We start from the raw sequence: 60,948 nt of genomic DNA, 5'->3' as shown, positions 1-60,948 counted from the left end.
AAAGTCTGACCGTAGTCAGACCATGTCGTCTGCAGATTATGCAAGACCGTCGTCAGTTTCTCTGTTATTCGCGTGCTGATGTGTTCTAGCGTGTGCGTTTCTCAGCACGTACATGTGAAGCTCACATGCACTAAAAGCCTGTCTAAAAGCGCCTGAATACTAAGTTATCTTTCGAGTCTTATTTTGCTAATACTGTTATATACACACAAGGTTTACATAAACTAGTCGGATATGTCTAAAGTAAAAGCAAACTTGAGAAAATTGAGAGAAAATCTGTTTGTCAAATGCGTGTATAATAGACGCGTCGCGCGCAGCTCTTAAAGAGACAGTAATAGTAAACACGCTGCCGCTTGTCCTTAAAGGGATAGTTCACCCAAAAATAAAAATTATCTTATATTTTCTAATATTAATATTTTGAAGAATGTGGGTATCCAAACAGTAGCTGGTCCCCATTGACTTCCATAAAAATATACTATGGAAGTCACTGGGGTACATCAACTGTTGGTCATTCTTCCAAATAACTTTTATTTTCAACAGAAGAAAGAAACTTATTCGAGTTTAAAACAACGTGAGAGAGTAAATTATGAAAATTAGAATTTTTAGGAGAACTATCCCTTTAATGTTAATAAAACAACAAAATGTAAAGAGAAAATCACTCACTGCTCTTGACTAATAACTTTATTAATAGCTTTAATAAGTATCAATATATAATTTATAGAAAATAGAAAGAAATAGATTTATAGAATTTATAGAAAGAAATCGTAATATTATATTTTTGCCATATCGCCCACCCCTTTATAAAGCATTTCTTACGTATTCTTTAATTTTGCACCTTAATGTTAAGAGATAATTGTTAAGTGTTCATTGTGATTTTAGACTTTTGAGTTTTCCATGGTCGTGTTGACATTTCTGCCTTTATAACTGATGGGATTATAATCAAAGGTAGGTTAAGTTTAAAATAAAAAAATCTTTAAATGTAATATATTTGTCTCCTGGACTGGTCCTTATTTTAAATATGTTATAAAAAAATTCAATAATTATCGATATCGACCGATATGAAACACTTATATCGTGATACAGTTTTCAGCCATATCGCCCAGCCCTAGTTTTAACCACTTGAGGTACTGGTACTAATGTTAGCGTCCTCTCAGCCTCGAAGGCAAACAAACAAACAAACTGTTGTGCTGTTCTTTCTCTACTAATGCAGCATTTAGTCAACAAATTAATCGCTTTATAATGATATGAAAAAATACCTTTTAGCTGTCGGTGGTTTAAACGCGCATCTGAGCGCTCTCCACGCAGCTTGTGCTCTCCTCTCAGTGCAGCACGCAGTATCACGTGGCGAAATAAACAACACGAGGCATCAGTGATAGTTTTTATTACACCTCTAGAGGCCGCTCTTGTACTGCATGATGCCAGCAGAGCCTTCTCAGCTCTCTCTTACTGTGTAATGAATGACAGCGCGCGCTTCTCAGCCGCTCCAAAAACGGACGCAACCAGGAAAAACTATCGGTATGTATTTTTGCCAATAACGATAGTTCCACCAATCAACTATCGGTGCCGATTAATCGGCAAAACCGATGAATCGGTCGACCTCTAATCATTTCTAAACATTTTTATTTAGTTTTGTGAACATTTTTATAAAACATGGCCATTTATTTTTATTTAAAGGGCTTATGTCTGCTATTGTAGGCTCATTTTGTTAATGTAAGCAACTAATTTAGACGCAAGAACTGGGTGCCGGTGCTGTGAGATGTACATGCTCGGCCAGATTCGGCTCGAAGTCGGGCGTCTTCTGATGCGGAGCCGCGCGCGTTAAAAAGCCGTGCACTGCACACCGCCACGCGAAATGTGGCCATGCGCACCCAACGCGCACGACCGCCCACACCGCAATGACGACATTTTTGCCGCTCGCGCTCTTGCGTCCGCACATAAATAAGAGATGCTTTATTTTCAGTTTTACAGCTGATTGTCTTATTTTGTTTACATCTTACTTTACACACTTCAGGGCAGGCTGTTGCAGCTTGCTCAGGGGAGAGACTGTATGACACTAGGTGGTATAGCCTGAGACGTGCACAATAAAAAAAATTCTGCATTTTTGTTTTGCTTTTCCCTCCATTGTACCGAACTCATACCGAACCGTGATGTCTGAACCGAGGTATGAACCGAACCGTGACATCTGTGTACCGTTCCACCCCTACTCCGAACCATTCCTTTAAGCCAGTGCTGATTGTGGAAAGGAGGGATTGGCTGAAGCAGTGATCTTTATTTTTTTTTTTTCATTAGAGTCAGCATTAAAGCCCCTTAAACCAAACTTTTATTTTGACGGGTTGCCATGTAGACCTTTGAGTCTCTCTGAGTTTTTATGATATGATAGATTTTCTCAAATGAAGCTAAAATGCTGCTTAAGTGACTCTCGGAGCGGCTGTGTTGATGAAGTGCATTAATGTCCTTATATAGGCTGAAAACATCGCGAGCGTCATGCGTGCCTCAGTGTGTGTGTGGTAAATGAAACAGCGCATCTGTGCCATTCATTCACAGAGACACAAAGAACATGCATGATTCCTATTTAAATAGTCTTTATGCGGTTTAATATTGACAGACACTGGTCTATATCGCGACTTTATTTAAGTTTACTGACCTACTTTTCATCTAAAGGTAACTAAGTAACCACCGGAAGTGCGAGTACACTGCTTGGCGATTTTGAACGCTCCGAAATGAGATAAAGGCCTATTGTGAGTGTAACTTCCGTTAAACTGTAAACAGTCAGTGAAAGGTTCGCTCTATAAACAAAATAATAAGTATTTTCAAAAGTACAATAAGATGACATTACTCACCCTTCAACCATCGAACATTAAAAGGATATTTAAAAATGTAAAAGCATTAACAAATTACTCCAACTGTCCATGAAAGACCCCTGATTATTTCCGTAGCAATATTATGGTAAATAACACTGTAGTAATATGTATTATGTAACATATGTTGCCTTAATCAAAAATTTAAATTAACTGCAATCATTGAGTGATTGATATTTCAGTTTCGTAATTTTGACAGACAACATTGTCCACCTGCTTCAGAAAGTAAACACTGCTAACAATTCTGCTACATTTTAAAGCATCCATGTGAAAACAAACATGGAAAGAGACGTGAGGATTTGGGGAGAAAGTTTGAAATGTGGGAAGTAAAGGATTTGTGGAGTAAAGTCTGAAATTAGAACATGAAGGAAATTGTACTGCTCATTGAGTCAAACTGACGGATAAGTATTATTTGTAGCAACCTTATAATTTGAAATTGTAGTCTTTTTGAGTGCAACTTCCCCAAACCGTAAGTGACAACCATATAAAACGCAGCTGACTCGTTAGATTTGTTCTAGATCATTAGATCTTGTGGTAGGCCTACCTTGGAAATCCTGAAAGCATTTTGCTCATGAGTTGCCTTCTTTCATACATGCTGTCTGTGATTCATTCGACGGATTGGGCCACAGGGTTTCAGTCCTAGAGTTTGAGAAAGGAAAAAAAAGGAATGGGGAGAACTTGTAAACTTGTGAACTAGCAAATTTGAAACTCCTTAAACAAGAGAGTTGAAACCATCAGAATCTGTTTTGGTTGTGTATGTTCAAGTAATTTTGAATCGTGGACATAATCACAACATAATAATTCAACAACACCATCTAATTTCTGGGAAAACTCCAAAAGAACTTTGTTTAACAGCATCATTCAGTTGAAATACTGGGATGTTTTCCAACCCCGACTGATCAATAGAAGAGCAGCAGACTTACCAAAGGTTGCATTTGCACAACAGTGCAGGTCATTTTACGGGAAATCTCACTGCAGTGAACTCTGTCCTTTGCCCCTTAAAGCTCCGCAAGAATCTATTTTCTGATCAAAGTAACCGTTAGATTGACAACGACTAAAGTTTTGTGAATTTAAAGTTGGTTAACACCAAGAACAAAAACTGTAACGAGCGACTCTAACGAGCATCCACACCAACAGACAACTGTTCAAATTTACCTCAGCGGCAGCGCGCTTTAAAAGGAGGGAGGATTTTGATTGGCTGTCAGTGTTTTTTTTTTTTTTTTTTTTTTTACCGTTCATCAACTGGGGGAAAAACTGTAAACAAAGTCATTTGATTTCTAATCTAAGGATATTGTTGTTTGTTTTGTTTTTGTAAATTATATGGGTTTTTCATACATGTGATGTACATTGTTGTGTAAGTGTCCAAGAAAATTAAATAAAAAAATATTGTTTTTCTCAAAAGGATATTGTTCCTCTGAGCCGTTATTGTTGTGGCACGTTTGAAACCTTTATGCATATGTTTATATCGTTGTTTTTAGATTTCTTTAGTTGGATATTTGTTGAAAGCTGCCTCATCTGTATTAAAACACTATATATATAAAACGTTTTAAAGAAAATAAATCGCTTTGTGCAGTAGCCTACGTTGAAATCATCATGTAGGCTAATATTCAATCGCATTATTATTTCCATCAACTTTAACCGATGCGAGTGTTTTGAGCTGCTAATGGGAGGAGTTTTACATCAGAGCTGCACAAACATGAACACACACACACACACACACATACACAGACAGAATGGACGTGAAGCTGCTGTGTCTGACTGTTGTTCTTCTCTCTTCACCCCTCCTCACACTGTGTGACCCGCTGTGAGTATTACACCATTTTAATGAACAGGTTACTTATTATGTATAATAAGTAACCTGTTCATTAACAGCCTTTTTCGCTATGACAACTTGCCCCATTTGACAGCTATGTGCCATGCTATAGGGGCATGTTGTCACAAACTATCAACATATGTTCAATGTATCTTTTTTTGTCTGCATAGCAGTGGAATTTTAAGCTATCCTTCTATACTGATAATGCATTTCAAAACTAAACCTACATGCTAAATATTCACTGGAATAAAGTGACAACTAGACCAGTGCCCTTCATGTGGTTACAGCTGTTTGATTTGATCTCCTCAGGTTTGTTCTGTCAGCTCCTAATTTGCTGAGAGTGGGTTCCTCAGAGAACGTGTTTGTGGAGGCTCAGGATTACTCTGGAGGAAACCTGAACGTGAGGATCTTAGTGAAGAACCACCCAAAGAAGAACCTGGAGATACTGTCCAAAACAGTGACACTGACTGCAGAAAACAATTACCAGATCCTTACAGATATACAGGTACTGCCACTCTGACATACTTTGTCCTTATGTAAGCATATGTGTGTCATTCATCAGAGAGCAAACTTCATATTTGAACAGTCTTCTATTTTATTTACAGTTAGTTTGTTTTTATGCATGTTGTAGATCATTCATTATTATGTACTGCTGTTCAGATTCCCAGTGATAGGGACTATTTCTCTGATGATCCTCTGGAGAAGCAGTATGTGTATCTACAAGCACAATTTCCATCTCACACCCTGGAGAAAGTGGTCATGGTCTCATTCCAGTCTGGATATATATTTGTACAGACAGACAAGCCCATCTACACGCCTGCTAGCACAGGTAAGAAACAGCTTCAACATTAGATGCCCCCTTGAATGTCATGATGCAAAGCATAAAATAAACTATTTCTGTAAAAAAAAGAAAGATAAAATATCCTTTCTGCAGTTCAGTACAGGATCTTCTCGCTGACGCCTGGTCTGAAACCACTTGAACATGCTGGAATATCAGTGGAAATCATGGTACTCTTAAAAGAAAACTTTCCTAAAAAAATGATTCATGAACTTTAAAGGGATAGTTCACTTTGAAATTAAATTTTGGTATGTTTTAGCTTACCTCAAGGGCATCCAAGATGTAGGTGTCTTTTTTTCCACAGTAGTTTCAATTTTGATATTTTTAGGTCAAACCGTTCTTGTCTGTCAGTCATTTAATGCAGGTCTATGGTCACTGTCTCAAAGAGCATGCACAGAGAAGTCCAAATTAAACAATTCCCCATCGTCCAAATTAAACAATTCCCCATCGTAAGTACACAGTGATGGCCTAAGACACGAAACGAGCGGTTTGTGTGAGAAAACCAACAGTATTTATATCGTTTTTTAACTCTTGTACACAGCCACGTCCAAGTGATCTGAGGGCGCGCGCGCATCCTGGTGTGTGACGTGTGCGCAGACTGGTGCATAGATATATATACACTAGATGTCGCCTTGGCAAGGCGGCATCTATTCTAGTGTATTTCAAAGTGAACTATCCCTTTAAAAAGTCATCGTAACAACATAAAATGCAACATAAAACCCTAATGTACGTAACTGATGACAAAGAACTGATAAGAACCTGTTATTTCAATGTAAAACCATAAAATGTGAAATGTGTTCAAGTGACAAATTTTGTTGTTTTTTCCCCACTAATTTATAAGAAGATTTGTTCTTTTCCACTTCCATAAACTAATGGTTTTTCACCATACTTTTTGTTAACCTAAGAGGTTTTTAATCACAGAATTTATACTTAAATTCATGTTTATTGAATGATTTTAGTGTCATGGTGTTTTGTATTTGTTACACTTTAAATTATTATTTACCACAGTTTGTGGAAAAACTTTTTCCCACCTGTTTTTGTGGTGGTTGTCAGTTTATTATAAAGGTACCAAACATATTTTATTACTTCAGTTGGTTGGAATATTATCATGATATTAGATAATCAAATATAAAACAAAAAATACTGTAAATTTAAGTTAGATACGTAATAACTAAATTGTTGCTACTGCATTTTTTTGCGGTAAAGTCCTAGCAACTGCTGTTTTTTTTTTTTTTTTTTTACGTAAATTTTACTGGTTTTGTTTTTATGGTGCACAATCTCCTCTGGCTGTTGATAATTAGCTATATGATTATAATGAAACAAAAAAAATATCATAATTTAAATTAGATAAAATTATATATAATTATTCATCTTTTTTTTCTTTTCTTGAAGGATCCTCAAGGCATCACAACTATGAGAGAAACCATATTTCCACAACAAGGGATTAGATCAGGAAAATATGCCGTACCTCAGCCTGCCAGGTGTGTTCATGCTGAAAACTGAGACTTGACGTAACTGGACGCAAGTTAACCGACTCTGGATTATCACTCGGTTTGTCTGTAGAGAGGAGAAGGATATTCATTCGCAGGTCTGTAATCATCTGTTTTTGATCTGCTTATATTTGTAGCCCTGGGATCTGGAAGGTGGTCACAAGATTCGCAAACACGCCGCAAAAGAATTACACTGCTGACTTCGAAGTCAAAGAATATGGTAGAAGCTTTATCTATATTTATTATATTTTTGTTGTTTATAACAAATTACATACTGCATATACAGTTGGAGCGAAAACATCTGAAAATACACACATTTCATTTCATTTGCATTTCATTTTTTATTATTATTTAATAGATCATCAACATATGAATTTGATAATATCTTTGTATTTGGCAAGTGTCTCTTTTGCTTTAATGACAGCAGCACTTGATCAGTGTTATACTACTGTAGTATTTATAAATAGTTTGAATTAGCATTCATTTTCATTTTACTGTAGGTTAAGTTTTAGTAATTTTGTAATGCGCTTTTGCCATTTAGCTTTATATTTATTTCAGTTTTAGTTAAACTTCAAGTTTTTCATCTAATTTCATCAGCTTTATTTCAGTTACCGAAAATGCTTTTAAAAGTTTTAGTTTTAGTTAACAATGGTACTGATATACATTTTTCAGATATTTCTTGTTCCTCTTACATAAACGATTGTGATATGTGTGTGATATTAGACTTTTGGCACCGACAGCATGCACATGATGATCTTTCTAGTGTTCATTATTATTATGTGGATTTATTGTTATAGTGCTTCCCACTTATGAAGTCACATTATCACCCAGTCAGTCGTTCTTCTTTGTGAAAGATGCCAGTTTGACGGTTAGCATTGAAGCCAGGTAAGGCTTTATCTCTTGATCTACTATGTTTTATTATTCTCTCCAAGCATTGATATACGTTTCATTTCATATTCTCCCACATTTGCTGTGTTTACGCCATAAAGTTGTATACTTACCAAAGCACTTCAATCCTAATGTCACACATGAAGTCTGTTTCTCTAGGTACTTGCATGGAAACAACGTGAACGGACATGCGTTTGTGGTGTTTGGTGTCATGGAAGTTGAGAGGAAAACTAGTATTCCTTCCTCACTTCAAAGAGTTCAGGTGAGCTTCCCAGATGAAAACACACCTGACGTATTAAAGTGATGCAGCCAAAGTGATGGCATTTACATAAAACACAGATATCAGATGGAGAAGGTACTGCCAAGCTGACAAAGGAGACGATACTTCAGACCTTCCCAGACATCGGCCAACTGGTTGGACGATCAATCTACATTTCAGCCAGTGTTTTAACTGACACTGGTAAGTGTAATTAAAAGTGCAGTGCCAATCTACAGTAATGTATGCATTTATGAGCCATGTCACAACAAAGTAGAGCATGAATTTAGCTCTAAAAAGTGGCATTTCATGGAAAAATGTGTTATGTAAATATTAGGGCTGTAAATAATGCATTTATTTAGTGTGAATATGTAAAAAAAAAAAAAAAAAAAATTACGCAATTTTTAAATAAACATATATTTTTTATAAAATAATGCAATACACTTTCTAAGCCGTACATAAAATCTGATTGAAAAAATGTCTAATAAATGACTTTTCTGAATGGTGCCCAGCAGAACGCAAGGATCTCAAAAGTTTTTCAGAACTACTGCTACTATTTTTAATTTTTTACACTGAAAAGAAGTCTTACAAAATGCAGCACTAATGGCGTGAGATGCTGTAAAACAACTCCAACTGCCAGACTATTGTGTTTAAAAATAAATAAATAATAATAATTTATATTTTATTATTTTATTTTATATTGATTTTAAATATTATATGATATACAATTTTAGTCACAATTTGGTGTGTGTTTCAGGCAGTGAAATGGTGGAAGCTCAGAGGAAGGGCATTCAGATTGTGACGTCACCGTACACCATCCACTTCGAAAGAACACCACAATTCTTCAAACCTGGGATGCCCTTCAGCATCTCGGTATGAAATATTTCAGTTATTGCAAAAAGAATAAGTAGTCTATATTTATAAAGAAATTGGAACAATACCCTAATTTGGCAAGCTGTTTCTGTAATTCATAATTATGAGATCAAGCAACTACATCCATTGTCCACCATGTTTTTTTCATCCATTGTCGGCCATGTTTTCATTGTCACGCCTCCAACTCAGAAACTTGAGGATCAAATAAAATCTTGTCTTACTTTCTCAACTTGTTATTACGATTTTGTGGTGCCACTCATGTGGTTTGAACTCACACTGTCTATCCAACATTACTTGAACACACCATTAAATGGCATTTAGAAACAGTCCGTCAGGTCTAGCAAAAACATAATTGATGTTTTCATAGGTTTATCTAACAGACCCTGACAAGATGCCTGCTGAAAATGTGGAAGTGGAGGTCAATCCTGGAGGGGTCCGAGGCCGAACCAGAGCCAATGGCATTGCGAAGCTTACAGTCAATTCTCAAGAAGGATCTTCCGCACTAGAGATCACTGTAAGACCTGATGTCGGATTTATTACTGAACTACTGAGCTTGATGTGTCTTAGGCTTACTAAAAAAAGATTGATTGTGGGTTTTATGTGGTTTAAGATAGTCTTGCTTGTCTTATAGTCTGGCAAAACTGGTCTTGACTGCTTTAAGCTGGTCTTTAACTCTAATCAATAGAGACCAGACCTGGACACCAGCTAAGGCTGTTTTAATTAGTAGTTTTTCTTGTCATTTTATGTTTGTTTTTTAGCTTAGAATAGCATCAAATCATCATCTCTTCACTTCTAGGTTCAAACCAAAGATCCAAAATTAGATGACGACCAGCAGGCAGTGAAGAAGATGACGGCTCAGGCCTACAAGACCAAAGGCGGCTCCAACAACTACCTGCACGTCGGCATTGATACTCCAGTGTTTGAGATTGGTGATCAAATGAAAGTCAATCTGAACCTGGGCAGAAGTCCAGGAGTCAGAGATCAAGATTTCACCTACATGGTGAGAGACAGACCTGTTTCAGTCTGTGGCCTAATTGAAATGAATTATCTAGCATCATTATTTTGTTACCAGCCACTGCTACATGCTAGTAAAGTAGGCAACATTTTATACAAAAAAGTTGAGAAAATCACATTTTGTCAAAGACTACGCCTTGATCAGATTCAGAACGATGATCAAAACACAGATGAAGTATATCGAGTCCGACACCCCCAAAGCTTCACAGTCGTTTTCTCTTCATGGGTTACGCTTCATTTCAATTGGTAATATTAAGCCGTTTTGATTTACACGCTGTTTAATGTTTTATCACGTTATTTTACTTTTGAGTGAGCAATCGTCTGTCACTTGTTTCAGCTTCTTCTTCTCCTGTGTTTTGATCTTGAGATTCTGTATTAGAAGATGTGTCATAGCACCCCTACCATATAACAGTGAAAACATGGATAGCTGGAAAATTCAGTCAGTGGTGGGAAAAAGTAGAATTAGAGTAAATTCTTATATACTACCAGTGGACTAGCCTACCCAAAAATTCAGCTATGCAGAATTAGAAACATATCTGTTTTATATCAAGATTCTAATCAATATTTTCAAACAATGTAAGATTCATAAGACTGTATATGAAAAACTATGTAAAAAAAAAATTATTTAATAGGCAACTCGACCAAAAGAGTTAACTCAACTACAAGCCAAGTATAATTTGAATACTTTAAAAGAATAAACTTATTTTTCGTAAGGGACTGCATGAATGTCAAGGTTAAATGTCAAATTTCCCTCTCATTTTCAGATCTTAAGTAAAGGTCAGATTGTTCAAGCAGACAGGTTCAAGAGGAGCGGACAAGCTCTAGTGACTCTGTCTCTACTTGTAACCAGAGACATGGTGCCGTCCTTCCGCTTTGTGGCTTATTACCATGTGGGCTCGTCTGAGGTGGTGTCTGATTCAGTCTGGGTCGACGTGAAGGACACGTGCATGGGAACGGTGGGTCAACCACGTATTATTATAGATCTATAGACATCAAGAATTGACACTAAGGCCAACAAAGCGTTTTTTTCACGCGGCTGGCATATTTTTTCAATTGTTTTCAATGGGAGTGCCGCGTTTTTAAAACGCACTGGAGAGTTAAAGAATGTTCAACTTTGGGTAAAACGCAGCGCTCATCACTATTACTTTTTACGAGGAGAGGCGGGACTAATACCACACCGACCAACCGCCACATTCTGCTTGTACAACGTTAACAGATGACAACAACAAGCATAATAACGGGAAAAAAACATTTAAAACAAGAGCCAGAGAAAATACATTACATTGTCTCGACATTTTAATATAGAATCAACACAAAAACAAAATATGTGTGAAATGAGATACTAGTAACACTTTCGCGGATATTCCGTATCATAACAAGCAAAGTGTCTCAACTGAAAAAAACGCAACACTGGCAAAACGCTCTCAAGCGCCCACAGCTAGGCGTTTTCAGCAGAGCACCTAGCGTTTTCAGCCAGCTGACGTTGTACAAGCAGAATGTGACGGTTGGTCGGTGTGGTATTAGTCCCGCCCCTCCTCCACTGTGATTGGACGGTTGGGTAAAAAGTGATAGTGATGAGCGCTGCGTTTTACCCAAAGTTGAACATTCTTCAACTCTCGGCGACCTGTATGAAACGTGAGCGCTCAGCGCTTCAGCGTGAAAAAAACGCTCAGCGCCTCATTACGCTCATGGTGTTTTAAAAACGCAGCGCTCCCACTGAAAACAATACGCCAGCCGCGTGAAAAAAACGCTTTGGTGGACACACGGCCTAAGCTTCAAAAGTGTCTCGTTTGGATCAGTGGCGTCTGAAGTTCAATTATATTAATGCATGATCAGCAGGAATAGATACTACTAGAGTCCAGTAGATTCTTCCAGTAGGGTCCTTAGTGTTTCTTGTGTTTCACAGCTGAAGGTTCAGGTGAAGGAGCCTCGACCGATCTACGAGCCAGGAGAAGAGTTCAGCTTGCTGATAACTGGAGATCCTGGAGCTAAAGTTGGGCTGGTGGCGGTGGATAAAGCTGTGCATGGACTGAACCAAAACAGACTCACTCAGATGAAGGTGGCGGTCCTACATCAACACCTCAACATTGAACGCTTGTGATTGTCTTATAAATGGTCTGTTTGTTGCTTTAGATTTACGACATTGTAGAGAAGCATGACACCGGCTGTACGGCAGGAGGTGGAAAGGACAGTATGGGGGTTTTCAGTGATTCAGGTCTGATGTTTGAGTCACACACCGCAGGAGGAACCGACACCAGAACTGGTATATATAAATAATGTTCTTTCAGTTTTCTAAAGCTGTACAAATCTCTTAGCCTGTTATTTAAACATCCTCTAGTGCCAGAGTGTCCCGCCCCTTCAAAGAGAAGAAGAAGAGCTGAGAGTGCTCAGCGGGTCACCACTATACTGGGTGAGAAGCTGGAGCTTTTCTTTTTTACTTGACAGACAGTAAAGGATGAAAGGAAATGATTTGGAGAGGGAGGATGAATGAATGCGCTCCAGTGCTCGTTTTTCAGCAGTTCTTCTCCTTCTGTCCTGATTGTCTTTGTCTTTTCAGCTGGTCAGTACTCTGGTGATCTGAGGAAGTGCTGTGTGGATGGCATGAGGGATAATAAACTCGGCTACACCTGTGAACGAAGAGCCATGTACATCGTAGATGGAGAGGAATGTGTCCGGGCCTTCCTGCACTGCTGTAATGACGTGGTGGCTCGTAGTATGGAGGCTGGAGAGGAGGAGATGATTCTGGCTCGAAGTAAGTTTTTAAATAGTGTTCAGTTGATTGTCAAACTCATGATCTTAACACTGTGTCATGTTTCCACAGGCTAACAAACCCATTTTCTTTACAAGATGAATATAAGATGGCAATAAAATGGTTAACAATTAAATAATTATTTGGAATGATAAACCCCTCCTTTCCAAGAGACGACTCTTCTTCTGATTGGTCAGAAGGCCCAGTCTGTTGTGATTGGTCTACTCTGCTCTGATTGGTCAGATGTCTCAGTCTGTTGTGATTGGTCTACTCTGCTCTGATTGGTCAGATGACCCAGTCTGTTGTGATTGGTTTACTCTGCTCTGATTGGTCAGATGACCCAGTCTGTGGGATTGGTTTACTCTGCTCTGATTGGTCAGATGACCCAGTTTGTGTGATTGTTTTACTCTGCTCTGATTGGTCAGATGACCCAGTCTGTTGTGATTGGTCTACTCTGCTCTGATTGGTCAGATGTCTCAGTCTGTTGTGATTGGTCTACTCTGCTCTGATTGGTCAGATGACCCAGTCTGTTGTGATTGGTTTACTCTGATCTGATTGGTCAGATGACCCAGTCTGTTGTGATTGGTTTACTCTGCTCTGATTGGTCAGATGACCTAGTCTGTGGGATTGGTTTACTCTGCTCTGATTGGTCAGATGACCCAGTTTGTGTGATTGGTTTACTCTGCTCTGATTGGTCAGATGACCCAGTCTGTTGTGATTGGTCTGCTCTGCTCTGATTGGTCAGATGACCCAGTCTGTTGTGATTGGTCTGCTCTGCTCTGATTGGTCAGATGGCCTTACAGCATGTGTCGGAAACCAAACACCCATTACCATATCTGAATTTCAGATTCATCTTCTTCAGCACTTCTTCGCTTTCTTGGACTTTTGGTATGTTTTCATTAGTCACATGTGTTCCTTTGTTTGATTTTCCCCCACTCATCAGTTTGCATGGACACCAGTCCTTATCACAGCTGTTCGTCAGTTAGTTCATTCTCCCTGTGTATTTTAGTTCCTCACCTTCACTCAGTGGTGTTCCGGTCTCATTTGCGTTAGCATTCTGTTGGAGTATCTTCTGTCTTGCCCTGCGGATTATTGTTATTAAAACTTTGTATTTTGAACTTTATCTGCAACCTTGCTAACGTAGATGTTGTTCGCAGGCAGCCAATCAAGACCATAGACTGGCGTTATGCAAATTTGGTACAAACCTATGTAGGTTCAAACAGGAAGTAAGATTGGAATTACTGTTCATTTGAGTTTACAGATTTCCGAAAGAAACACCAGGATTGATGATGGATGAGTAAATGAGTGAAGTGAATTCCTAGTTGCTCACAATATATATATATTTTTCTGTAAACCTGGACAGGTGAGGACAGCGACTATTATGAGAGTTTTGATGAAATCTCATCACGTACACAGTTTCCAGAGAGCTGGCTTTGGACAGAGGAGATTCTGCCGTTCTGCCCAGCTAATAAGAAGTTATGGTGAGTAGGAGACAAAAAAATAATTTTAAATGAGCAGAAGCGATGGGAAATGTTTTTTCGTTATTATCTGTAGATAGTATTACATGCACTGTCAACCTTTGAGGGTATTTTTCTTTCTTTATCTGTTTTAACCTTTTTCTATCCCCTCCTGTCCCAGTGGAACAACATCGATCACAAGAGACAAAATCTACCTGAAAGAATCTATCACTACTTGGCAAATCTTCGCTTTTAGCCTGTCAAAATCGCACGGTAAAACTTATGTTAGGATGAAGTACACTTATATAATACACTTAGACCTTTAGCATCATGCTAATACTCCATTGCTGTCTTTTTCTCCAAAGGCATATGTGTGGCAGATCCATACGAGATGATAGTTTATAAGAGGTTCTTCATTGACCTGAAGGTGCCGTTCTCAGCTGTGCGCAATGAGCAAGTACAAATCAGGGCCATCCTTCACAACTACACCAAGAAGAAAATTAGGGTAAACATTAACACAGTCATTTTGGTCCTCAATAATCACCCAATGTGGTGTCAGATACAATTAACGTGAGGACACATGTGCCAATGAGGCAAATTAGACTTGTTTTAATCATGCATTACTTCTGGGAGTCCAAGTTCACAGGTTTTACATGGTTGTTTGCAAGGACCAGGCTAGTACAAAAAGTTTAGTGTTTTTAGGTTACAAGTAAACAAGCTATCTTTAACCACAACTATGGCACCATTTTATTTTTTAAAGTCCCCCTGTAGTGAACATCAAGCTTTTAATGTTGTTTATATGTCTGTGTGATGTTTTTAATATGCTTTAAGACAAGCCATGTGTAAATTCATAAGTCGACACCATTGCTGAGTATTTTCTCCTTAAAACTGCAGTGAACCAAAGGCCGTCTTAAAAACACGGTTTTAAATCGCTGGTCAACGTGTGTGCGTCAACGAGTGGATCTCTGAGCTGAATGAGTGAGTGGAGGCGGGGATTATATGCATTTGCATATTCATAGGACCGAGAATACTAAATGAGGCAAGGGTGTAGAGCTACATTCAAGATATTTTAAGGCATGGAGAATTAAAAACGTTTAAATATGTAATTTTGGTGATCAAAGATGAGTTTTAAGGGATACAATTCTTGACTACAGGGGGACTTTATGGTAAATCTCACACAAAGCACACACATTCAAAACCTTTCACACACAACACTGTAACACATTGGTGCATTTGTCCAACTGTCGGCTTCTCCTTCAGGCACGGCTTGAGTTCATGGAGACTGAACACATTTGCAGCTCCGCCAGCAGAAAGGGCTCCTACCAAGCAGAAGTGGAGGTCGAGTCCATGTCCTCCAGGTCCGTCCCGTATGTGATTATCCCCCTGGAGTTGGGCAATCACTGGATCGATGTGAAGGCAGCAGCGTATGACTCTGTCTACAATGATGGAGTGAAGAAGATCCTGAGGGTGGAGGTGAGGGAACTTCCCGTCTGCCCACTGATAAAATTACAAAGCTTTTTTTTTTGGCATCCCATAAGTATGCTAAATTACAGCATTCAAAACAGCAATAATTCTAATTCTACTTTATATTGCTATCATTTATATTTCAGACCCAAAAATGGAAGTGCTATTTCTAAATGTTCCCTGAACATTCAAAACGTCTGTTTTTTTTAAATGCTTTAAAAAGATTATTTGTTTTTTTGTCTTGGTTACAGTATGTGATTATTAAGGAAACATTATTGTGCAAACATTATGGAAACGTTACTTTTGAATCTTCTCTAAACATTCTGAAACAAGTAGTCATGTTAAAACCCTCTGATGCTCTTTGGTCATTTTTGACCGAAAAATGTTACGTTTTCGTTTCGTTTTTTTTTTTTTTTTTACTTTATCGGAGTGATACGGAACTTGGGAAAGGTTTTGGCACTTGCTATGTGAACACAAAAAAAATCATGGACATGATTCAAAAAGGTTAAATGGTCCTGAAAAAAATAGTCACACTTGTGCTCCCCGCAGTCAAATATGACCACATTGGAAATGAATGGAAAAAAACGAATTTCATCTAGTGAAAACTTTTGGTACTGCGGCCAAACAAAATCTTACTGAAAGCATTTTTTTTTTTTTTTTTTTTGAGATATCAAGATAATAGTATTTTTGTGCATTTTTCATAACAACAAACATAAAATTCTGTAACTTTTTTAAGTTAACTTTTTTTTTTCACTTCAGCAATAATCTGCCAAGTGGCGTCTTTGAAAAGAGATCAGTTTAAGTTTTTCAAGTCTATGCTCAAAAAGTTAATGAATGGATTAAAAATACAGCTAGTCCCATTAAATCCCATAAAAATACAAAATATTAAATAAAAAAACATTATCAGACTAAAATAGTACATTCATTTCATTTAAATAAAAAAAATCTGTCCTTTTCGACCGACATGCGAATATCCAACATCAAAATAAAACGTTTCAGAAAAAAATGTTCCATGAATGATGTAAACGTCTTTGTACTAACATTTTGAAAACATTATTAAAGACCAGATACGATATGATAATTGCTTTAATTTATGAAGTATTTAAGACATATGTATTGCTTGCTTTTCAATACACTTGAAAACCATTCATTTACTGTCATTATAGAAGCTTGATTTCACTATGTGATTCAATCACCCTAAACAGATCAAACCCAATCTCTTTGTTTCAGTCTGAGGGTGTGCTCACTATGATACAGGAGAAAAATGTCGAGCTCAATCCTGCTAAGATGGGTGAGTTATTGGAGCCTTTCCTCCAAAATATCCAAAAATGCCCCTCCGAAATATCCAAAAATCCCCCTTTTCTTATTTCAATCTGAACCTGTGAGACAGGTGGAGAACAACAAGTGTCGGTCAGGAGTCTCAAACCAGACTCTCAGGTCCCCAACACACCCGCTAACACGTACATCACAGTCAAGAGTAAGTAGGAATCTGAGCGCTTATTTATTCTGCTTGTCCATCCGCTCATCCAGTCCTGACCGCTGTGTGTCACTCAAGGTCAGGAGTTCAGTAAGATGATCGAGCAGGCCATCAGTGGAAACTTCATGGGGCGGTTTATTGTCCAGCCCCGTGGTAATGGAGAGGAGACGATGATCTACATGACTCTACCTGTCATTGCCACTCATTATCTGGACAGCACCAAGCAGTGGGAGACTGTTGGCATGAACCGGCGTAATGAAGCCATTAACCATATCAACACAGGTCAGCTGACCACTCTGACTTTTAATCTGATGCATTTCTGAGAGAAACATGATATTTAATATGTATATAATGAAGGGCGGGGCATAGCTTTATCCTATAGAAGCCTATTTACTAAAAAACAACAACAAAAAACAAATCATGCTTTGGTAAATCTCAATTATGACAAAAATTAGAACATACTAAATCAGAATTATGTTAAATTATGACATTAAAAAGTTGAAATTGAGATTTAAAAAAATTACAAAATTGTCAATTTATTTAATAATTTCGACTTTACGTCTCAAGTGACAGTATGTCAATTTTGTCAAATATGACTTAGTATGTCATAATTTCAACTTTTTAATGTCATAAATTTGACTTTTCATCTCATAATTAATTTTGCTGTCAAAGGCGACTTTATAATGTCAGTTTTGCCTTTTTATGGTCATAATTTTTACTTTTCATATCAAATGATGACTATCATAATTTCGACTCACAAATGACTTTTGACAATTTCTTTTTATTCATAATTATTACTTTGCCATAATTTTGACTTTTCATCTCAAGTACGACTTAGTGTGTCATCATTTTGACTTTTCATCTCATAATTATGAATTGTATGTCATAGTACTTGGTATTTTTATGCCATGACGACTCATAATTTTGACTTTTGTTGTCATAATTTTGACTTTGAATCTCAAATATGTCATAATTTCATAATTTTAATGTCAGAATTTTGACTTTTATGTTATAATTATAACTTAGTATATCATAATTCCAACTAGTATATCACAAGTATGATTCTTTTCAAAAGCATGATTTTTTTCTTATGTGGTGGAAATGTGCTTCCATATTGTCCACTAGGAACTGATTGCATCATTGAAAGTGGGCGTTGCACATTAGAATGGAGTCAGGTGATTGGAGGAGAGACACAGTTTCTGATTTATGTAGAATATAAAAAAGGAGTGGGTTGTTGTGTACACTCACTGCAGACACACAATAATGTAAAAAACAAAACAAAAAAACATATAGGTCCCCTTTAATAGATCCCTCAGAATATCCTCTATTATGCTAACAAAAGCTATGAATTAGTAAGTTATTTACTGTATCATTCTTGCCAAGGTTATCAGCGAGAGCTAACTTTCCGTAAACCAGACGGGTCCTTTGCTGCCTCGATGAGCACGACTAGCAGCACATGGTAAGACGAGCGTTCCTGCCATAATTATCTGATCAATTAGTTACATGTCGTTTCTTACCTCTTCTTTTCTGGTCATTAAAGGCTGACGGCATATGTGGCGAAAGTGTTTGCGATGGCCGGCGATCTGATCAGCATAAAGGAGAATGTGATCTGCAGCGCCCTCAATTGGCTGGCCACAGACAAACAGCTGCCAGACGGCACGTTTAAAGAAGACGCCGCCGTTATACATGAAGAGATGCTTGTAAGTTTCATTTGGTGTACATACATGATGTTTCAGAAAATGTTACTTCCTCTGTAATGTTTGAATGTCCAGTGTAGAATATTATTAGTATCAAAATTAAATAATCTACTGAGAATGTGAATAGTGTGTTCGTTGTCTTAAAGTCAAGAGGGTCGGACATGTCATTAATTTGAATATATAATAGTTTTAAGTAATTTGGAGAAAAAGCTCTAAAGGAAGACATCAATATGCTGCAGTAGGCGAACTAGTATTTAAGTTTTTTCCTAACAATTGTTTGGGCTCTCGTTTATTTGAGTGTATGTTAATTCCAGGGTGACGTACAGGGGAAAGACAGCGACGCCTCTCTAACGGCATTCGTTCTGATTGCCATGCAAGAGGGCAGTAAGATCTGCGCTGAATCTGTAAGTGTGATTCCTTGAAACAAACAGCGCTATGATACGTCGCATCAGTCTCACTGAGTCTCTCTCTCCATACTAGAGTCTTCAGAGCAGTGTAAACAGAGCTGTTAATTACCTGACGCTGAGAGTTCACAGTCTGACCAGCACTTATGCTGTCGCTATGACTTCTTACGCGTTGGCCCATGCTGGAAAACTCAATAAAGACATCCTGATGAGTCATTCCAGCCAGAACGAAGGTCAGTAACAACACAGTCAAATCAACAGTGCAACTACAGCCACTATAAGCATGACATGTAGGAAATGCAAAAATAAATAAATAAACCTGTAAACACCAATGACATAATAAATTACCCCACAACCCTACATAGGACAAGCGGTATGGAGAATGGATGGATGGACGGACAATAAACTAAAAATACTAATACAATTCTGAGTAAAGGACTTTTATTTTAAGTTACTCCCTCAATCCTTTAGGCTATCAGTGTGTTGCAGAAAGGACCAATCAGCTGTTTGATTGACATGTAAAACAACCAGCCACTGTTCACTTCCTGCATTTTCTGATTAAGTGTCAGTTGTGTTTTTATAACTGCATGGAACAGTTTGTGTTTTGAGTTATAAATGAAGAAAAACAAATACTACAGTAGAAATGTACACGTTACAGTGAGATAAATGATTGATTATTATAAATAAAATAAAAACTATTGGTTATTAAAGTCGGTATGAAACAGAAGTTACAAAAGTCTTTTCTTCCATATATTGTGATGTACATCCGAGTGAAACGGCTTCTCAAACGAGAACAAATGTGGGCGGGGCTTGTTTTTGTCCGTGGGGAATTGATTGGATGGTTGTGGTTTGCTATTGGTGGATCTCATGTGATTGACATGTTATTGTCATGTGTGTATTACTCATCATCAGAGAAGAGAAGAGATGCTGCAAAAGGGAGGAGAAATTATTTTGTTTCTAGATTATGAGGAAACGTATGAGTATGAGCATGAGTATGACTTGCTAACCTAATTAAACAAATTACTAACTGATTTGAAAATAACAAATTGTGACATTTTTAAAACTATAACAACCCTGTTTCCATGTCAACCTTCATTTGTGTCTTCTAAACAGTCGGTACATTTTGGCAAGTTCCTGGACAGCATGAGCACTCTCTGGAGGCCACAGGTTATGCGCTTCTCGCACTGGTGAAGGTGAAGGACTTTGAGCGCGCCAGAGCGATCGTACGCTGGCTGAGAGCACAGAGAGCTCACTATGGAGCCAGTGGAACCACACAGGTACAGAGCAGATCATTACTGCTTAGAAATAAACCTGCTGACAAGGTTTAAAGGTGCTGTATGTAAGAATGACACATATTCTTCATACATTCGACCTAGTGGTCAAAATCGGTATTGCAGTCAAAATTCTAAATATCGGAGACCGTTGTTTCTCCCGCCCCCTCCTGCTCAGACTGACACTCACACGGGTTGCCAGTTTGAGACACGCAACAGGAGCGAGCGCAATTGACGACGAAAACCGAGGAGACTTACAGACTGTAATTAATGATTTGATTTATCCACATTTTAATATGCTCTCGTTCATAGAGATTTTTAGATGGATACAGAGGCTTTTTAGGTTGTGTGGAATCTGCAATCCCCAACCAGTTTGTTTGCTCGTTTCCAAGGTTGCGATATGCTGTGTTTCCTGCCAACTGGCATCCCGGGGTGTTGAAATACTATTGGGTGAACTGGCAGTGGGTGGAGTCACACAGACCAAAACAAAACCCGACTGACATGGAACGTGTAAAATAACTGGCTTGTAGAAGTGTTTTTCAGAGAAACGAGTATGTGAACTTAGCATGTTTCCTAAATATCTGCAAACATATTATGGTATTTTGATGCTTTAATAGAGTAAAAAAGTTACATACAGCACCTTTAACCCTTGGAAGTGTACGATCACTCCGGTGTGATTCGAACATTTGTTACGAAATGGTGGCTGTATTTAAGCGCACGACGATGGAGATAACTTCAGGGGACTTTCAATAGAACAATCAACAGGAGAATCCACGAGGAGAAACATCACACATCAACAATAACTTAAATGTAATGCAAGCCAACGACCAGGGCTAAACAGAGGGCTTAAATACACAGATAACAGATGAGGGAAATGAGACACAGCTGGGGCAAATAAACTCAACAACAGTAACCATAGAAACAAACAGGGAGAGAATAGAGAGCTGACTAACACAACACAGGTGAACCAAATAAACGAATGAAGACGGTGAAACTCGAAACAAGGAATGGCGGGAAACTGAACACAATGAACATGAAAAGAAGTCCAAAAACAAACAGACATGTAACAGCATTATACAGAATAAATAAACTGACGAGTTGTTTTATACATATCAAATACATAATGTGTGGGTATTAGGTCACTATAAAATGTCCAACTTCGCCGGCCACTTGTCATGTATTTCGGGAGAAGTGGATGGTGGAAGCTAATATGATCATTATAAAGGTTTAGAATAATAATAATAATAAGGTGACACGTTCTAAAATAATGGCCCCCTTAAACTCCCGCTAGAATACTTTAAACTTATGTGTGAAAGGTTTAATAAACAGTGCACCATTTTAATGACCAGTTCATTGATGGTCTTAAACATGGGTTTTCAAACTTTTCGATGTCATGAACCCCTAAATATGATGTTGCCTTTGCGACGAACCCCTTTCCTAATGTAAAAAATGTATAAGATATCATCTGAAAAATGCATATATAAAGTAACTGTCATTAATCTCAAAATTACATGCCGGTCTTTATTGTATATTATTTTATTATATAATTTATTTTATTGGTAACACTTCACAATAAGGTTTCATTTGTTAACAATAAACAGCCATATTAGTTCAAATAAACTAACAATTAAAAACACTTGAAGCATTTATATATTTTAGTGAATGATCATTTCAATATTTACATTCCATTATTACAATGTAAAGTATCTGTTATTGTTTTTTAATATTAGTCAATTATTTAATTAAGATTAATAAATGATGTAACAAAAGTATTGCTCAATGCTAGTTAATACATTCAATAATTGGAACTTATTGTAAAGTGTTACCATTACATGTTCTAAAATATAATAATAATAATAATATATAATTTGTATGAATTATTTTTAATTTATTTTCATGTTTTAAATGTTTTCTTGGACCCAATTTAAAAACCCTGGTCTAAAACACTGGAGCATTTGCTTCATGAATAAGGGAATGCTGTATATTTTTCTGCCTCGTCTCTTAGGCGAACATCGTCGTTTTCCAGGCCGTGGCTGAATATCGTACAGAAGCGAAGAAGCAGGACATGAATCTGAACATTGAACTCTCTGTGGAGGGAAGAACAACACATAACAGATGGACTTTCACTCGTTCCAACACGCATGTGACGCGATCAGACAAGGTGAACGAACATATATGAGTGAACAGACATGCACAGTTCATTTTCCCCTTCAATTCTTATACATTTCTCTGATTTCAAATCATGCAACATAATTGAACTATGTAAAATGTTCTCACAACAGGTCAAACTGACACAGAAATTCAACATCACTGCTCATGGGAACGGGATGGCCACTCTCTCGGTGAGCATTCGTGAGCGCTCACGACTTCAGTTACATGTTATTTACGAAGATTTACAGCTTGATCTGTCCTCAGGTGTTTTCCCTGTATTATGCCCTGCCTGAAGAGAGAGAGAATGACTGTAATGCGTTTGATCTCAGTGTGAAGATGGAAAAACAGCTTGACGGTAGGATTCATCAGTTCATCTGTATTCATGTCTTTTATTAGTGACGTTTAACAGTGTTAAATCTTCTCAATCTGCATTGCACGCAGTGTCACATCCAGGAGCCATTGAAAGTTACCTGCTCACCATTGAAACCTAGTGAGTAAAAGTTAATGTACAGGGTGGGCCATTTATATGGATACACCGTAATAACATGGGAATGGTTGGTGATATTAAAATCCTGTTTATGGCACATTAGTATATGTGAGGGGGCAAACTCTTCAAGATGGGTGATGACCATGACATATACTAATGTGCCACAAACAGGACTTTAATATCACCAACCATTCCCATGTTATTACAGTGTATCCATATAAATGGCCCACCCTGTAGAGTAAAAGCAGATCCGTCCATCCGTATGTCAGCTGTTAGATTTGCATCTTCAGCTGAATGTGAGCATGACCTGATGGAAAGGTAGATCACGTGTGTTGTTTTAATCCATCTGTGCAGTTTCAAGAACCCAGCGAGAGATGCTGCCATGTCTGTTTTGGATGTTGGCCTTTTAACAGGATTTAAAGTAGATGACACTGATCTTTCAAAGGTAAAAATGATTCAGAAATTGAGTAATACTACATGTCACTTTGTAAAGAAACACTACACGCCTATAGACTGAACACATAACACGCACACACATGACGTCACCATTTTTGTAGTTTACACAGAGACGTTACGGTATCGTTCTCGAAAATGTGTGTTTTCAGGCCCCCAAAATGCCATTGTCATATAAATGAATGGCCAAAACACAAAAAAAGTTTTCTGTGAAAGCGCTGTCATGTAAATGCCCCCCTTAATGGGAACATTAGCAAAAAGTTCTAAGCACTTATTTTTGTTAGCTGGGTGCTACCTGAAACTCACTGAGCCACAATCAAATTTCATTCATCCACACCTTTATATCATATATAATTCTCGGTTTTGACTGGTAATATTATGGATGTGGTTCTATTAAGGATAATTTTCTCAGTGTTTGAACCTTTCTGATTTAATTCCATCAGTTATCTAAAGGGAAAGAGAAGTACATTGAGAGATTTGAGATGAACATGGAGCTTTCAGAGCGTGGATCGCTAATCATCTTCTTGAATAAGGTATTGAAAAATAAACCTTTAACACCAACGAGAGACTCTGAACACCAAACATGTGAACATTAGTAAAATTGCTGTGTAAATTAATGTGTAGCCAGAATGAAATGATGATATGATGTGAACCAACATAACACTGTGACATAAACACAATTTGGCTGAATTAAATTTGATCGATGCAAAATTATATGCATTGAATTTATACACATTAAATGTGTTAATATGTTCTTTATAACATTCACTTGTGTGGTGGTGCAGTATGGCCTCTCTTTAAAATGATGGCTGACAAAGTTATTACCCATGTATGGAAATACTTGGATTGCATAAATGCAAAAGTGATTTGTGAATGTAAAGTCATAATAATTGCCAGTGTGTCTCATTAGGTTTCTCATAAAGAGAGGGAAAGGATTGCTTTCAGAATGCACAAGATCAATGAAGTGGGAATGTTGCAGCCCGCCGGTGTCACTGTGTACGAGTACAACGCTCCAGGTGCATGATGTCACATGGACGCTCACGTGGTAGAAAGTGGAAAAGGCATACTGTATACATATTGCATACACATCATTAAACAAAAGTTGCATTAGTCTTCTTCACTATTGTGACGTATATCCAAGTGAAACAGCGTCTGGAACAGGATTATATGTAGGGCGGGACATAATTTTGTCCATAGGCAATTGATTGAGTGGTTGTGGTTTGCTATTGGTCGATCTCATGTGAGTGACAGGCTGCCCCGCCCTCGTCCCAGTAAACATATTATCAGAGAAGAGATGACGTTGCAGGAAAAGTTATTCTGATTAAAGATTGAGGTACATGTACTCTATATCAGTGTCAGTGTTTCTGAACTCCCTGAAACGCCTCCATTGTAATCTTGAGTTTTATTCCGGGAACGAACACGTCACAATATTCCTCATTTAAATAATTCATACGCAGAATAAAGGGGCGGGCCTGGTTGAGTTAGTTAGTAGTGTGGCGGTTATGGTAAGGGGCGGGACATTTCCCAAACACTCTTGAAGCGCTCGACGAATCACAACACACTGATCCAGCCGACCAATCAGAGCACAGTGTGCTTTTCAGAAGGAGGGGCTTCATAGAGACAGGGAGTAAACTGAGCGTTACTGACAGACTGGGAAGAGAAGAGCTGCAACAATGGAGAAAATGGGGAAAATAATGTGTTTTTTGAACATTCAAGCATTAAAACCTATTCTAGTAGAGCCTAAAAACAAATTTTATTGCAAAAGGCATGATGCATTATATTCCATAAAAAAACAAGAATTGCCAGTTTCATGGTGACTTGAATCTACCACGCAGATGATCGTTGTGTGAAGTTCTTCCATCCTCATAAGAGAGACGGTGCGCTGAACAGACTCTGCCATGAAGACCTGTGCGAGTGTGCCGAAGGTACGTGTGTCTGTGAACTGAATACACACTGTTTGAGTTAATTTGTGAGGCTGGTGTGTGTCTGTGTGCATGTTTGTAGATAAACCTGTCTGTATTTACAGAGAACTGCAGTCTCCAAAGGAAGCATCACATTAAAGAGTCTCAGCGTGCTGATAAGGCCTGTGCGCCTGGAGTTGACTACGGTAAACACACACAGCTTTCTGCTTTTGTAAATGTGTTTGTCTGTGTGAAGAGCTGGGATTTATATGCTGTTACTCACTTCTCTTATAGTTTATAAAACCAGGGTGGTGGGAAAGCAGCTTTCACTGCAAGCAGACATCTACAACATGACCATTGAACAAGTGCTGAAGGAAGGTATGATGCCTTATGAAGTGCACTGTAATCTGCAGAAAACAAGTCGCAGTGTCAAATAATCAACCTTTGTGGGGGATTGGAAATACAATTTAATTTCTGAAAGTATGAATGAAGGAATATGCACGAATTTGTAAATGCATCAACTTTTTGAATATTTCTCATATTTTGATCAGTAATTGTATTGATTCAGCCACTGTTGCCATTAAACTTTTATACTTATAATAACTGAACAGAATGCAAAATGGTTTGACATGTAAAAACATAAAGAACCTTTGGTAACATTACAATGATGTTCATTAGTTAACATTAGTTAATGTATTAACTAACATGAACTGACAATGAGCAATACATTTGTTACAGTATATTAATATTTGTTAATGTTAGTTAATAAAAATCCAACTGTTCATTGTTCGTTCATGTTAGTTCACGGTGCGTTAACTAATGTTAACATTTAGGGCCCTATTTTAACGATTTGAAAAGCAAGTATCAAACTCGAAACACAAGTAACTGGGCTGGTCTTGGGCGCTGTTGCTATTATACCGGCGGGATAAATGACTCTTGCGCCCAACGCAAATCTAAAATGGGTTGGTCTGAAGTATCTACATTACTCATTGGTGTGGTTTGGGCGTAGCGTGAAATAAACCAATCAGAGCGTCATCTCACATTCCCTTTAAGAGCAGGCGTGCTTGTTCCATGGCGGGTTGCTATTATAATGGCGGATTTGCCAGGCGCACGCAAGGAGCGTTTCACAGCCGAGTAGACCGACGTTCTCGCCAGGGCCGTAAAACACAGAGAAGTGACATTGGGGATGGAGAAACACACCCAAATTAGTAATATACTATATACTAATTAGCATATACTAATTTGGGTAAATGTGTAAGCTAGATTTATGCCTATTTTTGACATCTTCATGGACACCACAATGATTTCCCTCGTGGGTTAATATTTTTCCTTGTAATTATGTATGGTTTGCAAAAATGGGAACTGCTGCGTTTGTGTGTAGATGAGAGAATCAAAGTGTATGCACGTTGTGCACACACTACATTGATTATGGCCAAGCATTCGCCCTTAAAATAGCATCTGAATAACATGCCACTGACTTTAGACGAGGTTTTTCCTGGTCAGTGGTGGAATTGTTTTCTAAAATTGCAAAATAGCACCAGGGAACGTTTGTGCCAGAACACGCCTCCTCTTTCTGCTGAACCGCCCCCGGGAGCGCAAGTTCATTCCCTAATTTACCGACGTGCGTCTGTGCAATGAAAAGTCCGCTGTATGCGGGTGCAAAATAGGAATGATACATGCATCGGTGTACAAAGTCAATTGCACTGGGTGCAAACCAGTAGCAGTGCTTCACCTGTGCTTCCCCCTAATATAGTCCTAAGTCAATATCTGGCTAGGAAATCGCCTAGTGTTAATCTGCATCGCTATTTGTACTCGTTGTGAATACGCAGGCCACAAGAAGTAATTACGTGGTTTTTTTTTTTTTTTTTTTTGATCACTTTTACTCAGGCCATGCTAGCTGGCAACAAAGGATTCCATTCATTGTGCTAAGCTAAGCTAGCGCCGACCCTGTCAAACTAAAACAACGCATGCACTGAGACAAAAATGCATTTACCCACCTATCTAAATGTATGAAAGAATGTGAATAAGCCCTATTTCAAAAAACGGTGGAGTGTTCCTTTAATGTTTTTCTGATGGCACAACTCATCAATCACAATTTTAAGGTAAGTGATATGATGATGATAATTGTTGAAAATGCTTGTTGATAATGAATTAGCATAGATTATCTTATGAAAAATTTATTGAATGTAAAGCTTTTAATGAATGCAATGCAGGAAGCAAACAGTCACATGACAAATTTGTTAAATGCCATAAGGCTGTTGTTTTCTTTTACTATAAAATAAATCTACAACACATTTAAGAGTGTATGGTTTCCAGGGACGGATCCAGCTGTGGAAGGGCAGACAAGGTCTTTCTTGGCTCATCCTTTCTGTAGAGGGTTTCTTGAACTAGAAGAAGGCAAAACCTACCTGATCATGGGCCAAACCACATCACTTCCTAGGATTGGTGGAAGGTAGGAGCTTTATGAACATTACGAGGACAATCTCTCTCTCTCACTTGTTTGGTCTGAAGTCGAGTTCAGTTTCAAACGCTCCACACTGCGTCATCTATGAGACTAGAGTTGATACACACAGTATGGATCGATTTTGATGTGTTTGTGTTTGTTTTTTAGTCTGAGGTACAACCTGGGTGAGCAGACCTGGATTGAATACTGGCCGACACAAGAGGAGGCCCAAACTGAAAAATACAAAGACAAGTACGTCGGCATCGCTGCACTCGCTGACCAGCTCTTCAACCTCGGATGCACAACATAAAGATCCTCATCACGTGTGAAATCTGTGAACTTTGCTTTATTTTATGTCTTCTCCAGATTTACTAAAAGAAAGGATCAATGTACTGACGTCAACCTTTCTGTAATATGGAAAACTGGGACAAGGTGTCACACATTTTACATTGAGTTAATTTAACACATTTTACTTTTGTGACAACGTGCCCCAATTGCAGGGTATGTGCATTGAATTCACATGAATTATTGTATTGACAAATGTCTTAGTGTTGTAATCTGCAACCACTGCTATAGTAAAAACGCAGTAGTGTAACGATACTAGACTGTAATCTAGTCATAATGACAGCTTTCCTCATGTGACAACTCGCCCCAGTCTATTTGGATCATTTGTACTTTCTGAAGTTAATTGAGCTTTGAACAATTTAGCCAAATAAAATTAATTTCTTCTCTATTCTCATCTCTTTGGCTGCAAAACCAGCCATTATGTATTGACCAACACACACACAACAGCAAAATACACTGGCTGTGAAAGACAGACCACGATGATGATAAATGTCTAAACCGCATCAACTTCTGAACTTTCAGACCTTTGAAAAGTAAAATTATGACATAGTTACATGAGATCAAACAACTCCATTCAGTTTTAGTCATAATTTAAATCAGGTTGATGAAGGTGAAAGAAACACGAGTCCTTCAGAGCTATAATATATATAAAAAAATATATAAGAATATAAAATCGAGCTGCAGTGTTACAAACACTAACAGCAACTTGACCTGTTGAGAAATTGTGGTTTTATTTCATGTTCACTATGAGTTTGCATGTGCAGTCTGATAACAACAGATGACCCAGGTGTTCGATGTTTAACCCTATAAGTTTCCAGTGCACACAGTGGTCCTTTGGGGTCAGTATGGTCTTACAAAAAATATACATTTTAATAATACAAATTATATATATATATATATATATATATATATATATATATATATATATATATATATATATATATATATATATATATATATTATTTACTTCTATACATCTATACATTTATGCTGTGTTTTGGGGGATGTGACGTACTTTTTTTAACCTATTTACTGCAAAATTCCTCATCTACACCATTAGCATGCATATGAAATATTACATTTTTATGAAAAAAATGTTTTGTTGTTGTTTGAGGTCTTTTGAAGTGTCTTGTTATTGCAATAATGCCACATAAATTTGCAGTAATGCCAAATAAATTTGCAATAATGGCACATAAGTTGCCACTAAAAGAACAGACTTGATTGCTATTACATATTATTTTTTTAATAATCGAAATGTATAAAATTATTAACTTTAGAATAAGAAACACATTTTTCTGTAAATAAAATCATCATCAACAACAACAACAAAAGCAATAAGTGGATAGGAACAAAAGTGAAGAGTAAATGAAATGACAAATGAAAAATAGAAAAAAAATACTTTTCCCAACCCCAATGTGGGGTCATATCGACCCCAAAGACCAGTGTGATTTTTTTTATTTTTTATTTAACACTTTAGAACAACCAAAATCATTTTGTGTGTGTGTGTGTGTGTGTGTGTGTGTGTGTGTGTGTGTGTGTGTGTGTGTGTGTGTGTGTGTGTGTGTGTGTGTATAAATAGATAATGCAGAAAAAGTCACAACATTTTATGCAACTGAGATCAAGGGAACCATGTTTAATAACTACGGAAAAGTCGATTTGGGGTTATATAAAGGGCCGAGATCAATGGGAACAAACCTGCTTTCTTTACCTAATATAAACTCTGAATGACTGATTGATTGATCGATCTATTTAAAGGCACATCACTGCATGACAGCATGATGCTGCAGTGATGGTCTTTTTTTACAGTCTATGGTCTGAACCAGAGGAGAAGAAAGCGAAAATGTCACAACTTTAATCGCACAAGATGATCATAGTGAATCATAGTTGAGGTCCCTCCACCCATGTTACCCAATAACTGACAGCGAGGATGATGATGATGCTCTTCACTAAGGGAGGGACTCAAGTGAGGATGAATATATTGAGAATGAGCGTCTGCTATAGTTCAGATACAGGCATGATGCGCGGGGACTCGGTGTGGCTGGCGGCGGTACTCGTCTCATTACCCCTCCTCTCCCTCTGCGACCCCCTGTGAGTATAAACACACTCAACTGATGCTTGTTGAGTTGTGATGAAATGGATTTAAAATCGTATCTAAAATAGCTGTTAAGGTCTTTCTCCATCTTTAAGAAATTAGTTCCCAGCTACAGGATTGTTGTGTCTTGTTAATCTGCTTTTGCAAAGAGCTTCTGATTAGTCCAACCAAATCACTCACAACAGAATGAGATAATTGTGGGTGTAAATTTAACTGTTAAATGAATAGTTCACTTAAATTCTGTCATCATTTACTCACCCTCAAGTTGTTTCAACCCTGTATGAGTTTCTCTCTTCTGCTGAACACAAAAGAAGATATTATGAAGAATGTCAGTAACCAGAGAGTTCATGGACCCATTGACTTCCATCATAGGAAAACAAAATACTGTTGAAGTCAATGGGTACATCGACTGTTTGGGTACGAGAAACTCATACAGGGTTGAAACAGCTTGAGGGAGTAAATGATGACAGAATTTAAAATTTTAAGTGAACTATTCCTTTAAACAAAAAGTACCGTATTTAAATTGATCCCATAAGATAACTTTGGAAGCCATAATTTTCAGTAAATAATACATTATTTAGTGCTGTATCCTTTGTAAAAGTGCTGTGAAATGAGACTAAGATATATTGGTAACACTTTAGTTTAGAGTCCAATTCTCATTATATACTAGTAGCTCATTAGGATGCATATTAATATGATATTATAGCTGTTTATTAGTACTTATAATGCACATATTAATGCCTAATTCTGCATGACCATATTCTACATCCCTTAATTCACCCAATACCTAAACTTAGCAACTACCTTACAAACTATTAATAAGATGTAATCAGGAGTTTATTGAGGCAAAAGTCAGTAAGTTAAAAGTGGGAATTGGACCCTAAAATAAAGTGTGACTGAAATATTCTTCTGTATTCCCACCTGCTCCTCCTAAATGAACCTGTATTATTCAGCTACATTCTCTCGGCCCCGAACCTGCTGAGAGTCGGGTTCGCCGAGAAAGTGTTTGTGGAGGCGCAGGACTATTCTGGAGCCAGTCTGGATGTTAAAGTCTCTGTGAGAAACGTTAAAGACAAGCGTGAAGTGACGAGTACATCAGTTGCTCTGACATCTGCCAAGAACTACCAGGAGCTGGTAGATATAGAGGTGAGAAGGTTGTCTATGTGTCAAAAATGTCCATATGTTAACATGCATATCAGAGAGGATGTGTTTTATGATGGATGGTAGTTTGCTGTGTTGGGCTTTGTGTGAACACTGTTCCAGCGTGTTGTTTCGTGTATCGTGTGCCTGTAGGTACCTGGAAATGCATATGCCTATGAGAAGGGAGTGGAGCAATATGTCATCCTGCAAGCTCAGTTTCCACAGAAGCTGCTGGAGAAACAGGTCATGGTGATTTTCCAATCTGGACACATAGTTTTACAGACTGATAAGACCATCTACACTCCAGACAGCACAGGTGGACATATTTGCTGTTCTACATTTGTTTGTGGTGGAGCCAGTTTTGTCTCTTGAGATCTTAGATGCAATGACAGATGTTTGTCTTCTCCTTCTAGTTTTTTACAGGGTGTTTTCACTGAGTCCAGGCATGAATCAGGCCGTAGAAAGTGGAGTCCGAGTGGAGATCTTGGTAAATGTGCCGTCCGTCTGTGTATTTGTGCATGTTAAACTACAGTGGGGTCCAAAAGTCTGAGATCACCGGCATTTTTTTTTTTTTTACTTTTGTGCTCTACAGTGAATGTGAATAACTGATTTTGTCTGGTTGTGCATGCAAGCTCAAATTTGTTACACACAAATATGTTTATATGTGTTCGTCAATTTCACTGCAACTAGAGAATAAATCTTCAATGTTGACAGACACCTGATGGCATCAGCCTTCAGAGCAAATCCGTTTATCCCAGTGGAGGACTGGTGTCAGGAACATTCAGCCTGACTGATCCGGCCAGGTGAGTATCCTATTTCAATACTTCAAATGTATTGAATATACTTAAAACCTAATATTGCTGAGTCAGTTTGTTGGCACTTTTCCAAAAATAGAGTACAGAACAAATTGGTGGACACATCTTTGTGCCTTTATTGCTTTTGCTTGTCCTTAGGAATTGGACAAGTGTTCAATATGTTGAATATTTTTTTTTAAATTAGCCCAAATAAATTGCAAACCTCATTTAAAATAAATAATATGAAATCATATTAAATTTTTCTGAAGATTTTTAAAAAATGTTGTACCCTTTTTGTGGAAAGTACCTGTTATCTTTTAATAAGACTGTGACTTTTATTAGCCCAGGGATGTGGAAACTTATGGCGTGGCACCAGAACAGCCCACAGACAAACTTCTCCAGTGAGTTTGAAGTCAAGGAATACGGTAGGTGTCTCTGGATGGGTCTTTGCGAGCTGTTACGAAACAGCATTACACAATACACCAATGACATTTGCAATGCAGTGTTAACTCAGGTTCTTCCCTTTCCTCTTGCAGTCCTGCCCAGCTTCGAGGTCTCTTTGAGACCACAGAAAGCCTTCTTCTATGTGAACGATGACAGTCTATCAGTCGAGATCGAAGCCAAGTACAGCAGTTTTTTTGTACTTAATATTATGGCCATATGCATGTTTTCTAATTTAATAGCTAGCAAATATTAATACAGTTGCAATAATGTTTTAGAATATATAAGCTATTAAAGTATATAAGTGTGTGTTTGTGTATTCTAAAGGTATTTGTTTGGGGAGACAGTCAATGGTCATGGATTTGTTGTATTTGGTGTGATTACTGAAGATAAAGGGAAGATAAGTATGCCAAGCTCCTTACAGAAAGTGAAGGTACTACACACTCTCTCACTCTTTAGGATTATTTCTGCTCCATATATGAATCATTTCTGTGGGGTTTTTTCTATATAAAAAGGCCCTCTTCAAGAATGGCGTAAACTCAGAAACATGTGTCTTACGTGTTCATAATTTCTACTTAGACATATGCAGACACACACACAGAGTATAATGAGTCCATGCATGACATTTGATAGTTGACAAATACAGCAGAAATTGCACAGATCTGATCAAGTTTTCCTGTTGAATGTCAGATCTCTGATGGAAGTGGAACTGCAGAACTGAGAAGAAAACACATCCTAGAGACCTTCCCAAACATCATGCAGCTTGTTGGCCAATCACTGTACATTACAGTGAGTCTGCTGACCGACACTGGTAAGAACTACACCATGTCTGGCATACCTTCTTCTTGGACAACAACGTGGACATGTTCAGGCCTCAGAAACATTATGTAATATGCATGTGTTCATTTCTGTTTATTATCGTACGCTTGTGTGTTTCAGGCAGTGAAATGGTGGAAGCTTCCAGGAAAGGCATTCAGATTGTGACGTCACCGTACACCATCCACTTCAAAAGAACACCACAATTCTTCAAACCTGGGATGCCCTTCGATGTCTCGGTATAAAACATAGGCTAAAAAGCAAAAAACATGATTTGATAACCTTAAGAGCAATGTTTCAGTAAATATTACTGTGTTCCTTATTTTTTTTGTTCTGGGTTTTATGTTAAGGTCTATGTAACAAATCCTGACCAGACTCCTGCTAAAAATGTGGAAGTAGAGGTCAATCCTGGAGGGGTCAGAGGTCAAACAAGAGCCAATGGCATTGCGAAGGTTACCATAAATACTCCAGGAGGATCCTCTACACTGCAGACCACTGTAAGACCTTCCATCTCAACTGATGTTCAGTCAGATTAACAGATGTAAAAAAAACAAAACAATGGAGTATATTACAGCACATATAACAATGTATTGATTCTTTTCAGGCAAAAACCAAAGATCCACAATTAAGCAACGAACAGCAGGCAGTGAAGACGATGACGGCTCTCGCTTACATTCCCAAAGGCGGCTCCAACAACTACCTGCACATCGGCATTGATGCTGCAGAGCTTCAGATCGGGGATCAAATGAAAGTCAATCTCAACACTGGACGAAGTCCAGGAGCCAAAGATCAAGATTACACATACATGGTTAGAGACAGTCATGTCATGATTCAAGCAGTGAAAATGTTTCCAAAAATGTATTCAGTGTCTTTTATTTGCCTCATTTTCAGATCTTAAGTAAAGGTCAGATTGTTCAAGCGGACAGGTTCAAGAGGAGAGGACAAGCTCTAGTGTCTCTGTCTCTACCTGTAACCAAAGACATGGTGCCGTCCTTCCGCTTTGTGGCTTATTACCATGTGGGCTCGTCTGAGGTGGTGTCTGATTCAGTCTGGGTCGACGTGAAGGACACGTGCATGGGAACGGTATTTTGGCCCTGGTCATACAACACTGTGAATTGATCTTCATTTGTTTTCTGATCTATGTCCTTTGCTCTCCCAGCTTAAAGTGGAAGTCCGCAATCCTAAGAATGTCTATGAGCCTGGTGAAGAATTTGGCTTGAGACTAACAGGAGACCCTGGGGCCAAGGTTGGGTTGGTTGCTGTGGATAAAGGTGTTTATGTTCTCAACAACAAGAACAGACTAACTCAAACAAAGGTTGGTAGATCAGAATTGAATCCTTCGACTGTAACTGTAATGAGGCCAAATCTTCTTACCTAAACATATTGACTTCATTCACTTTGTCATTAATTCCTCCAACAGATCTGGGACGTTGTTGAGTCGCATGACACTGGCTGCACAGCAGGAAGTGGAAAAGAAAGCATGCAAGTTTTTAGTGATGCCGGCCTGCTGTTTGAGTCCAGCTCTGCTGGAGGCACTAGCGTCAGAAAAAGTACTTGCATTATTTACTTGACCTATTCAAAATGATCCACGTACAGACTTCACTATTATCAATGAATGCATCTGACTAATTCCATTTTTAAAACTGGTCTGTTCCAGATGCTGCATGCCTTTCTTCATCTCGAAGGAAAAAACGAGAAGTGAGCATAAAACAACTCTGGGAGTCTCTAGGTTAGAAAGCTTTATTCCTCCATTTACACCCACAAATAGCAAACCTCAAATTTTACACTCAGGGAATGATCCCAAGTTTAGGTACTAGGTTTCATTTGAATCAAAATAATTGTCAAGAAACTACTTTAGATGCATCATAGATGAATGGTTTGGTATGTACAGTATGTGAAAAGCATTTGACCAGCACTGTATAAAGTATTTTGTACTTGACACAAATGTGAGGATGGCATGAAGAAAGTGAGTTTGAGAAAGTACATGTTTGACATTAAATTGTTTTTTGCAAGTTCAACACTAGAGAATTTGAGAGAGAGACCTTCAATTTGGCCTGAAAAACTTTGGAACTCCCCACAACTAGTGTGTCATTTATCACAACTTCTTACCATACGGTTCTAGGGGTTCATACAGCTTATGGACTCCCAGCCAGAGATGAGGGTGATGGCAAGAAAATGAACAGAATCAATATGTGCCTATGCACCCTTGGTGCTGGCCCCCAATTGAAAATACATTTTTAAGCAGTAGATGTAAAAGATAAGTCAAAACAAAAAAAGACTAACCAAATTTTATGTAATCAGTCCCTGTCCATTTCTCTTTTCTGATCCACCTCTAGTGAACAAGTACTCTGGCCTTGAGAAGGATTGCTGTATGGATGGAATGAAGAATATGGTTGATTTGACATACACTTGTGAGTATCGGGCAGGATTTATCCTGGATGGAGAGGAGTGCAGACAGTCTTTCCTGCACTGCTGCAATGAGATGACCAACAACAAAAAAGAGGCGGATAAAGAGGGCGAACAGCTTCTATCCCGCAGTAAGAGCATTCTCAAAAAACATATTTCAATTTAAACACTCGAGCGAATTCACCTGGACTCACATTCTGCTTCAGGTCTGTCTTGAGCAGAGCTGTTTCAAGTTGTGGTTCTGGAATTGCAGGAATTGATCCAATTGGAAAATTACCTTCTTACCTTCTGTTTTGTCTAAATAAATCAACCACCCTTTCACCCACAGGTGAAACCGAAGAGTTTGTGAACTCAGATGACATTGTGTCACGTACGCTCTTCCCTGAAAGTTGGCTTTGGGAGGAAGTGGTGTTGCCTAACTGTCCATCAACTAACCGCCAGTGGTGAGTGTGACTTGCAGTTTTCAACAGTCAGTGCTCAGCCAGTGATGATCCTGTTTAAGTAAAAGATGATCTCTCTTTTAGTCAAACAACCACCATACCCAGAAATGGCCTACAGTTGAAAGACTCCATAACTACATGGGAAATCACAGCCATCAGCTTGTCCAAGACGCATGGTACAGATTGATGTTGTAAACATACAAACCACTTGTCCATATTAAAGGAAATTCCTGGGAATTTTCCATCCTTATGCATTGCATTTGTGGCATGCACTCAAAAAATGTTATGTTGGTACATTACATTAGGTTAATCCAAGCATTTAGTTGAATAAGGTTAACAGTCTTAATTTTGTCCAAAACAATTAAGTTCAATTATCCTAAAATTAATATTTTTACATTCAACCAAAACAAATAATCCAGTTTCTGGCATTGGATTAACCTTATGTAATTAACTTAAGTTAATTGAAATAAATAATGTTACATAAATCCAACGTAACGTAGTTACGTGGAACCTGTTGACATAAAAAAGTTAATTAAAGCCAACATTTGACATAAAAACAGTTAATTAAAGCCAACATAGCATTTTTTTGAGTGCATGCTGTTGATTACCCCAGACAATCATTTCAATGCATCGCTCCATTTTCTATGTCCTGTTGTCCTGGGCTGAAAATGTTCTAGGCCTTAAAACATCTCATGCTTTCTGTGATGGCTTGCTCTCTTTTTTTCTCTACAAAGGTATCTGTGTGGCAGATGTTCATGAGATGATAGTGATGAAGGACTTCTTTATTGACCTGAAGATTCCATATTCAGCCGTGCGCAATGAGCAAATTGAAATCAAGGCCATTATCCACAACCTTTACAGCAGAAAAGTAAAGGTCAGATTGGAAGAATGTTTTACTATGGCAAACCTTATCAGACAGGCACTCAGCGTGATGACAAAATATGCTTTGGCTATTCTCCTTTCTTCTTAAGGAGTATCTGATTTTCATTTCTTGTATTAGGTACGTGTGGAACTGAAGGAAACCAAGGACATCTGCAGCCCGGCCAGTAATAAAGGAAAGTTCCAAATCGTAGTGGCGGTAGATGCTAAGTCATCATATTCAGTACCTTTTGTCATTGTCCCAATGGCTTTTGGACGCCATGCAATTGAGGTGAAGGCAGCTGCCTCGGGACGTGGAAGCGATGGCGTGAAGAAAGATCTCCTAGTGGTGGTAAGAAAAAAAAACATCTTGATTAGAAAAGAAAAAGACAGTATATAATTTGCAGAGTGTAGGTTTTAACATATTGTGAACAGAACACAAGAGATGCCAAAACATGCAGATTCCATACAGGGACATAAAGAAATGGACTGGCATACATTCCCCACAGCTTTCCTCAAGTTTTTAAAGAAAACAAAACATGCTAGTTGCAAATATGTCTTCTCTTAATTTCCTTAGGCTGAAGGCGTTTTGACCAAACTTAATCAAAATCTACAGTTAAATCCTTCTAAGAAAGGTAAGATGATTCCAACAAAACAAAGAAATTCACACAAATAATTTTTTGTCATCATTTACTTTTTTGACTGAATTTTAATTTTTGGGGTAGACTAATACTTGAAGGGGAAATTTGTAGCCTCTGGAACTGATTGTGAAGGATATATATATTTTTACCTTTATGTGGGCATTTCATGAGTTGTTGGGAGTGTTTTCTTCACATTCAGTGTTTTGTGAATGTTTCAAGTTTTATGATTTTTGTCTTGAGCCCTGGATGATTTCTTTGTACATAATAAATAAAGGCCACACTAGTCATTCAAATTCCTGTCCTGCATGTACAAATAAGAGTGAAGCATGACTATACAGTTCCCATTTTTCTGGAGCAGGTGGTGAACATGTGGAGGTTATCAGGAGCCTTATACTGAGGGACCAGGCGCCCAACACACCTGCAACCACATATGTATCAGCAATAGGTGATTCTTCTAACCAATCCTGTAAGTAAAACAAACTATGGCTTAGTTTTTTACCAGTATGTCAATCTCTTTGTGCACAGGAGATTTGATCAGCATAACAATAGAGGCGGCTATAAGTGGTCATGCCATGGGTTCCCTGGTTGTCCAGCCTCGTGGTTGTGGGGAGCAGAACATGATTGGCCTAACGATGCCAGTCATTGCAACGCATTACTTGGATAAAACCGATCAGTGGCACACCGTGAAGGCTGGGCTTAGACAGACAGCTGTTTTCTATATTACAAAAGGTAAACTAAACATAAGACTGGAATGCAAACTATTGTGCTCTGAAACTTTTGTTTCACATTCTTGTATAGAGTCTGGCCATCTAATTGTGTTGATGTACAGGTTATAATCAACAGCTGGCGTATCGTAAAACCGACGGGTCGTATGGCGCATGGATTAAACGCCCAAGCAGCACCTGGTAACTGATATATTTCTCAATAGTTCTGCTTGTTTGGTAAGAACTATTAATCAAGCATCTTGCCATCATTAAGACTAAATTTTAGTTGCCTTTCTCCTAAAGGTTGACAGCGTATGTTGCTAAAGTATTTGCCATGGCCAGTAACATCATAAACATAGACCAGAATGTGATCTGCTCTGCTCTCAAGTGGCTCATAATGAACAAGCAGTTACCTGATGGTACTTTCAAAGAAGATGCCCCTGTAATTCATGGAGAGATGATTGTGAGTGAGACCTGTTTTAAACACTATGACACTTTTTCGCTCATCTTTGACTCAACTTCATGATGTTCCAAAACTGTAAGACTTTCTTTCTTCAGTGGCCACACTACTTATGTGCTACGTTTTAATTCATCTGAAGCCTATAATATATTTGTTTTATGAACAGAAGTTGTTTAAAACAGACCATCCCTAATTAACTTTAAAAACACTCCCTTTTATTAATATATGTATATATAATAATATTTAAGTGTAGTGTTGTACAAAAAGGGCAGAGTAGATACAGCTTGTCCATTGTTGTTCTTTTGTTATGCTTTGTTGCTAAGTCACAAGTCTTTACTCACACAGAAATCACTGTCGAACATCAACCAAGAAGCTTGTTATTGGTCAACAATGCAAATTTGTGTTGCGGAGGTTTATCTGGTGAAATTCTTCACTGTGTCAGTTCCCATTTAAATGACTGGATTTCACGTGCAAAATTTCACACTGCAATGGTAATTGTGACCACACCTTTACTTATGCATTATTTCTGACATCACTGTGACACAGGGGAACGTACGTGGGACAGACACAAAAGCATCCATGACGGCATTTGTGCTCATTGCCCTACAGGAGGGGAGAAGCACGTGTGCTGGCCAAATCTCAGTGAGTCCTGCTAGGCTTTGAGTTAATACTTGAAAAAAGTGAAAATCTGTTGCTAGCTTCATTGAACTACATATCAGCAATGTTAATTTATTATATGTCATGCACGTAATTTATTCTCGCATTTGTTTTTATTCCTCTTTAGAGTCTCGAGAGTAGCATTGATAAAGCCATCGCGTACCTTAGATCTCAGTTACACGGTCTGACGAACCCATACTCAGTGGCTATGACATCTTATGCTCTAGCCAATGGAAATGCACTTGTCAAACAAGTCCTCTTAGGAAAAGCATCTGCAGGTAAAGAAACACCCTTTTCTTATGATTATTTGAGCTTGAAATGTACATGAGTCAATATGCTGATTGTTGATAACTGCGTGTGTTATCATAGATTAAACTTTCGTGCTCATGTTTGTTAAAAACTTCTAACTGATTGTTATAATATTGCTGGATCTCATGCTGCAGTAACACAGGGTTTGTGACGTGAATTATATTAATGGCACAACACAATTTTTAGATTCAAAAGACAAAAAAAGACTGAAGATATAATGAGAGTTAAGAGCCCAACTAATGGAAACACTAATCATCATTATGGTGACTTCAAATGAAACACATTAGCGTTAAACCTCTGTTCATTCTCAATAAGAACTTCTGTAGACGTCTGACAGAAATAAAGTCAGTCTGGTTAGTAATAAGTGAAGCTGGTAATGTTGTTTGTGGAGTTGTTTAATCCTCCTCTGCTGAGATCTTCACAGTTTTAATGTCCTTTTCTCTTCAGTTGATTTCATCTAAGACTGTGGCTGAAGTCAGTTGTAGTTCTTGTGTTTCTGCTCGTCTCTTTTTCTGTTCTCTTCTTTCTTTCAGTTATTCTGCTTGTTAACAGGCTTATTAAGGCTGAGATGACTCCATATTTAATATACACATATTTTGTGGCTCAGATAAGGTCCAGTTCTGGTTTATTTCTTTGCTCTTGGCTGACATGTGGCATTGCTATGGCCTGCTTGTGGCCCAGATTAGAGGTCTGCACTCCCGCGGGAGTCCCGCGGGACCCGCGGGTTGCGACGCAAAACAGTGCGGCGCGGGACAAATTTTGAAAGGTCATTGCGGGCGCGGGCGGGATGATGGAGGTGCACTTGCGGGTGCGGGCGGGAGGGATGATACGCTGCACTCCCGCAAATTAAATATGAGTGTAAAGTAAAATATATAAATGATTAAAGTAGCGTACATAATTTGTAGTTTTGAGGGAGATTCTGTTTGGCAGCAATAAAAACGTTTTAAGCAGCCTAAACTTGTGGATGTTGTCCTTTGGAGTACGGGCGGGGCCTAATCTCACGCACACTTGTTTAGAGACAATTCCTTCCCGCTGCTCCGTGTTCGAACTCGAAAGCTCAAAATAGACAGCAATAACATTCTAACATTATCTAATATATAATTATATATATTAGATAGATAATAATATTAGCCTACCTAATCGAATAATTTTTTTTTTTATTATTTTTTTGGTTACTGTTAGCCTACTAGTGAATATTATGCTGTTCGTAGGCCTAATATGGGACTGTTTCGTGTTTTGGTGATCACATTTTAAATGTTTAAATGGCCTGTAGTCTAGGATAAAAATGATCCGTTTAACAAATGTTCCTATGTGTGTAGGCCATGCCTAAGGCTGTTTTTATGTTACATGATAATTAAGCCTATTGAAATTTGGGCCGATTAATGTTTATCTTTGTTGGCGTTAGTTACTGTAAGGAATTATGTGCGCACGCATTTTTTTTCCAAGACCTTTCGTGAGACAGAATGTGAACATCCATCCTGCTGCCTGCCGTCTTGCGGGCATTTGCGGGCGGGAGCGGGACATAATATCACAGATGCGGGCGGGAGCGGGACTAAAAATGACAAATCTTTGCGGGAGCGGGCGGGAGCGGGACTGAACACTGCGGGAGCGGGCGGGAGCGGGACTGAACATTGTGTCCCGCGCAGGTCTCTAGCCCAGATCTGGCAAACAGGAGCGATCCGCCCAAGGGCTGTCATTCCACGCTGCATGTGGGCCAGATCATCTTTCCACGTGTGCCAGATGTGGGCTGGATCTAGGATGTCAAAATGTTGCTATGTGGGATGCAGCACCCATATCATCCTATCAGCATTAACATTTCTTGTTTTACCTGCCTAGGCATCAAAGCAAAAAATTATTAAGATGCAGAACAACACATAACATGTAACATTATTCAAAGCAAGGAAGACAAAGACTCAAAAATCTTGATTATTATAAACTTTTGACTGGTAATGTAGAATGATAATGAAAATAAACACATACAATTCGCATAAACAAATAAAAAATTATGACACAATATAAAACTTCATATAAAACAATATAAAACAAAGTTAAGAAGCATATAATGTGTTTTGAATTTTTGTCTACCCTATTTCAAAAATAAAGTACAGCTGCTTTGGAACAATATTTATGGTGAAATATGCTGTAAAAATAAAATTATACCAAATTAACCCCATACAGATGGAAGTCACTGGCCCGTGCCTGGAAGCAGTAGCTTTACTTTGGAGGCTTCGGCCTATGCACTTCTGGCTCTTGTTAAAGCTGGAGACTTTCAGAGTGCAGCTCCCATTGTAAACTGGCTCAACAACCAGAGGCAGTCCAATGGAGGATATGGCACGACTCAGGTTTGTAGTGTACATTAAACATCGCTGTCCATATAGCTGTCCATACAGTATGTTTAATATACAATATATATATTTTTTATATATATATATATTTTAACAATAGCTAGGGCACATTTCTCAATACTCCATATGCACATTTCTCAATTTTTCAAAACCTTTCATTTCTCATTACCAGCTTTCACTTTGGCACAGCAGTTAATTTCATATTTAGGGCCAGATTTACTAAACAGGGCAAATTAGTGTGATCCCAGAAAAGCGCCGATGGGAAGGTTCTGCGCGTGATCGACTGACGACGCGTAATTTAAAGAACACAGACGCAGCCGGATCATTTCCATAATGATCAACACAATCTACCAAGAGCAGCACAAATTAGCGTCTGGTTTCTGAAATGCGTTTTTGGGCGGTAAATAATGACGCAAATACCAGTAAATTAACTATCGCAAACCTTAGTAAATCACCTTAAATGAATCATTTAAATACTCTCCTCACATAAGTATTTGTGCATGAAAGGGAAATTCTTATGCTAAGGTCAGCCGCAAAAATAACTCTGTCTATGCCTTTTCAGCACAAGTTTTTCACTGCGTGTCTTTAGTAAATCCTGACAGTAGTTTTTTAACGCCAAAAGAGGGTTTGCGCTGTCGCAAGCTGTAGGTAAATCTGGTCCCAGAAATACACTAAAACTTCCAAAATATTTCATACATGTCTCAAATCAATTCATTCTTCCATAAAACTAGAAAAGGTTTTTACCCAACAAACACACTGACTCATAAAACAATGACTTAAAAAAAAAAAATCAAAACACGACCACAACAGATACAATTTATCTACAAAAAAGAATGACACTCAGTTTGTTACATGGTCCATGTTTACATTACAGTACAAAATGACCCCTAAAATGTCCACTTTGTATAGATGGCAATGAAAATGAAACACTAACACCCATGTAGGTGTTCAGATATGTACATCTAATTTTTTTAAATAGAATTTCATTTTTTAGATTTGGAATATATTTCATCATGGTAATGTATTACTCTGAAGAAATGTAGCATATTGCAGTCTTATTCAGTTTTTTATTATGCTAGGTACGCTAGGTTTTGAAAAGAGTATGTAAACATGCAAATCGGCCTGAATGCACACGGAGTTTTGGAGTTTTTGTGTCTGAGTGAGAAATTAATTCATGTCATTTGAACGATGTAGTCATTGGATGCATTTTGCGCCAAAGCCAAAACTGTAAAAGAACAGACTATAATATAAACCTTAACCTTCACCGTTCCTTCACCCTTCCCTCGCACTTTGTAACATCTTTCCCTCGTGGGTATTTATTTTATTTTTTATTATTATTATTATTATTTTTTTTTTTTACTTTTAAATTACTAGATTTCATCAATAAATAATAAATAAATAGTAATTTAAGCACATTACTCACATTCTTTCAACTTAAATTCAAAATAACACAATTTCATGCACAACCCTTTTAATTCAGCTTTGCCGACCTCTTGTGGAAAAAAAAATATATAAATTGATATTTCTTGACTCTAGATGGCCTTCTAGCTCTATATGGAGCGAATGAGCTGTTCGTCGGGGTCCTAAAGTCACTTAAATCTGCATTCAGATTCACATGTAGACATTATAACAGCATTTTTAGTTTGAATTTTGAGCATTTTTAGGTTTTTCTGCATATTGAAGCATTCCTCACATTCCATTCATTCCTATAGGGGTCAAATTGACCCGTGAAGGAAAGATTATGTTACTTTTTTAAATTTCAACCACAAAAATCCATTCAATTTATTTTTTGTGTATTCGTGGTTCAAGTGCGACAAAATCCTTGGGTCTTGGACCCCTTCGATGAACATTCAATCTTTTAAAAAAATTGTTTAAATGTGTTTCGGGTCAAAATGACCCGAGGGAAAGATGAGGGACCAAAAGGGCAAAACCTACACGCCAAAAACCGTTCAAACGTGTCTCCTCCCTCCCAGGCCACCATCATGGTGTTCCAGGCTGTAGCCGAGTACAGGATTAAAGTGACGGACATCAAGCTGTTAGAGCTGGAGATGACCATCCAAGTGGAAGGCAGCCAGCAGCCGATTGTGTGGAGGTTCAGCAAAGAAGACTCTCATCTCGCACAAACAACCAAGGTGAGTGGAAAACGTGTTTGTACGCTACCATTTTAATGTCATTGAGTTAATAATGTTAAAGGTACTTTTACAGTACCTTTAAAACTTTGCAGGATCTTTCCGAATTTTAGATAAGACCCGCCCTCTCCACTTTTTGAAAAGTTTGATTGATTCACCAGAATGATTGACAGTTAGGAGGACCAATAGTATAGGTGATCCACCTGGAAGTAAAAAATCCTCCGCTATACTTCTAATAAAGTCCTAAAATGTATATTGTACAGTTAGATATAAATGACCATTAATGTCACAGGGTGTAGCTTTAATTTCACACAACAAGTCATATTGTTGTGGGTGTACCTGGTTTAAGATGAAACCTCTATATGTAAATCTTATATTGATCAGCAACATTTGATATATTTTATCAAGATTGATTAGTATGCATTATTAATTTTGTCCATCAACAGCTTCCATCCAGCAGGCAGATCACCATCAGTGCCAAGGGTTCTGGAGAGGTCGCTGTAACTGTAAGTGACTGAAGAAAAAGCAATAAATCAAAGCTAAAAACTGAAAATGTACCAATACACCAGACCTTGGAAAACTCGTTTCTCCTCGGCAGGTTGTGACTGAGTACTATGCAAAACCGAAAGAGAGGAGTAACACCTGCAAGAACTTTGAGCTTGATTTGACTTTTGAAAGGGATGATCAAGGTCAGATTTGTGTGTCTTCAATTTTCAGAGGGAGACATGATCATAAATACAATATATTTAAAAATGTATGATCATGCTGGTCCTCACAGGTGTCATTTTGTCAAAATGTTTTGCATAAAGACAAATGAGGCCTTGTCATTATATTTACATTTGCTTACAATTAAAAAAAAAAATACAATATTTTGTATTGTAACCAAAATTAAATACAATTTATTTATTTATTTTTCCTGAAAGTAATAGTAATGTTTCTAAAACAGGCTTTGTTTTATTGATGCAAAATTAAATATATAATAAGATTCAAATATAATAAAAACAAATTGTTTTTGGTGAAATGCCCTACACATTTTGTGATATTCGCCCACTTGTGTGTGTTTACAATTGGCAGGCACTTTTATCCAAAGTGACTTACAAATGAGGAAAATCACAAACAATTTCTTTCTTTCTTTTTAGTAACATATCCGGGAGCAACTGAGAGTTATAAACTCACTATCAAAACCAGGTGTGCAAATAAGTGCCATTTTCATCACAATATTCTGTTCTGATCAACTGAATACTGAAAGTATAAACTTGCACTAAACAATATCCAAGTTCAGTGAATAATCCTTAAGAATTGATCAAATGAATTACTAATTAAGTTTAGTTTAACTAACATTGTGGACAGTCCAAAGTTTTGGCTGGAATTACAGTACTTTATCATGACATTTATTATATTCTGTTAAAGCTGATGTGTGCATGTTTTTTGATGTTCTCTCTTGTCCCATCTTCACATGTTGTGGAGAGTTGGAGAAAACTGTCTCAACCTCATATTTTAGTGCAATTGAAAGTTCACGTTTTCTTTGACTCCACAGATATCTGTCTGCGGACAAGGACGCTACCATGTCTATACTGGACATATCATTACTGACGGGATTTGTTGTGGATGAGAATGACCTGAAGGCGGTATGGATCACTTTTTCATTATTATCACATTTGCTATTGCCAAAATGGAAAGTCTATGGGCTTTCAATTGAAATGTGCATATTAGTCCCAACAAACTGCGTTTTTTTTTTTTCTACTACGAAAAAATATGCATGGACTGCCCAATATTTCCACTACAATTTCAGTGCTAGATGAGCTTCCGGTCTGGGATTGTCCCACACGTAGCAAACTCTTTTAATAACAACTAATTATATTAGAGTATATTTTATTAACTATAGTCAGCATAACATTTTAGCATATTATATTTAAATATACCTTTACTGTGAAGGTAAATCATATAAATATTGATTTGTCCTGTTGTGGGAAATTTCCAAAATGTAATTTTATGCTTAATTTTCTCACAATTTTCATTCCCTGCGCTTCACGGGACGTTGCGGTGGCCACCGAGGCTAAATGCAGACGCGATTTGCATTAAAGGTCATGAAGAAGCATAAGCAGAAAAGCTGTCAAACTCCCCAAAAATAACTTTCTGTTCCTGTTTGTAGCTGTCAACTGGACGGGACAGGCTGATTCAGAAATTTGAGATGGACAAGCAGCTTTCAGAGCGAGGATCCCTCATCCTCTACCTGGACAAGGTCTCTGTGGCAGTTTTACTCGGAAAACACTCATAGGTGTTGTAATGTTAGAAACAAGGTTAAAGGCAAAGTGAGACTCTTACTCCCTAAATTACTATAAATAATAATTATGGTAACACTTTACAACAAGATTCTTAGTTAACATGAACTAAGAATGAATAATACTTTTTCAGCATTTATTAATCTTAGTTAATATGAATTTCAACATAATACATTATTAAAACCAAAGGTTGTATTTGTTAACATTAGTTAATGCACTGTGAACTAACATCAACAAACAATGAACAGCTGGATTTTTATTAAATAACATTAACAAAGATTAATAAATAATGTAACAAATGTATTGTTCATTGTTAGTTAATACATTAACTAATGAACCTTATTGTAAAGTGTTACCATAATTACTATAAGAATGAATAATAACATAGATTCTGTTACATAAATTCTATTCATATTTTTAAAGTGATTATAATATGCTGTGACTTTTCAATAACATCTAGTCAAAAAGAGGACAGAATAAGTTATATGTTCTTGTTATATGTTGCGTTAATTTTTTTTTTTTAAACAGTTGTTTTTGTTTTTTTTTGTTTTTTTATTTTAACTAAAAATGAAGCTTCAAAATTCCTCCCGCATCCCTACTATAAAGTGTCTGCTGTTTGCACTTACACTTGCAGATTTCTAATGACAGGAGAGATATGATCGCCTTCAGGCTGCACAGGATTATGAATGGAGGCTTTATTCAACCAGCAGCAGTCACTGTATATGAATACTACTCTATAGGTATGAAACTGATGAAACACTCCAGTAGTCTGACATAAATGACAAAAAAGATTTGATCAGTTCACCAGGAAACAAAGCCAGACCCAACCATAAATGCTTCTCAAATAAGCTGTCTTTGATTGATGTCATGCAAACTTCACAATGTGGAGCGTGCTGAAAATACTTCCTAAATGTTTAGAAAATGTTATTTTATTCATTTTGTACTGGCCAAATATTAGCAACGATATAACCTCGCAGATCACGCTTTTATCTCAGTTATAACGAAACAAGATGTACGGTTTAAACTGTCTTTGGCACACTTGTGTGTTAATTTGCATTACAACAGTAGGTTCATAAAGAAAAAGCAATACCTATTTTTAAATTATGATTAACTCTGCATGTTAAAGTCCCATTCATTTCATGATTACAGTAAAAGATGTTGTAAGTTTATTGATTATTTGACCTATTTATGACTTATTTGGATATTATTTCCATGGCTGACTGCTATATCTCAGATAATCACTGTATACCCGTGTGACCCATGTGTTGTCATGATTCCTCAATGTTTAGAAAATCGCTGTGTGAAGTTTTATCATCCGACCAGGAAGGAAGGGGCTCTTCAAAAAATCTGTAAGAATGATGTCTGCCAGTGTGCCGAAGGTAACGTGCAATTTGTTTTCATGAAAGTTTAAGTAAGTTATGCTGTTAATCTACAGCAGGTTAATTTATCTGTCTATTGCTGATACAGAAAACTGCAGTCTTCAACGGAAGGAGAAAATTCAAGAGGCTCTGCGTAATAAGAAAGCATGTGAACCAAAAATAAATTACGGTAATAAATCGTTTTTTTTTTTTTGTAGAGACAACACACTGCATCTAACGAGAATGTCTTCAGCATATATACTTATCATTTTTTACAGTTTATAAAGCTGTTCTGGAGAGTGAAGATGACGACGCTTCAACAGTTTATTACAATATGAGTATTGAAATTGCCCTCAAAAAAGGTATAATTCCTCACTCCAACCACTCTTTTGTGTATACATTTGTAAATGATGTCGATTTAAAGATTAAGTTTCCCACTTATTTCAGCAACAAGTTTAAAGCGATATACAAATGTTCTGATGTTATCTTGTTTAAGTTTAATAACCCACAGTAAATAAGCTACTCACATCTGGCCTTTACAGTATTTTGGGAGAAACAATTTAGATTTGTTTTAGTTGCGTTGTGCCAGTACAAACTTAGAGCCTCAAACATGTCACCAAATTTGTGTATTTGTGTTACATACAGTATTTAAATGTTGCCTATCTGTGTAGAGCCGGAAAACGATGTGGAGGGGAAGAGGCGCACTTTCACCGTACAGATCTCATGCAAAGAAGCGTTGGATCTGAAGCGGGGTGAGAGCTATCTGATCATGGGCCAGTCTGAGGATGTACAACTGCAAGGTGGAAAGTAAGTGCACTTGACCTGTGGTTCAAAGCATGTGTGTCCTGGGGTCTCATTTATAAAACTGTGCGTAGGAACCTTACTAAAAGTGTACGTGCACCCGAAAGCCAAAAATGGCGTACGCAAAAAAATATTCTGATTTATAAAACCGTCCGTACGCCAGAACCTGCGCAGAATTCACTTTATAAATCCCAGTCAGCGGAAGATTGTGCGCACATGCGTCTCCTCCCCGAAATAACCATATATGGAGCTTACAACGCCTAGTTTTACTATGCAGATCCTCATCTGCATATCATTTGCATATGATTATTCATCCACGTGATAACGTTTAAGGTACAAGACACATTAGGCTACATTGATAAAAATCAAGTAGTTGCCTATCCTTGCCTTGTTTTTGAATACATAAATCAAATAGTGTAAAATACATTTCAGAGAAAGTTTTTCTCAATCTTTTCCACTGGCCGAATTTTATTTTTAATTGATTTATATTTTTTATGTAAACAGATAGGCCTTGGGCATTATTTGCACAAAACTATTTTCTCAGACAATCTGGTATTATCATGATAAGCAATTATCTCTGTGGTTAAAACATTAAAACAGCACGCCACAGGAAAAGTGTTCAAAAACACCGCATCCACAACAAATATTTCTATTGACTGAATTTAAATATAAAAATGTTGTAACTTCTCAGTAATGATTTCATGTTTAAGTGCTTAACTCCATTATTTTGAATGGCATATTTAATCTAAATGTTTATATCAGAAGTAAAACATTTTAAATCATTATTTTATTTATTTAAACTGTTAATTGCGTTAGTTTCACCAAACGGCTCAACACGCTCGCTGGCGCGGACATTTAAGAAGGGATGGATATTTGCTTCAAGGGACAGGCTTGGTGAGTGAAATTATATTTGTATTATCTTTCTGTATTAATTTCTTTAGATTTTCTGTCTAAAAGTGACCAAAAAGACACTAATCTCCAGCTCACCATCGGTGTCGCCAATTCCCTTTGTCTCCAGAATGTGCGTACGCACGGCTCAAAGTTTGCTTAAAGGTGCGCACATTCTCCCGTCAAGTTTGTTTTTTATAGATCACAACCTTTGCGTGGGAACTGGCGTACGTACGTTTCCAGCCCCGTTTTGTGCGTACGCACGCTTTATAAATGAGACCCCTGATCTGTGAAAATGCTCTTTATTCATGAGAGAGCGTGAGAAATTAAACACTTTTTGAATGCTTAGTGTGCAATCACATTATTTTGTAGACAATAACTACAATTAAACATTAGTGGGGTAGTTAATTGTGCCTGCTTGTTATTATTAAAGCACCATTTGCATTGTACTACTCAATTCACTGAAGGAAGTTTGCAAGCCTGGTAATGTTGCAAACATGACAAAAAAGTGCATGTAGTTCCCATATTGTGCATTTACACTGCGCTCAAAAACAATGTACTGTAGCTATCTGTATTCATAATAAAATAATGCTCTCATTTTCATTTGAAAATGCACTGAAACAATCTCATTTATAAAACATGCTAGCAACGTGTTAAATCACATTAGAAACATGTTGGCAACATGTTAAAAAATGCTAGCAATGTGTTAATTTATGCTACAATCATGCTAGCAACACGTAAAACATGCTAGCAATGTGCTAAATCATGCTAGAAAATGTTAAAGTCCCCCTGTAATCAATCATTTATCCCTTAAAACTCATCTTTGATCACCAAAATTACATATTTAAAAGTTTTTACCTTGGAAAACAAAATCGTAATGACTTAAAGTAGCTTGAATGTTACTCAACACCCTTGCCTCATTTAGTATACGCGGTTCTATGAATATGCAAATGAGCCCCGCCTCCACTCACTCACTCAGCTCAGAGATCCACTCGTTGACGATCACACAATGATCTGATTGGTTACAAGATAGTTTGTGACGTCAGAAACACCAGCGATTTCAAAGCGTGTTTTTGAGACTGTCTTTGGTTCACTGCAGTTTTAAGGAGAAAATACTCAGAAATGGTGTTGACTTATGAATTTACACATGGTTTGTCTTAAAGCATGTTAAAAACACCACATAGACACATAAACAACATCAAAAGCTGGATTTTTACCACAGGGGGACTTTAACAACTAAATCATGCTAGCAACATGCTTAGTGAAAAATGCTAAGTGCTAAGTTGTTGTACCACAAGTGGATTCTACTGTAAGAAGAATGAAAGAAATGTTAGACATTTTGATTTTGAAGAATAACCAAGGACAAAGGATTCAATTGATTCGTTTTAGTTTGTCATAAGACCCTGTTTAACATGCTCTTCCTCTGCTTCCTCTTCAGCGGTCGGTACGCTCTGGGCGAGAGGACCTGGGTGGAGTTTTGGCCCAGTTTGGAGCAGAGCAAGACGAGCGCTGAACTCAAAGAAAAATACGACGGCATGTTGAGTCTCCAGCAGGATCTGCGCTTCGGCTGCAGATAATCAGTCAAAGCGGCCCTAATGCCAGACTACAGCTTTTGATGACAAGATCATATTACAAAACTCAGGATAGCTTAAACGATAGCTGTTAATTTTGACTGTTGCTGTTTTTTTTAATAACTATCCTGTTACCCAGTAAATTAAATAATGTATACCAGCTTGACTTACAATGTTTAAGCAAATGTCCTAATAAAAGAAGTCTAGCAAGGTCATCCATTCTGATTACTGTCCCAAAACAATACACTTTTAGAGGGTACTGATTTAAAGGGGTCATGAACTGGATTATTTTATAATGTTTGCTGGGGTGCCCTTATAATGTTAGTATGATTTTTACTTTAAAAAAAAATTCATAATTTAGAAATAAAAGGCATTTTTCCTAGCCTGATTTTAGCCTCTGATTTGAACGCTCTGTTTGAAGGGGTGTGTCTGTGTGAGACTTCAGTGTCAACGCTTGTGATTGGCTGACATGTTTGCATATGGAATAGCTAAGAATTACAAGGGGAACTCTCTCGAAAACTTTTAAAAAGTTTTTACTATTATTACAAATCACTGATCACAGATCAGACATTAGAATAGACAACTTGAATGAACTTGAAAATGAACTTCAGTGTCACTATGAGGTGATGAACTTCAGACTGATGTGCTGTGTTAAACACTAATGCACACTTCCCTCCAAAGAAACTTACTTTTACATCCTGCTGAGCTTGAATCATTGGAAAATTACACAACATAAATTCATCACACAACATAAGGTTACTAATTGCACATATTATATTATTTATAATTTTCAACATAGAGTAACCTTATGTTGTGCAATTTTCCAATATTTTAAGCTCAGCAGGATGTAAAAGTAAGTGGACGATAGCTTTTACAGTCAGTTGGGTCCTTTTCTTTTTTAAGTATAAGTGTGATAATTGCTTGGTTTAATGAGGGAGGTAATTTGCCAAATTCAAATGCTTCTGCAAGCATATTTTCAAATAATGGTAATATGTCTTCTACAAAAAAAATTCTGCTGTAAAGTATCCTGTGAACTAATAGGTAAATCTAAGTCCTGCTGTTGAGAGACACTCAGCTTAGGAAGGTATAATTTGTTGAGAAATTACATTATCTCTTTATCTGTGGCAGTGTTTTCAGATGTAGGCTATAAAGATTTATATAAAATTTCTTGAATACATTATTTATTTCCCTAGATTTAGTTGCCAGGCTTCCATCCCCAGTCGTCACTGCTGCTACCGAAGATTTGGACTCTTTTTGTTTAATATGTACCTGGCCAAAAAATTCCCCTGCTTTATCCCCTGATTCAAAAATAGTCTGCCTGGCCCAGAACAAAAGATATTCGGGTGTTTTTGGATATTATAATATTATATTCATATTTAAAGTGGGTCAATTCTTTTAAAATAGATTCAGATATATTCCTTTTTGATTTAGCTTCAGTGTTCTTAATTCTCCTTTCTGTGAGTTTAGCAGCATTGACCTTCTTCTTATGAGAAGAATATTGAATAATAAATATAGGCTCTTAGAAAGGCCTTCATGGCCTCCCAGGCCACTATGGCAGAGGGAGCTGTGGGGCCATTGGTCTCCAAATATAGCCTAATCTGGGCTCGAAGATCTTCCTTAAATCCCACATCTTGTAATAAAGATTAATTAAAACGCCACATCTGTGATCTTTGTTTCCTGATATGGGGTCATTTGTAGTCTGACCATGGTATGGTCTGTTACCAGAATGCTATCAATTAAACCGGATAGTGTGGCAGGCAGCAAGGAGCTAGAAATTAGAAAAAAATCTATTCTTGAATAGACTTTGTGGGCTCCTGAGTAAAAAGTATAATCTCTGTCCGTTGGGTGGCAAAGCCTCCACACATCTGCGAGACCCATAGATGAACACATTCTCTTAACAAGCAAAACAGAGTCAGGCATTCTACTTAATGTTGGTTTACTTCTATCAAGGATTTTATCTAAGACAACATTGAAGTCTCCTTCCAGAATTACGGCATACTGTCCAATATCATACAACTGTCACGCTATACCAGGACAGGAGACCAGAATACAATTTAAACTCAAACTTTATTTATACACATGTGCAACCCCAAGAATCCCTGGAGGCAACTGAAGGTCAAACTCAAAAGGTAATGAGCTTAGAGTATCTTGGAATACTCAAACTCAGGAAATGTCTTTGAATACTCGAACTCAGGAATTGTCTTTGAATACTCGGACTCAGGAATTGTCTTTGAATACTCGGACTCAGGAATTGTCTTTGAATACTCGAACTCAGGAATTGTCTTTGAATACTCGAACTCAGGAATTGTCTTTGAATACTCGGACTCAGGAATTGTCTTTGAATACTCGAACTCAGGAGATAATGGATTCCATGACAGTCTCCGTAGAACCTTGAAACTTAGATGTAGACTCGTAGATACACTGAACTTGAATGCAGACTCAGATACAGGGAACATAGATGTAGACTTGTAGATAAACAGACTTGATGAGGAGATGGGATTCAGCTGCGGTGATGAGGGAAGTGAGTGCAGGTGTGGATCCAGGGGGATGCTGGGAAATGTAGTACGTGACAGGGCCAGGGAAAACCAGGGAAACCGTGACAACAACTTACTTTCTAAGTCTACGAAAAAATTAGGGTGATCAACATTGGGTGCATATATATTGGCCAGTATCAGAGTATGTCCTTGTATCTCTGCTAGTATTATAATTATTTTGCCCTCCTCATCTTAAACCTCCCTCCTGAGCCTGAACTGTAAGCCTTTGTTAAATAATAGCTACTCCTCGACTTTTAGATGACTCAGTGCTAAAGGACACGTGTCCTACCCAGTCCCTGCATAATTTAACTGATTCCTGGGGACAACAATGTGTTTCCTGCAAGAATACTACATCTTGTTTTTTAGTTTTCAGATGTTCCAGTATTTTCTTCCTTTTAATTGGACAACCCAGGCCATTCACATTCCAGGTTGAATAACATAATGTCCTCCCACTGCTAGCCATAACTTTCAATGTATGTTAAACATGAGTTAATTTTGACTGTTGCTTTTTTAAATAACTATCCTGTTACTTGGCAAATTAAATAATGTATACCAGCTTAACTTACAATGTTACAATTACTTACAAATCTTACAAAGCAAATTTCCTAATAAAAGAATTCTAGCAAGGTCATCTATTCTGATTACTGTCCCAAAACAATATACTTTTAGAGTGCACTGATTCAATATTGATGCTGAAATGCACATATTATATTATTTATAATCTTAAACATAGAGTAACCTTATGTTGTGTGGTGAACCTTATGTGTAATTTTCCAATAATTCAAGCTCAGCAGGATGTAAAAGTAAGTTTCTTTGGAAGGAAGTGTGCATTAGTGTCACGGTGTGACAAAAATTAGAACAGGACTAAAGCCCTTGTGAATGCAGTGTTGTTTAGAGACCTCCAGTGGACACCCGTCTCCATGCACTGCGATTCTGTTGCCATGGCAGCAAGGCTAATTGTCCGATTGACATCAGGTGTGGAGTAATTACAGGGCGCGTTGTGAGAGGGACACGTATCCTGATGGGGCTTTAAAACAGAGAGGAAGCAGACTGGTGGTGTGGTTCTCCTCCCGTGAGATACTGTGTTTGTCGATGGATTGTCTTTTTATTGAGGCTGGGCTGTAGAGTGGGTGAAGATCGTAACTGAGGAGTAGAAAGAAGAGAGTGAAGGATTTGTCAGCAGTGGGAAGGACGCAAAGTGATGAGTATTGGATTCGTTGTTTATATGCACTAACACTGAAGTGGTGTTGAGAGTTTTGAAAGTGTGTGGCACGAGTGAACTAGTACAGCAAGTGAATTGTTGATCTGTCTCCAACTTCTGTCCTCCCCTTTGCCGAATGTGACAACAGCTGCACCCGTCTTCTGCTTTTTTGGAGAGAAGTTGAGCCCTTGCAAAAGACGAGATTTGATCCGGTGGGAGAAAGACCGGTGGGTGAGTGCTGGCCCGAATGCACGGTGTGCGAGTGGAGATGTAGTGCCTGAAGTGATGACTCACACGGTTTGTGTTATGGAGTAAAGTTTTATTGTGTGGAGGAGTAATAGTAGTCTGCTGTGCACTCTCTCCCTATAGTCTTTCACCCGCTGTCCCCAAGGGAGAGCTTTTGATACATCAAGCGTCCAACTTACTATTTCGAGACAACCCGGCTCTGTCAACGCTGAATGTTTTATATACTGTCGAACCGTTAAACCCTGTTGCATTGTTAGTGTACAGCCGAAGTGGAGCGTCTCGCTCAAAGTGTCCTCCCCGCCTGGTGGTCTCCACACGCCCTAATCGAAAGCCCCCGCCCTGTTCAGAAAGAAGGAAGGTATTTCAGCTGAATGTTTTATATACTGTTGAACAGTTAAACCCTGCTACATTGTTCCAGTATACAGCCGAAGTGGAGCGTCTTGTTCAAAGTGTCCTCCCCGTCTGGTGGTCTCCACACGTCCTAATTGGAAGCCTCGGCCCTGTTCAGAAAGAGAGAAGGTATTTCAGCTGAGTGTTTCATATACTGTTGAACAGTTAAATCCTTGCTGTATCGTCACAGTGTGCAGTGGAAGTCGAGCATCTTGCTCGAAGTGTTCGTCCTGCCGGGGGTCTCCACATGCCCTCGCTGCAAGCCTCTGCCCCTGTTCGGAGAGGAAGGGAACAGCCGTGAAGACACCTACCGGGGTATACGTACGTTTCCTCTCCTGGCTCGGCCCGCTCATCACATGTTCCCCTGCGTCCTGTCGAAGCCTGAGGTAACCGTCCCCTGAGTACCTACCTCTGGAGCAGCGTCAGTGACTCGCTTCACCCTCGTACCTGAATACCTACCTGGTTCCAGCCCGAATGGGGTCCGTATAACCACGACCTCCTCTTGAGTCCTGTAAAGAGTACTTACCCAGTGACTTACCTAGACGGCGCGAGTATCCCCCTGATCCCCCTCCTTCAACGAGCCGCAGGCCCGCCACGATTGCCCCCCCCCCCCCCCCCTCCAAGGTCCAGAAGACCACCGCTGGTGGCAAGAAAGATTTTAATTAGGACTTTTCCAATTTACTGTTTTTTACTTAATAAAGAAAACTGTTATTCCTTTACTTCCTTGTCTGTTTGGTCCTTGACACGTTCCTCGAGGTGGTTCCCGGGTTTCAGGGGTGGGTGTAGTCTGGCTTGGCCCACTCCAACCTGTGACATTAGTGTTTAACACAGCACATCAGTCTGAAGTTCAAATAATACTCAATAGAAAGTTCAGAATGGTTGTAACAAGTTCATTTTTAATGCTTATCTTTGCTTTTTTTTTTTTTAAACAAAAGAATGTTTGAAGTAATTTTGTGAGTAACTGTTTGAAGTATGAACCCAACATGTTTGACATTCATCACATTTATGTTGTGAAGATGTACAGTGCATCAAAGTTTGAATTCTTGTTGGTCAGCAATATGTAAATTCTAGGGGAGGTTCTCTATATTAAACCCTGCACTCGTCCTCCTAAAGTCCACAGCTCAACTGAAGAGATGCAGAAGTCATAATGGAACTGGAGGGCATTTATACAAATGTTGACCGCGACACCTGCAGCAAGTGCAACGAGAGGGGACTGGACAGAGATGAAGATATTTATGCTAATAAGGACCAAAAACTCAGCCAGAGTGAAGCAACAGCTCACAGTAAGACATTTAGTGTGATTTTAGTTATGTTTATATTAAATAGCAGTAATTTTCAACATCTGTTTGTAATTATGAACATGTTCCTTAAAAGCCTTACTATTTTAACGAGAAAATACTTTTTTTTTTTTTTTTTTTTTTTACGTTTTCCTGTTTGGCAGGAGGTTTGCCAGGAGGAAGTAAGTGTGTTGTGTTGAGCACAGTGTGCTTTAGCCTCATGTGCGTTCTCTTGAGGCCACACCCATTTTGGCGGGTCATGACGTAGCGCGGGAAGGCTTCCCATTGGCGCTGGAGTCATGCTAAGATGCACTGATAGGTTGCAGCAGTTGCTGCAGAGCAGTCAATGGGCGCGCGAGCTTTCTCGCCTATGTCTGCCTGCTGCAGCAAATGCGTTTTACATTTTGGAAAATTAAGGATAATTTTCTTGCTTCAGTATTCTCGGGAAAAGGAGTTTTCCCATAGCGTAAGCTAAACTCACGCAACACAAGAGTACTCTCGTAAGAGAACATTATTCATTCCCTTCCAGTTAATTACCATCAATACAAAGGACAAGTTAGTCCTGTTTAAAGGTATTTGAGTCTATGCAGAGTTTTGGAGAGTTTCGTTGTGGGAATGAAAGTATTATTCTCTGTGTCTGTACTAATAAAGGCACTTCCCATTTGGTGTTAGCACTATTTAAAAGAAACCATGACTATCATTCAACCACAGCTCATCTGTGAACACTTGCTGTCAGACATAAGAGCCAAAAATGGATTTAGAGGACATTTATGAAAATGTTGAAAATTATGATATTAAGGACATAACTGGACCTCAAACACAGAATCACAGCCAGGACGAAGGAAAAGATCGAAAGTGCAGTAAGTAGTAAGCATAATTTGAAGATTTATTGGCCAGCATCACATGCATCACACACGACCAGTGTCGGCCAATAGTGAGTCTACGTTCTGACGTACAACCGAGAAGCGTTGCGCTGTTACACTACGTGAACTAACTCAGAGGTCCACACCAAAGAAAATGAATAGCAACATTGTTTGGCCCAGATCCGGCCCACATCTGGCACACATGTGGAAAGATGATCTGGCCCACATGCAGCGTGGAATGACGCCCCTTGAGCGGACCGCTCCTGTTTGCCAGATCTGGGACACAAGCAGGCCATAGCAATGCCACATGTCAGCCAAGAGCAAAGAAATAAACCACAACTGGACCTTATCTGAGCCACAAAATCTCTTTCTGCAGCGCCTTCACTTTGTGAACTGCAGGATAAAATATTTGTGCTCTTGATTGGCAGCGGATGGTATTAAACTGCGTGCTGAAGTTTCCATAGTGGCGATTATTTTTACAATTAAGTTAAGATATTAAGTAAAGTTAACTAAAAGTGTTAGTTAGAATCACGGTCTGATTTTACAGTGCAGGAAGTAATTTCATTTCACACTGGCCTTCGACAAGAAAAAAAAAAAACCTGACCAACCTAAAAACTCCCTGCAGACTCATACTACCGTGTTTGTGTATTGAACATTCAACCACATGTTATCAGCTTTAAAAGCCAACAAGAGGAATCTGTGAGCACTCAAATAAACCCAAGCACCCTTAAACAGGCCAAACTGGACCTTTGTATTGATGATGCAGAAACAGCAGAAAGTGCCTGAATCTGATGTTTCTGTTCCTCTCTGATCACTTCAGTCTGATAAACCCGCTCTCTGCTGCCCCTGCTGGACTGGAGCAAAGATAGCCATAGTTTAATAAATCAGAAACACAATAATGATTAAAAAACAAAAATACAGTTTACAGTAATAATAATAATTGATATTGATAATTTTATTTATAGTGAAAGCAATACAACTCAAAAGCAGTTTCAAAGACACTTAATAGATTAATAGTAATGAACACATCAGAGGTTTGGTGTCCCAGATCACCCTCATTCACGTCATGAGAAACTGGATGTTGTGTTTATTATAGCAATGAAAAAATAATGACAATTTAAAATTTTCCTTCTAACAAATTCATATGATGATCTATTGGCAGTTTTTAAAAAACAACAACAACAACAGAAACCTCAATCAGAAATAATACACAATAAGAATGATTCACAAAAATAATAGAAGCAAAAGCAACAAGCAACTGGATGAAACTTATTTCTCACAAATAAATTTACTCGTAAAAGAGCATGGCAGATCATTCCAGTTGTTCACAGGGTCTCTTGTAGGATCCAGTTCAATACAGTCCTCATTTGAACCTTGATGGCTATTCGGTTCATCTTTGTACCAAAACCTGAGTAAAATGTGTCAGATTTTCAGTTATTCAGGACCCCAGATGTTCAATGAAAGTTTTTATCCAATCAGAAAACAACAAATGAGGAGCTTAACAAGCCATTCATCATAAAAGAGCCAGCAATATTCACAGCACCAGAATAGCAGAGTAGAATAGCAGAGCAGAAGTTAAAGTGCAGAAAAGTAAAAGAGAACAATTTATGCATACCAGCCTGATCTCATGAAAATGCGTCTCTATAGCACGCATTGTGTTTATCGTGCAATGTATACGTGAAAATGAGTTTTTACGTGCACCACTAATCCTAACCAAACATATAATACACACGCATGGGTCATGGGTAGGTTTAGAAGTGGTGTGGGGTGTGTGTGTGTGTATTACACGCAATAAACCGCATATCAAACACATGTACAAACTCATTTTTGCGTATAAATTATAAACACAATGCGTGCTATAGAGACACATTTAGTGTGACCGGGTTGTGCATACAGTTTATTAATGGGAAGTGTTTTCTTGATTGTGGTTGTTGTCATGATTGTGTTTGTGTTTAATTATGAAGGTTGTGATTTTCTAATTTTTAAATGAATATAAAAAGGACGTAACAAATTATTCCTAAGTGTTTCTTTGTGAGTGTTTTATGGCGTTATATATGTGCCTCAATCCTGAGTGAGTAATTGTAAGTTTTGAGCACAGAGAAATTTGCAAGCACATTACATTATATTTTGAACAGAAATTAACAATCAATTAAAAAAAAATGTGTTTGAGCAAAGGAAAAAACAATTCCGTGCTCAATAAATGTATTTTCTTGTTTGCTATTATCCATATTAACGTGCAATAATAACCCCTCTCACGCAGTTTACTCAGGTGCTCTCTCACAAACTTATTCTCTGCGCTCCTGTCAAGTACCTCTCTCTCTCTCAACCTCTTAATTCTGTGCGCGCTCAACTCTTGACACACACGCTCGCTCAACTCGACACATACGCGCGCTCAATCTTGACACACACACTCGCTCAACTCTTGACACACACACTCCTCAACTCGCGGAAAATTAAAGGTCAATTGTGATTGGCTGTTGGTCTCCAATCAAATCGCTAGTAGATCCAAAGCCTGTCTTGTAGAACTATCCATAGAAATCCATATATATATATATCCATACATCCGTATATAATCCTTTATTATATGATATCTTGGAACTATCTACAGCATCCCGGAAGCTTACTGAAAAAAATAAAAAATAAAAAATAACTGACTACAGCGAGACTAATGGATTAAAACACATTTTGGTAAGTAATTTTTTTTATTATTATTAACTTAAAAGTGCCTTGTTAGTTTTGTGTTTTATAAATTATAATACACAAAAATAATAATTAAAATAATTATTATAATGGTGGTTTTCTTTAGATCACAGACATTAGCCTAATAGTTGGAGGGCAAATTTTGTTTAATTGTTCGGAAAATGTCAGTTTTAAGAGTGAGGTCTGACATTGTGTGAGGTGATTGACAGTTATATGTGACAGAGGAATATTATGACACTCCTCCAGAGATTCAGCTTATAATTTATAATGCTGTTGTGT

The 60,948-nt window shown here is 37.9% G+C and overlaps 3 protein-coding genes across 4 annotated transcripts in view; 2 read left to right on the top strand and 1 right to left on the bottom strand.

The window, feature by feature from the left end:
• The first annotated feature begins 4,567 nt into the window (after nt 1-4,567).
• On the top strand, nt 4,568-28,719 carry LOC308688214 (complement C3-like). 2 transcript variants are annotated; one of them, XM_081361139.1, is made up of 41 exons: nt 4,568-4,659; nt 4,978-5,173; nt 5,329-5,497; nt 5,603-5,676; nt 6,899-6,987; nt 7,134-7,216; nt 7,794-7,881; nt 8,044-8,146; nt 8,224-8,344; nt 8,898-9,013; nt 9,381-9,527; nt 9,810-10,013; nt 10,792-10,983; nt 11,934-12,086; nt 12,161-12,290; nt 12,366-12,437; nt 12,585-12,779; nt 14,140-14,257; nt 14,415-14,506; nt 14,599-14,738; nt 15,494-15,706; nt 16,928-16,988; nt 17,088-17,174; nt 17,253-17,456; nt 18,558-18,633; nt 18,715-18,874; nt 19,186-19,275; nt 19,352-19,508; nt 20,389-20,552; nt 22,552-22,707; nt 22,829-22,888; nt 22,962-23,052; nt 23,151-23,187; nt 23,539-23,629; nt 24,081-24,170; nt 24,548-24,653; nt 25,473-25,562; nt 25,664-25,744; nt 25,833-25,916; nt 27,855-27,990; nt 28,150-28,719. In XM_081361139.1, the coding sequence occupies exons 1-41, from the start codon at nt 4,589-4,591 to the stop codon at nt 28,289-28,291; spliced, it is 4,929 nt and encodes a 1,642-aa protein (XP_081217265.1). In that variant the 5' UTR covers nt 4,568-4,588; the 3' UTR covers nt 28,292-28,719. The 2 variants fall into 2 exon arrangements, with proteins under 2 accessions (XP_081217265.1, XP_081217264.1); XM_081361138.1 differs by having other exon boundaries at nt 23,139-23,187.
• A 1,621-nt stretch (nt 28,720-30,340) lies between these two features.
• On the top strand, nt 30,341-51,672 carry LOC308688215 (complement C3-like; the record flags this gene model as incomplete). The annotated part of the gene is made up of 41 exons (XM_081361140.1): nt 30,341-30,414; nt 31,372-31,564; nt 31,712-31,874; nt 31,972-32,045; nt 32,273-32,361; nt 32,695-32,777; nt 32,889-32,976; nt 33,121-33,226; nt 33,484-33,604; nt 33,733-33,848; nt 33,960-34,106; nt 34,214-34,417; nt 34,501-34,692; nt 34,769-34,924; nt 35,030-35,159; nt 35,267-35,338; nt 35,946-36,146; nt 36,344-36,458; nt 36,540-36,631; nt 37,190-37,329; nt 37,456-37,665; nt 37,891-37,948; nt 38,313-38,399; nt 38,480-38,683; nt 38,784-38,859; nt 38,962-39,121; nt 39,665-39,760; nt 39,903-40,053; nt 42,263-42,426; nt 44,403-44,561; nt 45,005-45,064; nt 45,157-45,247; nt 45,698-45,746; nt 46,096-46,186; nt 46,711-46,800; nt 47,475-47,580; nt 48,130-48,219; nt 48,308-48,388; nt 48,477-48,560; nt 48,870-49,005; nt 51,326-51,672. 41 exons carry the CDS (start codon nt 30,341-30,343, stop codon nt 51,462-51,464), a joined length of 4,938 nt encoding a protein of 1,645 aa, XP_081217266.1. The 3' UTR covers nt 51,465-51,672.
• Nucleotides 51,673-57,975: 6,303 nt separating this feature from the next.
• The window catches only part of LOC308688351 (CD209 antigen-like protein 2), a 4,584-nt gene continuing 1,611 nt past the window's right edge, over nt 57,976-60,948 (bottom strand). The window contains exon 5 of the mRNA XM_081361355.1: nt 57,976-59,377. Coding sequence (XP_081217481.1) covers nt 59,239-59,377 — 139 coding nt within the window. The 3' untranslated portion in view covers nt 57,976-59,238. The remainder of the gene's footprint in view (nt 59,378-60,948) is intronic.

Source organism: Scardinius erythrophthalmus, assembly GCF_964197995.2.
Source record: "Scardinius erythrophthalmus genome assembly, chromosome: 3".
In the NCBI taxonomy this organism is placed as follows: domain Eukaryota; kingdom Metazoa; phylum Chordata; class Actinopteri; order Cypriniformes; family Leuciscidae; genus Scardinius; species Scardinius erythrophthalmus.
The sequence above is the reverse complement of the archived record's forward strand: the minus strand, read 5'-3'. Positions and strand labels throughout refer to the sequence as shown.

Excerpts from the sequence above, each read along its gene's own strand:
- LOC308688214 (XM_081361138.1), top strand. The coding sequence starts at position 4,589 with ATGGACGTGAAGCTGCTGTGTCTGACTGTTGTTCTTCTCTCTTCACCC. Across the intron at positions 5,498-5,602 it reads CTACACGCCTGCTAGCACAG|TTCAGTACAGGATCTTCTCG; the intron begins GTAAGAAACAGC and ends TCCTTTCTGCAG. Across the intron at positions 17,457-18,557 it reads CATTAACCATATCAACACAG|GTTATCAGCGAGAGCTAACT; the intron begins GTCAGCTGACCA and ends ATTCTTGCCAAG.